At 59.3% G+C, this 60948-nt stretch overlaps 3 protein-coding genes and 1 long non-coding RNA gene across 4 annotated transcripts; 2 read left to right on the top strand and 2 right to left on the bottom strand.

Annotated features, from left to right (window-relative positions):
- The first annotated feature begins 5823 nt into the window (after window positions 1–5823).
- LOC112928841 (olfactory receptor 13A1-like) lies at window positions 5824–6783 on the top strand. The gene has a single exon (XM_026010724.1). It carries the CDS (start codon window positions 5851–5853, stop codon window positions 6781–6783), a length of 933 nt encoding a protein of 310 aa, XP_025866509.1. The 5' UTR covers window positions 5824–5850.
- A 1641-nt stretch (window positions 6784–8424) lies between these two features.
- Window positions 8425–11798, bottom strand: LOC140595597 (uncharacterized). The gene is made up of 2 exons (XR_011997311.1): window positions 10667–11798; window positions 8425–9231 (listed from the first exon to the last, which is right to left on the bottom strand). It is a non-coding gene; the product is annotated as an uncharacterized lncRNA (long non-coding RNA).
- A 4975-nt stretch (window positions 11799–16773) lies between these two features.
- SCART1 (scavenger receptor family member expressed on T cells 1) lies at window positions 16774–28332 on the bottom strand. The gene is given in 14 exon segments (XM_072738141.1): window positions 16774–17072; window positions 17486–17623; window positions 18046–18093; window positions 18275–18589; window positions 18665–18733; window positions 18904–19059; window positions 19062–19199; window positions 22854–23162; window positions 23298–23654; window positions 23734–24039; window positions 24362–24670; window positions 25248–25544; window positions 26265–26582; window positions 28207–28332. Coding segments are annotated over 14 exon segments (3126 nt in total). The 5' UTR covers window positions 28274–28332.
- A 15968-nt stretch (window positions 28333–44300) lies between these two features.
- Window positions 44301–45257, top strand: LOC112928844 (olfactory receptor 226-like). The gene has a single exon (XM_026010727.2). It carries the CDS (start codon window positions 44301–44303, stop codon window positions 45255–45257), a length of 957 nt encoding a protein of 318 aa, XP_025866512.2.
- The last annotated feature ends 15691 nt before the right edge of the window (window positions 45258–60948 follow it).

Here is a 60948-nt window from a genome sequence, read left to right as displayed (position 1 = left end):
CTATGCTGTCGGCAAATTGAAATTAAATTAAAGATTAATAAAACAATGAGGGAAAAACTAGCGTCAAAACCGAAACAGACCCATCCTGATAAGCTCTGGGTGTTATTCTACATGTTTGCAAATTGAACACCAAAAAAGAAATAAATTTATTTAAAAAAAATAAAAATGAATAATTTCTTAAAAAAAAACAAAACAAAACAGACCCATCCTGACAAAATAAAGAGTGATTCCCAACAAACAAAGTGAAGCTTCCAAAAGCTCCCCCCAGTAATTTGACTCTGGTGGAGAAGTCAGCCCTCTTCACAGGAAGGAAACAAGCTCAGAGGGCCTGGGGAGCCCCGGTTACGGGGTCTTAGTGTGCCCGGCTCACAAGGTCACACGCGTGGCGAGGACCGTGTGAACAGAAGACGGGAACAGGGTCACGGAGGCGCGCCCCGAGACGGCCCCGATGCCGGAGTGCCTGAGTCCTCTAGCTCTCAGCCGTGTCCCGTCCACCAACGGCCTCTCGGAGGCAGTCTGCAACCCGTCCTGGTGGTTTGTGTCCGAATTCCCGTGCTCCTCCTTGGGATTCCTACCTCTCCGCTCAGTCGCCGACCTATTAACTGGAGTCATTTTAAGCTCCTGGTCTGATGCATCTGGCCTCCCTGTGCGCCTGGTTCTGAGGTTCCTTCTGCATCTTCGCTTCGTGCCTCGATGTGCCCGTGATGCCCTCTCCACACCAGCGGCGTTGGATCGGTCAAGGGAACGGCCGCAACGGGTCTTGGCTCTGTGCCGGTGAAACGGAGGAGGGGACGGCAGACCCGTCTGCCGTCCTGCCAGGGCTCGGGCCTTCAGGAGTCCAGCCCAGGGTAGGGCCCCGGGGACTCTCGGGCTCCTACTGGGTTTGGGATCCGTGGATCCAAGTGTGGGCATCGCAGCTTGCAGTGTCCACCCCTCACAGGTACAGAGTGTCCAGGCGGTAGCGGGCCGCCCTGGGGGCCAGGACCCCGGCGAGGGAGCCCGGGACTGGATCCCGCGGGGCCTTCCCTGAGAATGGAGCCAGGGCTGTGTGAGCAGCTTGCGGCTCAATGTGATCCCTGGAGGAAATCGGCACAACTGCGACGGCTTAGCCTCGTGGTCCTGGGAAGGAGTGGACCGGCCGCAGCACCCCCGCGTCCCTGGGGTGCAGGCGGGCGCCTTCCCGCAGCGACAACCAGGAGCATGAGAGACATGCGGGCTTGCAGCCCCGTGGATGTGAGAGAAAACACCTGGATTCTAGGGGCACGGGAGGGACTCTAACCCGTCGTGGGGCCGGGGCAAGCACTATGTCAGAAGGCGACGGGACAGGACGGCCCAGTCCGGGCAGAGCAGGGGGCGGGGGCTGGAGGGAGGCGCCCCTCAGAGCAGGGCGGGGGACAGGAGTCGCAGGACGGGCGCCTGATCCTGCAGGTTCGAGACCCACCAGCCACGGCGCAGGGATGGGGGGTGGCACGAGCGGGTGAGGGAGACGCTCAGGCAGGCAGGGGAGACCGAGGCGGGGCGCCCTCGGAAGGGAAGGTCTGCAGCGCAGGGGGGGGGGGTCAACACCTCGGGCTCCGGGGGAGATGACGTCCAGGAGACATGGTTTGGCCTTTGTTAGATTTAAACACGTGAACAGTGTGAGGAGGGGTCGGGGGGGGGTCCCCAGGGCACAGGTGGGGGGACAGCGCCCGGGGAGCAGGTCTCGGGGAAGGCACCGGTGCAGAGCAGGGCAACAGCCCGGGGGGTCAGGGGTGCAGGCTGTGCACGCTTGTGGGGCATCGGGGGGCCCAGGCCCCAGGCAGACGTCCAGGGGAGCGGAGGCTGCAGGCCGTGAGGACGGGGCAGGCCCTCGGTCTCCCCAGAGCCCGTGCCCCCGCCGCTCTGCCTCCTCCCCGCCTGACCGCGTGCCGCCGCTTCTTAGACCCCGACGATGCCCCAGCCCCGGCAGCAGGTCTGCCCTGCGCCCCCAAACCACTTTTCAGTTCACCCACATGCGTGGACGAGAGAGCCAGGGGTCCCGGCTGCTCCGGGGCCCCGGGCCCTGACACGGCCACACCCGGCCCTCCCTGCACCTGCTCCCTCCCCCATCACGGAGGTCAGCGCCACCTCCGAGAAGCCTCCTGGGCTGTGCCTGCAGGAAAGCGGGGCTGAGTGTGCACGGGGGACTGGGCGTCCTGTGTGGCCTGGAGCAGCGCCAGCCCCTGCCTGCGCCTCTGGCCTCCACCTCCCTGCACAGCCGCTCGGCCCAGGCCACCACGCTCAGGTCCCCAGGCCCAGGGCCTCTGAGGCCCTGCAGGTGACAGGTCTGCAGAGGATCCCGTGGGGCTGGCGGCTTGGCTGGCGGCTTGGCTCTGGGCGCACAGCAGGTGGCTCTGCTCAAAACCACGGTGGCTCGACCCTGGCTGCCCGCCTTGTCCTGAGCAGGGACCCGCCGAGCGCCAAGCGCCAAGTCCTGCCCGGGGCCTCCCTCGGCTGCCTCAGGACCCCGACCCTGCCTCTAGGGCTCGGAGGAGCTCCAGGCTGCTCAGGGATTTTTTTTTTTAAGATTTTATTTATTTATTCATGAGAGACACAGAGAGAGAGGCAGAGATCCAGGCAGAGGGAGCAGCAGGCTCCACACAGGGAGCCCAACGCGGGACTCGATCCCGGGACCCCGGGTAACGCCCTGAGCTGAAGGCAGACGCCCAACCGCCGAGCCCCCAGGCGTCCCGCCGTGGGTTCATTCTCCATCCCAGTCTGTCTCCTGCTGTTAAGGAGACGCCATTTACAGAATTAGCACAATTACCATGACTGAGGCCATGAATCGTTGTATCTGTAGGTCATAGATTATTATTGAGCAGTTTGGAATTTTAGGAGGTAAGTGTTGGGCGTCCTCCGTGTTCGCGGGGAGGGCAGGGCGGGGAGGGAGGAGGCCGAGGAGCACGTCCCTGCAGCAGGTGCCATGCTGTGCACCGTCCCCCAGGCGCTGCGGGCCCCTGATGGCCTCCGGGTCTGCGGGCTGCCCGACACCTGTCCCCTCCGGACCCACGGGAGGGAGCCGGACCACAGGGGGCCTGAGGCCGCGCCTTCCCCTGCGGATGACACGGCGTCCGTGCGTCTCGCTGTGAGGTGACCGCGGTGACCCAGGTCCTTGACTCTGCGGTCCCAGCGGGTGCAGGTACCTGGCTGTGCCCTGGCGTCGTGCTCAGGAGGGTCGGGTTCGGTGTGTCTGAACACCACTGACTTCTGCTTTCGGAGGATGTGTGGTTGTTAGAATTCACCATTTCGTCAAGTTTTTAAACCAACTGCCGAGCACAGTGTCCAGGCTTAGACGGGTCGGGGAAGGAGCAGGGGGTGGGGGCGGGGGTTCCCGGGAGGCTGCCCCTGCTGCTCGCACCGCAGCCCCTCGGCCCCAGCCCCGCGTCCACGGCGCAGCCCAAGCCGGCAGCAGATCAGAAACCGCTGGGCCGTGCAGGGTCCTCCTCCCTGGGGGGGAAGGCTGACGGGCTCCGACCTCGGGTCCCCTTGCCAGGATCACATCCTCAAGATCACCCCCAAGAACGTCCTATTAATGCTGCAGAACTGCACAGAACGGAGCGGTCCACAGGCTACTTCGGGAGCTAGGGGTGCCCCCAGGCTGCTGGGCCTTCCCCCACGGACCCTTCCTGGGGCTGTAAACACGGAAGCGCTGGGGACCAGGCCCACTGCACGTTTCAAGCAGGGATATTTCCCTACAGACCGGGGTGTCCCCATGAACCCGAGCAAGCTCGGTGCCTTTGCCCGACGAGGTCAGAATTCAGGGACAATACACCCCACTCTGTGTGGGAGACCTTAGGCCGTGCAGACGTCAGGGGCAGGCCACGCGGGGTGGGGGATCCTGGATCCCGGGGACGTCTGCTCGGCGGCTCGGGGCTGGGGTCACCGGCCGCCCCCACTCCCCAGCGAGCGAGGCCACCACCTGCTCGGCAGCGGCCGCGGGCTCCAGCACAAGTACCTCGCTGCTCGTCGCAGGGGCTGGGACGTGCAGATGCGCGCAGCGTGTCGTGGTCGCCGCAGCCTGACCCCAGGTCCGGGACCAAGACTCCGAGGGTCCCTCTCCGCCGGGTGACGGGGTGTCTTTCTGAAATGTCCCCGTTGAGCCTGACGTTCACCCACTTGTCATTTGTAGGCTCATCCGGGGGAAGTTTCTTTCCATCTATTTTCCCACAACCAACGTGACTAAGGAATATAAACTTTCCTGCAACTGTGCCGATTTCTGAAGTCGGCACAGAACCAGCTGAGACTGGGACTCCAGGCAGGGTCGCCACCGAGAGCTGGGAGCTGCCACCCAGGCCTCAGAAGCCTGCCCTGCCCAGGCCTGGACGCATCGCCCCCAGGACCAGCAACACGCGTCTCTGGAAAACCCTTCGGCTCTGCTCTCTTCTTGTGTGGCCGCCCGCGACCGGGAAGCTCCTGGCGGCCCCCAGGACTGAGTGAATCGCTTCGGACCCTGCTCTTCCAGCCCTGACTGTACCCCCAACCTGGATCTCATGCTGCTCCCTCTTGGTGACTTAGGTCCCACCTGACTGCAGAGGTATCTGCCCTGCCCCGTGGCCCCCTGCCTTCCCCTGGCATCATTCACCGTCCCCCTGTCCAGAGCCAGGGCTCCGTAAGGCTCCGATGTTCCTGAGGAGGAATCTCATGTCTGGGGCAGGTCATCAAGGGGTGTGAAGGGATGGGGGGGTGTCAGGCAGAGGAAGTGTGATAGGACACTTAGGGATGCAGGGGAGAGAAGCAGGGGTGATGCTGGCCTGATGGGAAATGGTGACACTTGAAGGCCCCCTGGAGACATTGGATATCATCTCTGAGGGCTCCAGCAGGGACATGACAAGGTCAGACCATCACTGTGGGAGGACAGTGTGCCATGTTGAGGTGTGGGAGGGTTGTCCTTAGTGTAGTGGTGGGAGGATGGAGAGAAGTGGTGGAGGATGGAGGGAGGAGGTGGAGGATGGAGGGAGGTGGTGAAGGATGGAGGGAGGGGGTGAAGGATGAGGGAGGAGGTGGAGGATGGAAGGAGGAGGTGGAGGATAGAGGGAGTGGTGGAAGATGAGGATAGTGTGAGGGTGGAGGTGGAGAATAGAGGGAGTAGGTGGAAGATGAGGCGGGAGGTGGAGGATGGAGGGAGGAGGTAGATGTTGGAGAGAGGAGGCAGAGGGTGAGGGAGGAGATGGAGGATGAGAGAGGAGGTGGAGGATGGAGGCAGGAGGTGGAGGATGGAGGTACGAGGTGGAGGATGGAGGGAGGAGGTAGATGTTGGAGAGAGGAGGCAGAGGGTGAGGGAGGAGATGGAGGATGAGGGGAGGAGGCAGAGGATGGAGGGAGGTGGTGGAGGATGAGGGAGGAGGTGGAGGATGGAAGGAGGAGGTGGAGGATGAGGGTGGAGGTGGAGAATAGAGGGAGTAGGTGGAGGATGAGGCGGGAGGTGGAGGATGGAGGGAGGAGGTGGATGTTGGAGAGAGGAGGCAGAGGGTGAGGGAGGAGGTGGAGGATGGAAGGAGGATGAGGAGGATGGAGGGAGGAGGTGAAGGATGGAGGTACGAGGTGGAGGATGGAAGGAGGAGGTGGAGGATGAGGGAGGAAGTGGATGTTGGAGAGAGGAGCCAGAGGGTGAGGCAGGAGGTGGAGACTGGAGGGAGGTGGTGGAGGATGGAGGGAGGAGGTGGAGGATGGAGGGAGGAGGTGGGGGATGGAGCACTCCTGCCCCTTCCTGAGAGGAGCTGGCTGTCGTTGATCGGGGTGGGGGGACCCCGAGGGGCCCCGGCGCGGACCGCGGACCGTGAGCTGCGCCCTGTCTTACAGCCGCAGAGCCGGGAGCCGAGGCCAGTCCGCGCCATGAGCAACCGGACGCTGCTGACGGAGTTCATCCTGCAGGGCTTCTCCGACACGCCGCGGCTGCGCGGTCCCTTCTTCGCGCTCTTCCTCTGCCTCTTCGCGGCGGCGCTGGGCGGCAACCTCCTCATCGTGGCGGCCATCGCCTCCAGCCCGCGGCTCCACACGCCCATGTACTTCTTCCTGGTCAACCTGTCTGTGCTGGACGTCACCTGCGCGTGCACCGTGGTGCCCAAGCTGCTGGACATCCTGCTGGCAGAGAGGAGGAGCATCTCCTACGGGGGCTGCATGGCCCAGATGTACTTCCTGTCGTGGTCGGTGGCGGGCGAGGTGCTGCTCTTCACGGCCATGGCCTACGACCGCTACGTGGCCATCTGCCGGCCGCTGCGCTACGGCTCCCTCATGAGCCCCAGGGTGTGCGCGGCGCTGGCCGGCGCCGTGTGGGGCATCAGCGTGCTGGGCGCCGGGGTCAACACCTGCCTGATGACGCGGCTCAGCTTCTGCGGGCCCAACGTGATCGATCACTTCTTCTGCGAGATCCCCCCCGTGCTGGTGCTCTCCTGCTCCTCCACGCTCGTGAACGACGTCATGGCCGTGATGGCCGACATCTTCTTCGCCATGCTGAACTTCCTGCTCACCGTGGTGTCCTACGGCTTCATCATCTCCACCATCCTGAAGATCCGCACAGCCGAGGGGAAGCAGCGAGCCTTCTCCACCTGCTCCTCCCACCTCACCGCTGTCACCTTGTACTACTCCACCATCATCTACACCTACCTGAGCCCTGGCTCCAGCTACTCCCCAGGGATGGGCAAGGTCATGGCCGTGCTGTACGCCACTGTGAGCCCCACCCTGAACCCTCTCATCTACTCCCTCAAGAACAAGGAGGTCAAGGCAGCCCTCAGGAAGGTCTTGACGCTCGTGGTCAAAAGCCTGTAAACGGGGGGGCTCTCGGACCAGCGACCCCGTGACATGCACCCCACCCGCTATCAACACCCTCTCTCTGCGCGAGTTGGCGCTGACACCCTCGAGACGGCTTTGCCGGGCAAACACTCCCCTGTGAGTTGCCTACGGCGCCTCGGGGAGCGGTGGCTTGGGCCACCTCTTACTGACGGGCTGCAGCTCCCGGAACACGACACTCGTTAGTCTACATGGGACGCGCGGCTCCTTCGCAGATCCCTGGGCTGCACCCTGACTCGGAGTCCCACCCGCGTTTTATTGACCGTCGTGACGTGGGAGCTGACTCAGCCCCGTCACCCATGCCCCCGGGAGGCTCCCCAAGGTTCTGCTCAGGCCACCGGATCTTGGCCTCGAATTGCAGAGGACGCAACTCCTACAACGGCTGATTTCGTTGTGTCGACCCGACTGGGCTCTGGGACACAGGACAGCTGCCCAGACATCACCTCGGGCTGTGTCTGTGAGCGCGTCTCTGGGAGACATGAGCCTCTGAACGGGCGTGAAGATCGCAGACCATCCTCACGCACGGGGCGGCATCACCAGGCCCCTGGAGGCCAGGACGGGACAAAAAAGAGAAGGACGGTGTACTTGCTTCTTCGGCTTCCAGACTCAGAATCGTGCTCGCAAACTGCCCCTGATTTGCAGGCCTCTGGACGTGGCCGGAATCACGCCATCAGCTGCTCCGGGTCTGCAGGTGGCAGACGGTGGCCAGTGGGGCTTCTCGTCTTCCACGAACACTCGAGCCAATCCCAATAATAAACCTCCCAATGTAGACGAGCTAGGGGTGGTGGAAGGGGAGGTGGGCAGGGGGTGGGGGTGACGGGGTGACGGGCACTGAGGGGGGCACTTGATGGGATGAGCACTGGGTGTTATTCTAGATGTTGGCAAATTGAACTCCAATAAAAAATAAATTTATTTAAAAAAATAAAGAAAAAAATAAACCTCCCAATGTGCCTCTGTGTGTATATGCACCCACTCACCGTACGGTCGGTCGGCACACACGCAGGCCATCACACGTGTATTGTCTATACGGGTGCTACACATGTGTGCGTGTTGTATACGTGTGTGCGCATGTTATGTAACGTGTGTGCGCGTGTGTATAGATATGAGTGCAAATCCTCACGAGTCCAAGAGCGCTTGAGTACCTCCTGCTCGTTCTGTTCCTCCGGAGAACCCACCAAGCCCCCTCCCTTCCCGTGCATGATTCCCCGGATTCCCTGGAGACCACTCAGGGCTCATCTCCCAACTCTGCAGGTGCTCGGTGCTATTTCTGAACTGTCACTGATTTTGCCCCGTAAAGCCGTGAAGTTCCCTCATTTCCCGCATCACCTCAGCGGCTTGGACAGGCGACCGGAGACCGTGATTGCAACCAACCTTGAATTATTTTCCCCACTTCTCCTTCTATGTAAGAGCAGATACCTAGGTCTCATCCCTGCAAAATGTTCCAGGAAGAGTAAAAACAGTTCCACAGGTGGTTGGTCCCCCCCGGATCTGCGCTCACCGCTTACACACACCCCATTTCGACCTCCAGAGGAATCCCCGTTAATTTCTTCTTTTACATTCTTCCAGAAAACTTTTGTTGAGCGTCGCTAAACAAATACTGGATAGCTGTCTGTCACGCCATTTGTAGATTTCTGTAATTTTTTATTGTACAAAGTAATTTTATTTAGTCAGGTATTTATTGATGGAGGTTTGGATTATTTCATTTTTCTGTTATTAAAATACTACACTTGGAGACACCTGGGTGGCTCAGCGGTTTAGCACCTGCCCTCGGCCCAGGGCGCGATCCTGGAGTCCCGGGATCAAATCCCACGTCGGGCTCCCGGTGCATGGAGCCTGCTTCTCCCTCCTCCTGTGTCTCTGCCTCTCTCTCTCTCTCTCTCTATGTCTATCATGAATAAATGAATAAATCTTAAAAAAAAATACTACACTGAATCTTTTTACAAGTACGTGAGCACTGAGTATTTATGCAGAGCACAGTGTGGGGGAGGCGGAATTCATCACGGAAGGGATATTTATGGAAACTGTCAAATTTTGTTTCTTTGTTCACAAAATGCAAATAATGTACAAATGTATTAATTTTCCCGTAGCTTCACCAAAATTTCCAATCCAAAGGAGAAATTTTATTTCACTGTTGACGTAACTTGCACACCCACCCCCCACCCCCCCCAATGCTGGCAATACCAGGTGTCTCTTGGGAATCGGCTCGTCCTTCCTCAGCTAAGCCGTGTGCCGGCCACCCTCCAGGGGCGAGGACTGCAGGTGCTCAGGAGGGGACGCAGAGGGGCTCCCGGGCCCATGCAGGCCCTGCCAGCCCAAGCGAAGGCCACCAACTCCGCCCGAAGCACCTACAAGGAGCCTCCCAGAGGCGAACAGATCGGGACCCGCTCGTTTCCGGCCAGAAACGCGACAGAGGCAGGCGGCATTTTTCTGGAAAAAAGTCAATAGCTTAATATTACAAATAGATATTATTAATAAACTGATTAAAGTGCATGACAACACAAAATCATGCGTCCGGCATCCGTTCGAGATGACAGACAGACAAAAGGGGCAGAACCGAAGCGTGACAGATCAGGGGGCAGGTCGGTGAGCAGACAGAGCAAAACACGCCCAGGACACGGAATCTGTAACCGCATCCAAGCAGCCCGTGGTCCGTGCTAAAAAAGTGAGTGTAAGTGAAGACAAAAATGCAGAGGCTTAATTAAAAGCCAAATCGGACGTGTCGACATGGAAAGTGCTGTGCGGCAAGTGGTGGCTCTGCAGACACAGCAGCAGCCGCTCCTCGCAACGGAGGCCAAGCAGAAACCTGGGAAACCAGCGTCTCCGCTGACCCACGAGGGATACTGAGCCGCCTGTCAGCCGGAAGTGGACCACCCAAAAGGGGGTGCAAACAACAACGGAAATGGGTCACAAAAGATTTAGTAGGTCCAGCGATCTCAAGGGTCACCCCGAGCAGCACAAACACGCGCTGACTCCGCATCGTGACCACCATCACCCAGTCTGACCCGGAACAGAGACTCTCAAGAGGAGCTGAAGGAGAGGAAGACTCACATATGAGGGAACAGAGATAAAATATTGACTTATCACCAGGAATTGTGCGAGCCGGGGCGCCCGGGGGCGCAGGCGGGGGAGCAGCCGGCTCGGCATCGGCTCAGGTCGTGATCCCAGGGTCGTGGGATGGACCTTGCACCGAGCTCTGAGCGCAGAGCCGGGTCTCCCTGAGGTTCCCCCTCTGCCCTCCTCCCCCTACGAGGAAGGAGGGAAGGAAGGAAGGAAGGAAGGAAGGAAGGAAGGAAGGAAGGAAGGAAGGAAGGAAGGAGAGAGGAGGGAGGGAGGGAGGGAGGGAGGGAGGGAGGGAGGGAGGGAAGGTGTGTGAGCCAGAAGGCTGTGCAATGACAGCTCTATTTTTTTTTAATAAATTTATTTTTTATTGGTGTTCAATTTGCCGACATACAGAATAACACCCAGTGCTCATCCCGTCAAGTGCTCCCCTCAGTGCCCCTCACCCAGTCACCCCCACCCCCTGCCCTCCTCCCCTTCCACCACCCCTAGTTCCATCTGCCCTACGACCCAGCAATTGCCCTGCTGGGGATTTACCCCAAAGATACAGATGCAGGGAAACGCCGGGACCCCTGCACCCCGACGACAGCTCTAAAATGCAAAACGCTGTGCGTGGAAGCATCTGTGGGCAAGAGCCACAGAGTGTCGTGCCTCAGGTGATTCAGAAGGAGATGAAAGTCTTGTGTGTGGTTCTCTAACAGAGACTTAGGGAAGGAAGAATTCTTTTTTTTTTTTAGGAAGGAAGAATTCTGATTTTACAAAACATCTTCCAGGGAGGGGAAAGACTAAAGCAATCCTGACTTACCCGACAAGGCCACCAGGGCCCTGAGTTCCGAGACCCGCGGCAAAGATATTATAAGAAGAGAAAACAGATCAATGATAACGCGCAAACGATGAACACCGCGGCCGCGGAGGCTCAGCCCGAGGGCGAAGGCTGGTTCAACCAATACAGCTCACGTTTCCCCCCGGCCACCGACGCGTACGATGATCCTTGGGATGCAGAAAAACCAGCTGACGAAACTCAGCGTGCGCCCAGAACACCTGATGGGCGACCGGCACACCTGACGGGCGACCTGCACACCTGACGGGCAACCGGCACACCGCGCTCTCTGGGGCCCCGCTTCCCGCACAAGCGGCTGCTCGAGGAGAAGCGGAGGCTCCGTAAGGCCGGTGGGACCCAGACCCAGCCCCGGGGACGCGGAGGCCGTGGGGCGTCCGAGGTCACCGTAGGGACCCTTTGGCTGGAGCCTCCTTCCAGAGCGCCTGGGGGCCGCGGGGACCAGGGAGGCTCGCCCCCACAGCCCGCTCCGAGCCAACACGTCGTCACCTTTTCCTGAAGGTGACAGAGAAAGGGAGGGACGGGGCGCAAAGGTCACAAGAGGGAAAATCGCGTGACTGTTCACTATTTGGCTCTTGAAGGGTCGGGATGTCACCGGCGGGAGCGCGTCCAGCTGGCTCTGTCTCCTTTGGACCCATCGTCATCGTCCTTGAGCAACCTCTGGCTGGAGGCCACTGGCTTCCTCCCAGGACACATCCCCCAGGCGCTGCTGTCCCTGGGGTCCCACGGCCGCCCCGTCGCCCACTCCCCGCACACCTGCTGGGCCACGGGCTGGCGGCGGCACGTCCACCCGCTCCTCCCACGTCCCGCTGTCACCGTGGCCTCCTCGGCTGTGTCCTCTGCCCCGTGAGCCGCCCCAGCCGCAGTCCTGAAACCGACAGTGAGTCCGTGTACTCTGCGGACCTGAGCGCCCCCAGCGCGACCCCGCATCCAGTCCCCGAGGAGCCCGAGGGTCAAGCTCGCCCGGGGGAGCCCCGTCACCCTTCCCAGAGGTCACGGTGATGTCAAGGCCTCCACGCGGCCTGGGACCCCTGCACCTGTCTGGACACCAGGCTTGTGGACATCGTGCCCGGCTGTCACCTGTCGGGTCGGTGACAGCTGGGCGTGCCTGCTGGCCGTGCTCTTCCCACCTCACTGGCCCGCACTGCGCACACGGGGCACGCCGCCTCTGCAGAGTCGCAGCCCAGGTCCCCGTGGACGCTCGTCCTGCTGCCCAAGGGGGGCGTCACGGCTCCCGGGGGATCCAGCACCGGACGCTGGAACTGCCCCAAAGCTGCTGCTGACCAGCTCTTCCATCGCGGTCACAGTCTCCTGCTGACCCCGAGCTCTGGGGATGGGCCACCGCTGGATCTGTGACGTCCTAGTGTCCCCACCCCCCCACCCATAACACCAGCCTGCCTGGGTCAGAGCCCCCTCCTCGGGGCACTGTCCACCCCGTGCTCCCAGCCTGCCTCCATCCCCAGGTCCCACCTGCCCCGGTACTAGCCCCCCCGCCCCCCACTGCGCCCCCGACCCTCCCTCTGCCCTGAGCCGTAAATCCTGGCAGCTGCCTGCCTCTGACGGCGTCCCAGCCCCTGGCTGGCCGCTCCACCTCATGCCAATGTCACGGATCCCCAAGGGCCGTGCCGCCCTCAACCCTGCAGAGCAGGTGGCGGCCCTGACGCAGTCCTCGGGCTCCTCCGGGCCCTCCCCGCTGGTCTCACTTCCGAGCGTGTCAGGGTGACGGGGCTGGGGCCGGTTCAGGGACCCGCAGTCGTACCTGCCCCACCTTCCAGGGCTCCCCACCCCCCCACTCCGTGCTTCTCTGTCACCAACGTTGTGGCCAAGAACTGACACACAACCCAGAGTCACCACCGCCTGACGCGCCGCGTCCTGGGCCCCCGACCCCGCAAGGCCCATCCCATGGGTCATCCTGCCCTGCTCCGTCCTACAACAGGCTCCAGCCACTCGCCCATCCAGGGACACGCTCACGGCCCCACGGCCCAGTGCCCAGCGGGTCTCCTGTGCTCCACGCATGAAGACCCCCCCTGTGCTCCAGGTGTACCCCGAACTCCTCAGAAACCAGTTAACAGGGGCAGCCCGGGTGGCTCAGGGGTTTGGCGCCGCCTTCAGCCCAGGGCGTGACCCCAGGGTCCCGGGATCGAGTCCCGCATCTGGCTCCCTGCATGGGGCCTGCTCCTCCCTCCGCCTGTGTCTCTGCCTCTCTCTCTCTCTCTCTCTCTCTCTCTGTGTGTGTGTCTATCACAAATGAATAATCAAATATTACAAAAAAAAAAAAAAAGAAGCCAGTTAACCCGGTCCTAATCCACACATGTGGGTTGAACTGTGTGCCCTGAAAAGACACGCTCATGTCTTGTTTTCTTTAAGGTGTTATTTATTTATTTGACAGAGAGAATGAGGACGCGTGTGAGCAGGGGAGCAGTGGGGGGGGGAGCAAATCCCCCACCGAGCAGGAGCCCGACATGGGGGCTACCCCAGGACCCTGGGACGGTGACTGAGCCCCAGACGCCCCAGCATATGTTCAAGTCTGAACACAAGAGCCTTTGCACGTGGCCTTTGGAGATGGGTCACCGCAGATGTGCAGCCGAGGTGAGGCCCTGCCACATTGGGGTGGGCCCTGACCCCCCTGACTGGGGTCCTGATGAGAGACCCCGGCCGTGGATGCAGGGGAAGCCGGGGGCCGGTGGAGACGACACTGGAGCCGAGCGTCCACGAGCCACGTGTCAGGATCGCCGTGAACACAGACGCGGGACGCCACGGGGACCCTCCCACGGGCTCAGACAGGGAGGGTGACCCGCGCCAGGGCTCAGGGGTGGAGCCTCGACCCCTGGGTGGCGCCCGGTGTCTGTGGTTTTAAGCCAGCAGGGTGCGGACCCTACGGCAGCCACCGCGGGGAGTGGGTCCCGTCCCGCAGGAGCTGTGGCCGTGGGCCCGCGGTCGTCGGCCTCGGGGGAAGGACGTCAGCAGGGGCCACGGGGAAGGGGTCGGCGGCCCACGACCCCCGAGGGGCTCCAAGGGTCCTGAGCTGCTGCTCGGGGCGGTGGGCGGGCAGGTCAGCAGCGCAGAGTCTGGGTCCCCGGAGCCCCGGAGCAAGCTGTGGGCTGTGCGCCGACGCTTTGTCTGCGTGGGAAACAGCTCTGGTGCCGGCAGGGCCCCTGCCCACGGCTGCACTGTCGCTCTGCCTGAGTCAGGCCGCCCGCCCCGTTTGTGCAAGTGACAGGCTCGTCCCCAGGCCCCAGGGGCTCGTGGCCCAGGGTCAGGCCTCGGCCCTCCCCCCACTCCACAGTCGGCCCCTGAGTCGCCCAAGTCGTCAGGGCCACGGCCCCTCTGCTCCCTGGGCAGCTCTGGGAAGGCCCCCCTCAGGCCTGCACCGGCCAAGCTTCCTCTTGGACACAAAGCCCGGGCGCCCCGCAGGAGTGGGCCGGGGCGGGTGGCCCCCGGGGCTGCTCCGTCCCTCCTCGTACCACCTCGCAGGAGTGAGAAGGGCACAGCCGGGGTGGGGAGGCCTGGTGGGGCTGCCTGTGACCCCAGCGCCGCCCTGCCTCTTGCACGAGCCCCGTGCGCCCCGCGGTGCAGGAGCCAGGACGCTGTCCCCTCCAGCCTCGTCAGGGCTGGGTCCTGGCGGTGTCCTCACTCCGAAAACACGTTCAGTCCAGCACGGTGTGCGGCCAGCCTGGCCCCGCAGAGGCAGGAGGGCCTGCCCAGCCCCCAGGCTGTCCGTGTGTTCGGGTGGGACACCACGGATGGGGGGCCCGCAGCCCACAGTCCTGGAGGCAGATCCGGGGAGGGGGGAGCCCACCTGGGTCCTCACGAGAGGCAGGCGTAGGGCGCTCTCTGGAGTCTCTTCCAAGGGCAGCAACCCGACTGGTGCGGGCTCCGGGGCCACAGCCTCGTCACCTTCCAGAGACCGACACCCCGAGCTTGGATCTCGAGGCGGCAGGATGATGGGACGGCCTAGAAACCTCTGTGGCCGTGGTCAGCGACCGCAAGCGGCACACAGCCCTCTGAGAGCGCGGCCTCTCGGAAAAGCAGCCACACGTGCCACCCGCCAGGAGCCAACACCCCGGCAGGCCCGCGTGCGGACCCAGGCCGACAGGCAGGTGCACGCCCCGTGGGACACACGCGGGACACAGGCCGAGCACCCCGGGCCCCGCGCTTGGAGCTCACGCCTCGGGGTCCGGACAGACACGTCCTCCCGGACATACACCCGGAGGCTGAGGGGCTCGCTTCTGAGCGCACAAGTGTTTCCATTCTCTTTCTTGGTTCCAGGAGTTTTTAAACTTGCAATAATAAATGTGTATTATTTTATAAACAGAATAAGATCAATAGGGGTTGCTTTCCGGGAGATTTGCCGCCGACCAGCGTCCGGGGGGCCGCCCGGGTTTCCAGAGTGGGAGGCGTGGAGAGTCTGGAGGGAGAGGCCAGGAAGCCCGCGGGGCAGCAGCCTGGGCACCCCGCGAACCACAGCCCGGCCTAGCACCAGAGACGCCCCACCAGCGCCCCACAGACAGCCTGGGGGGGCCAGCAGGTGGGGTGCACGGCCGTGGGGCACAGTCTGGGCACAGCAGGTGCAGACAGGTGGCCAGAGGGATGAGCTCCGCGCCTCCTCCGAGTCCTGGGCCCTGGGCACCCCCCCACCGGCCCGCTCTGCTCCCCACGGTCTCCCGGGTCCCCTGTCATGCTCAGACCCCCACCCCACCTCCCGCAACTCACTTGTCTCCTCTAGACCCCAGGGACCCACTCCTGGGCTACACCCTCCCCACACCCCTGTCCCTGGGATGTCCAGTGTGGCGGTAGGGAGGGGGTGGTCGGGGTGGGGGGGGTCGGGGGGAGTCCAGGTGGGGGTGATCAAGGTGGGGGTGTGGTCGGGAGGGGTCGGGGTGGGGGTGATCAAGGTGAGGGTGTGGTCGGGAGGGGGTGTGGTCGGGGTGGGGGTGATGGGGAGAGGGTGGTCAGGGAGGGGGTGGTCGGGGAAGGGTTGTGGTCAGGGTGAGGTGCACTGGGGATGGGTGCCATCAGGGTGGGGTGAGCCCATACACCGCTGGCTCCCCCATGATCCCCCGCCGGCGTGGGGGGACTTCCAGGAGCAGGTGGGTGCGGAGCGCAGAAAGCCCGGGCTCTGAGGAATGTCTCTGAGCTGAATTAAGGCACAAAGGAGTGACTCCAAAGGGACTTTAATGGCATCTGCTTTTGAAATGAGGACAGTGAAAGCTGCCAGGGCGGGGGCTCGCTGCCCACTGTGGTCCCACTGACGTCCCCACGGCCAGCTCCCTGTCCTCACCGCCTCGGGCGGGATGCGTCGTCCGTCTCAGCCGGGGCTCCGGGGCCGCGGCCAGAAGGGGCCACACCTGCGTTAGAGAGACAGGTGCATCGAGCCCGTGGCTCAGTGCCCCACGCCTTCTGGGCCCTCGTGGGTCACTGCACAGGGTGAGCCAGGGTCACAACGTGTCCCCCCGCCTCCCCGCTCAGGACAGTGGCCCAGGGTCACAGCGCGTCCCCCCCACCTGCCCAGGACGGTGGCCCAGGGTCACAGCGCGTCCCCCCCACCTGCCCAGGACGGTGGCCCAGGGTCACAGCGCGTCTCCCCCACCTGCCCAGGACGGTGGCGCAGGGTCACAGCGCGTCCCCCCACCTGCCCAGGACGGTGGCCCAGGGTCACAGCGCGTCCCCCCACCTGCCCAGGACGGTGGCCCAGGGTCACAGCGCGTCCCCCCCACCTGCCCAGGACGGTGGCCCAGGGTCACAGCGCGTCCCCCCCACCTGCCCAGGACAGTGGCGCAGGGTCACAGCGCGTCCCCCCACCTGCCCAGGACGGTGGCCCAGGGTCACAGCACATCCCACCCACATGCTCAGTACCCCCCATCACAGCCACCAGGACAAGGTGCTAGAACCTGGGAGCAGCCAGAAGAAGAAACCTGAAGAAAACCCCAGGACCCTTCCTAACTCCACATCCACCCGCAGGAAGATTCCAGCCTCTGGGGCAACTTTGAAGGGACGGCCGAGCCTCCTAACGAGCAAGCCTGTGACGCTGGACTGAGAGGCATGGACACACGGACAGGTGGCTCTCGGGGTCTTTAAATGTAGGCGCTGGCCAGAGCGGAGCCGCGGGCGTAGGAGCAGTAGAGCAGGAACAGCGCGACAGACGCCCAGGCACAGAGGTGCACACCCGTGGGGCTCAGGGGCGCCGGCTCCTCCTCCTCCTCCTCCTCCTCCTCGTCCTCGGCGCCCAGCTCCGGCTCCCCAGCGTCATCATACTCCTCCTCCAGGGCCAGGGTCCCGGATACTGTGGGTCCCTCGCCTTGGTCCGCCATGGGGACGGCGCCGATGTCCTCATAAACGCCTTCTGAGGGCAGACTCCCCCACATCCTGGAACCTGCGAAGGCCACAGCTCAGCCGTCCAGCAGACGCACTCCCCCTGCCGCGCCCGCCCGCCGGCCCATGGGTGCCCTACAGTAGCCTGGCCCCTCTGCTGCAGCCGCACGCGACAGCGACACACCAGCACCAGCCGCCCGGCTCCAGCCCATGCGCCGCACAAGGCATCGGGAGCCCATGGGGGCCCCTCAGCAGCTGAGCAGGGATGGGGTCCCCCGACCCTGTAACTCATAGGCCCTAGAGTGGCACCGAGGAGTCACCACAGGTGGGGTCCAGGTGGGACCCGGCTCGCTGAGCGGGTCCCAGGACAGGAAAGGCCGCGATGGGCTGGGTCTCAGAGCACGCCCCCGCCTACCCCGCCTACCCCGCCTACCCCCAGAGCCCCGTGTAGACCTCCCGGCCACTGCCACCTACCCCTGCGGGCTCTCCTGCCGCGGTACCACTGCACCCCCAGGACCAGGGAGACGGCCACCAGGAGGGTGCCGAGGACAAAGCAAAGCATCATGGGCAGGTTCCCAGCCTTGAGGGCAGGCGGATGGGCCAGGGGGGCTCCTGTGGGGACAGTGACAGGCGGGGTCTCCCCTGCGCGCCCATGTGCCTGGGGTATTGTGACCTTGGGCCTGGACCACCCGAGGCGCTCAGAGTGGGGGAGGCCCCCAAAGGACAGATGGTCCTTGCGCTCCTCCCCCAGAGGTGGCCCTGAGGTCATGGGGCAGAGGTCAGGAGAGAGCGGCAGGGGAGGGTGGGGGCCAGGAGGAAGGCCACACTGTTCCCGGGTCAGAACCCCCAGCTGGTATGAAAGCGACTCCAGAGTAGGGGCTGGGAGGGCCTGGGCTGCGGCCCGGGCATCCCGAGGGGCTGAGGGGGGCCTCAGCGCCCACGGGAGACTCCCCAGCGCCCCTGTGAGCCGACGCAGGGCCCCGGGGGGGGCCACACAGGAGGGCGTGAGCCGAGCCCGAGCGAGAGCAGCCTACCTGGTGTGTGCGCCAGAGCGGGCGGTAGGGCCGGGGGTCCCCTGTCACCTGCAAGAGAAGGGGAGCGGCCTGAGGTGAGGGGAGCAGCGCAGGCCCCAGCCGGACCTCGCAGCCCGAGCCCGACGCACACAGGAGAGCCACCGGGGCAGCCCCCAGTGGGCACCCCTCCCGGCGGCCACCCTGGCCCCCAGCCAACCTGCCACCGCCTGTCCCGCCACCGCCCACTCACGGGAGCAGCGCACGCCCGCGTCCTCCTTGTGGCCGCAGTCTCCGAGTCCCCAGGGCTCCGCGGGGCAGCTCCACAGGGACGCCTCGCTGCCCCGGCACCCCACCTCATCCAGCCACACGGGCCCCGAGCCCGGCCCGAAGGTAGCTCCTGTGGGCGCATCCACGGCCGGCCCACAGCCCAGCTGGCGGCACACGACCTCCGCATCCGCCAGGTCCCAGGAATCGTCACACACGGTGCCCCAGGAGCCGGCGTGCCAGAGCTCCACACGGCCTGAGCAGCCGTCCTCGCCCCCACGCACACGCAGCACGGCCTCCCCTGGGAAAGGGGGCTGTGGTCACTGCAGGGCGGGACCAAGGTGAGGAGCGGACAGGGGGGCGAGCAGAGGGGTACCTGGGCAGCTGTGGGTGGACGAGCAGTTGAGGGGCTCCCCGGAATCCTGCATCATCTTCTCTGACACTCCTGTAGGATTTCACAGTCACTATCCCATGTAAATGCTCTGGGAAGCTTCTGAATGAAGTTTGTAGAGCCCACGGGACCCTCCCCGGGCCCTGAGTCATGGAGCGAGGGCAGCCCCTGAAGGTGGCTTGTTCCTGAACCTGCAGGGTCCCACCTGCACAGGTGATCCAGGCCTCCTCTCCAGGGGCACAAGACTGCGGGTGCCACGGCGCCGAGGGGCACTGCCACAGCGTAGAGTTTCTCAGCCTGCGGCACTCGATGTTGTCCACCCAGGAGGGGCCCGAGCCAGTGGGGACCGGCCTGTTCTCCAGCCAGCCCTGCTCCCCACAGCCCAGCTGCTTGCAGATGATGGACATGGAGATGTCCTGCAGGGCATTACTGCACACGGCGCCCCACGTGCCGTTGTAGAACACGTCCAGCCACCCAGCACAGCGCTGGGTGCCACCTCGCAGCCTCAGAGCCACTGACTCTGGAAGACAAGAGCACTCGGGCCAGGGGACATCTCTGAAGGCCAAAGTCAGAGTGTCCCAGCACCAAGATCAATGCCACTCAGGGGCATCCGACCCGGGAGCCCCTGTGTGAACCTTAAATCGGTTGTGCATCCCCATGACAATGTCCCACCCCAGAGATGCAGGGGGCGCTTAACCTCAGGTGACCAGGGTTAATCCCCAGATGAAACATCTTAGCAGGTGTCAGTAATTATCCAGAAATCCATCCTTGGAAACCATTCAAAACACAGAAATAATCCAAGTGCTAAATGAAAAAACTACACAACCAAGAATTCTTTATCCAGCAAAGCAGTCATCCAAAATACGAGGAGAGATAAAAAGCTTCCAGGACTGGGATCCCTGGGTGGCGCAGCGGTTTGGCGCCTGCCTTTGGCCCAGGGCGCGATCCTGGAGACCTGGGATCGAATCCCACATCAGGCTCCCGGTGCATGGAGCCTGCTTCTCCATCTGCCTGTGTCTCTGCCTCTCTCTCTCTCTCTCTGTGACTATCATAAATAAATAAATTTTAAAAAAAAATTAAAAAAAAAAAAAGCTTCCAGGACAGACAGAAACTAAAAGAATTTGTGATCACTAAACCAGCCCTGCAAGGAATATTAAAAAGAGATCCTTTAAATTAAGAAAGAGCCCAAGAGTACGACAGACCAGGAAGGAACAGAGACTTTATAGGTAATAATACAGTGACACTAAATTCATAACTTTCAATAGTTACTCTGAATGTCGATGGGCCAAATGGCCCAATCAAAAGACACGGGGGTGTCAAACTGGATTTTAAAAAAGACCCATTGATATGCTGTCTGCAAGAGACTCATTTTATGTTTTTTTTTTTTAAAGATTTTATTTATTTATGAGTCAGAGAGAGAGAGAGGCAGAGAGAGAAGTAGGCTCCATGCAGGGAGCCTGATGTAGGACTCGATCCCAGGACTCCGGGATCACGCCCTGGGCCAAAGGCAGATGCTAAACCTCTGAGCCATCCAGGCCTCCCAAGAGACTCATTTTAGACCAAAGACACCTCCAGGTCCAAAGTGAGGGAGTGGAAAACCATACGTCGTGCTAATGGTCCTCAAAAGAAAGCAGGGGTAGCAACCCTCGTATCAGACAAATTAGATTATAAACCAAAGACTGTGATAAGAGATGAAGAACGGCACTATTTCATAATAAAAGGGTCTATCCAACAAGAAGGTCTAAAAATTGTAAATATTTATGCCCCTAACATGGGAGCAGCCAATTACATCAACCAATCAAACACAAAATTAAAGAAGCACATAAAAGAAAAAGAAGAAGAAGAAGAAGAAGAAGAAGAAGAAGAAGAAGAAGAAGAACATCAATAATAATGAAATAACATAAAATAATAATAAAATAGAGGACGTTAACACCACTTTCACTGCAAAGGACAGAAACAGAAGAAACTCCAACCACAGTTCAGGTGTAGTGACCTGAAGGGACCCCTGCACCCCAGTGTTCACAGCAGCCAGGCCCACAACAGCCCAACTGTGGCAAGACCCTTAATCACAGGAAACAAACTGAGGGTCGCTGAGGTCGGGGTGGGGGTTCCTGGGGGGCGGGCAGGAAGGAGGGCGTGGGATGGCATGAGCACCAGGTGTCATAGGCAACTGATGAATCCCTGAACGCTACCTATACACTAATTAATTGAATTTAAATTGTTGAAAAACCAAATATAGAACAATCCTTGTGTACTAGATGATCAACTTAGCGGTGACTATAAAAAATTTAAAAATTAAAAAAAAACAGGAATGAGCACAGAATTCCATGTTCAGAGACAACATCAGCCCTGGCTGGTCATGGCCCAAACATCATCACGTTACCCTCAAGTGGGGCAACTCCAACCACAGGGAGACGTATTAAGGAGACTACGATATCACCCATAATAAAGCACAGGAAACTCTTCAAAATTATACGAGTCCATGATACATCAAAAATACGTCTACAGGATAAGTGGAGAAAGTAGGATACGAATTGCATATGACAGGGTCATAACAAATTAAAATTTAAATAAGCTTTTAAAAGACACTCAAGGGCAGCCCCAGTGGCGCAGCGGTTTGGTGCTGCCTGCAGCCAGGGGTGTGATCCTGGGGACCCAGGATCGAGTCCCATGTCGGGCTCCCTGCATGGAGCCTGCTTCTCCCTCTGCCTGTGTCTCTGCCTCTTTCTCTCTGTCTATGAATAAATAAATAAAATCTTAAAAAAATATAAAAATAAAAAAATAAAAGACACTCGAAAGGGGATCCCTGGGTGGCCCAGCGGTTTAGCGCCTGCCTTTGGCCCAGGGCGTGATCCCAGGGTCCTGGGATCGAGTCCCACATCAGGCTCCCTGCATGGAGCCTGCTTCTCCCTCCTCCTGTCTCTGTCTCTATCCCTCTCTCTCTCTCTTTCTCTCTCTCTGTGACTATCATAAATAAATAAAAATAAAAATTTTTTTAAAAATATATATAAAAAAAAAGACACTTGAAGGAAGTGCATCCATGATAGGTGACCAGAGTGGCCACCAAGATCTCCTGCCTGCACCCACATCCCTGGAATCCGGGTTGGCCCTGGGACGTCAGCCAACTGAGCAAACAGTGTAAGGGCCTGGGGAGCCCCCGCACCTCGCTGGCCTCTGCTCTCGACTCTGGAACGCTGCTGCCATGCTGAGTGGCCGCAGCAACAGGGCCCCCCGCCCTCCGCAGCCGAGGCCCCTCAGTCAGCAAGGGAGCACTGCCGCGGGAGCCCATAAGGCGAGCCGGCCAAGCTGAGAAGGGAGTCCAGCAAGAGCGGTGCTGCACCCGGCAAAACAATGACGCGCACACCTACGGTCTCCGGAGCCCCTCCCCCAAAAACAATAAATAAAAGCGACAGGGAAGAGCTAAAATAATGAGGCCACAGGTCATGTTGGAAGACACGTGATTGCAACAGAGCCATCCTCTGAGACAAAGCAGAGGAAAACTTTCCTAAAGCAAAACCAGGACTGGAAGGGATGAAAGAAGCCACAGTGAATGCTCGGCTCCTCCGTGGGGGGCAGCCCCAGCAGACCCCCAGGGCTCACACCCCCAATAAGGCACCACTGTCACCCAAGAAGGCCACACCCCCGCGAGGGCAATGCAGAGAGCGTCCCACAGCATGAGCTAAGACACAAAGACGTTCAAACACCACCTGCAAAGCCCTGGACAAAGCCCAGCCACACTGAAATAGGGGTCCCAAGAGTTTGAGACAGAGACCCTCCCACTCACTGTGAGGTGAGCCTGTGAGCAGGGGTGACAGACCCCAGGCAGAGCTGGTCCAGCCCGCCCCGGCCCCCGGCCCCTTCCCCCGCAGGTGAGACACCCCAGGAAGAGCTGGCCAGGCCCCCAGTACCTCTGAGCAGACCTGCCCCCCTCAAGGTGTCCCCCCCAGGTGAGAGACCCCAGGCAGGGCTGGCCCGGCCCCCCCCCACACCTCCGAGCACACCCGGGACCCAGGAGCCCGCGGGACACCCCCCCCCCCAGGCCGTGTAAAGGTGCTGGGCCCCCGGCATCGCTGCAGCAGGAGCCCCCAGGCCCGCAGGCGAGGCGGGGGCTCCGGGGAGGGACAGCGCGACGCCCCCCCCCCCCGCGGCCCCGGACACGCTCCACGGGACGGACCTGAGCAGACGACGCCGGCGTCCTCCTTGTGCCCGCAGCCCTGCGCACCCCCCGACGGGCACCGCCACAGCGCGGACTCGTGGCCGCCGCAGCGCAGCTCCCGCATCCAGATGCGGCCGGAGCCCGCCCCGAAGGGCGCGGCCCCCAGGGCGCGGAGGGCGTGGCCGCAGCCCAGCTGCCCGCAGACCACCTGGGCGTCGCGCAGGTCCCAGCCGTCGTCACACACGGTGCCCCACGCGCCCCCGAGCAGCACCTCCACGCGCCCCGCGCAGCGGTGGGGCCCCCCCGCCAGCCGCACGCGACGGCTCCCTGCGGAGAAGCGGGTCACGGCGGGGAGGGGGTCGGGGGTGCGCCCGGGTCGGGGTCGGGGGCGCCCTGGGTGGGGGGGGCTGGGTCGGGGCGCCCTGGGTCGGGGGGTGCACCCCGGGTCGGGGTCAGCGGCGCCCTGGGTCGGGCGGGCGGGGGGCGGGGCCGGGACCCACTCACCCGAGCACACCACGCCCGCGTCCCGGGAGGCGCCCGGGGGCACCAGCGCGGACCTGGACACGTTGCACTGGGTCAGGCGGGTCTCGGTGCCCCGACAGCGCGCGCGGCTCAGCCCCACGGGGAGCGCGCGGCTCGGGGGGGGCGCGTCGTAGGCCCGGTGGGCCCGGCCACAGCCCAGCTGCGCACACACCACGGCGGCGGCGCGCAGGTCCCACGCGGCGTCCAGGACGCGGCCCCACGCGCCGTCCAGGGAGACCTCCGCGCGGCCGTCGCAGCGGCTGTGTCCGCCCCTGAGCCGCAGGGCGTGCGGAATACCTGGGGGCAGGGAGGCCGCTCGGGGTCGCGGGGGGCGCCTGCTTCCCGCGGAAGCCCCAGGGCGCCCGCGCCCACTCACCTGAGCACACGGCGGCCGCCGCGCTCCCCGGGGCGCAGGCCGGATTGCCCAGGGTGCTCACGGGGCAGTGCCACAGGTAGGGCTCTGTGCCCGCGCAGTGGAAGGCGTCAGGCCAGATGCCCACGTCCCCGGCCCCAAAGTGGCCTCCGGGGGGCGTGGCCTCCGCGCTGCCACAGTTGAGCTGGTGGCACAGGACGGTGGCATCCGCTAAGTCCCAGTGGGCGGCGCAGATGGGCGCCCAGGCCCCCTGCACCTGCAGCTCCACGCGCCCCTCACAGCCGCCGCTGCCGTTCACCAGCCGGAACTCTGAGGAGCGCAGGGGGTGTCAGCGTCCCCGCTGCCCCTCCAGGCCCGGGTCTTGGTGGTGGCCCCAGAGCTGTGCCCTTCCCTGACCAGCTCCCTGCCCGCGGCCTCCGCGCCCGGTCCCACCTCTGCGCACCTGTGCCTGCCGTGGGGGGCAGCCTGGGGGCACCGTCCACCCCTCCCCTTCCCTCCACCCGCAGGAACACCCCCCCTCCGGGCAGGAGGCTCCCTTAGGAACCCAGCTTAGAGCCCGCAGGGGGAGTGAGCACGCAGCTGGCAGGGGAGGGGCAGGGCTGAGCGTCAGGGCCCTCCCGGCCCGCCTTACCTGAGCACCTGAGCCCAGCATCGCGGCGGTGCCCGCACTGGTGCCCAGGCCCCCGAGGGCAGTGGAACAGCAGAGACTCGTTGCCCACACAACGGAAGGCCTCGGTCCACACGGGCCCGGAGCCGGGGCCGAAGTGTGCACCGCCGGGGGCCCACACCGCCGAGCCGCACCGCAGCTCCCGGCACACCACATGGGCCGTGGCCTGGTCCAGGTCAGCGTCACAGACGGTGCCCCAGGTCAGGCCCCGCCTCACCTCCAGACGCCCGGCACAGGGGTGCTCGCCACCCTCCAAGCGGGCTTCCACGTGTCCTGGGAGGACACACAGCCTCAGGATGAGTGTCCGCTAGGGACACTGCGGCCACGGCCCGGACCACGGACCAAGGGGCAGACCGCCTGTGAGGGCAGCGGGCCGCAAGGCCTGGGCAGGGGTACAGCAGGGGCCCGTGCACCCCGCACCCAGAATGGAGCAGGGGTCCCTGTCACTTCCTGAGGGCAGAGGGCAGAGTCACCTCCTCCAGGAGCCCACCTGGAGGTGTCACAGCCTCTGCCCGCCCGGGCGGTGGCCTCCAGGCCCCGTGTGCCCCTGCAGGCCAGGCCCAGGCACCCAGGAGGGCGGCCTTCCTGCTTCCCGGGGCTCGGGCAGGACCCAAGAGGGCCACCTCCCTTGGCCATCTGAGACAGGACTGCGAGGAGGCCGGCAGCAGCCCCTGACGCGCGCTGCACGGGCAACAGCCCCGGCCCGCGGCCCCTGAGCCAGGGCCGGCACACGCGGGCACCCACTGGGTGAGGCACCGCCCGGGCCCCTGTGCTCCTGTCTGGGCCTCTGCCGGGCTCCACAGCTTTCCGGCCTCTCCCCTCTCCCAGGTGCCCGGGGGGACGGCCTCACCTGAGCACACCACCTCGGCGTCCTGCTGGAAGTCGCAGCCGCCGCGGAGATTGTTGTTGAGTCTGCAGTTTCGAATGGTGGGCTCGGTGCCCTGGCACGTCATGTACCGGCTGCTGCCAGCCGCGGCCCGTCGGGGGGCCTGCAGCGCCCGCCCGCAGCCCAGCTCCCCGCAGAACACCGTGGCCTCCTCCTCGTGCAGGCCGCACAGGCGGTCCACGCCGTTCACGTTCCTGATCTCGGGGAGCCCGGCGCAGGGGCTGCGGCCCTTGACCAGCCGGATCTCCCGAAAAGTGCCGTCTGGGGAGCACAGGCCACGGGACCGAGGTGGGGACACTGCCGCCCTGTGGCCTGCCTCCAGGACCAGCCTGCCCGGGGCCACGACGGTCCCTGCCCCGGGGCCGAGCCTGAGACCAGCCCTGCTCCTTCCAGGGGTCAGTGCAGCGCTGACAGGGGTCCTTCCTGAGCAGTCACAGGGGTCCTGCCGCTCCCAGGGCCCCCCACCCAGAGCGTCCCCGCTCACCGGGGCCTGTGCCTGACTTGGAGACCGTGTGGTGACCCAGGAGCCTGCGTGTTCCGCCAGCGGGGCCCCTGAACCCCGGAGTGGGCCGGCTTCAGGCACAGGCTGCTGGGGCACAGGCCCGGAGGTAGCGGGAGACCCTGCAGGGGACCTCCCAGGGACAGCATCCGCCAGGCCGAGACACCGAAGGCGGAGGGGGCCCGGCCGGCTCTGGGGCACAGGGGGGCGCCCGCCCCGCCTGTCTGGTTCCTGCCCCCCACGTTCCACAATCGCCGTTTCCCGAGTCTGTTCACTGCGTCCCCCTGGGAGAGAACAAGCTGGGGCGGCGGCACTTCTGTCCGGTTCCGTCCCAGCCGCACCCTCTGCACGAAGAGCGCCTCGCGAGCAGCACTTGGTGGCTGGGAAGGACAGGAGCCCTAACCGAAGGGCGGAAGGGGTCTGGTCCCCACGGTCCCCCCAGCGGGCCTGCTCCCTGCGCGAGCCCTCCTGCGCCCACTTACTTGCGCACAGGGCCACCACCACCCACTCGTGAGGGCAGGCGGTCTGCGTCCAGGCCCCGAGGCTGCAGTCCCAGAAGGAGGGCTCGTCACCCCTGCAGGACACGTTGTGCAGCCGGGGCCGCAGCGTCTCCCCGAGCAGCGGGACATACTTGGGGGCGCCCACGGCGGGCCCGCAGCCCAGCTGCCTGCAGACCACGGATGCCTCCGCCAACGTCCACTCCTGGTTGCACACATGTCCCCACTCCCCGTCGCGTCCGACCAGCACCACTCCATCGCAGGGGCTGTGTCTGTACCCCAGCCGCAGGTGCGGCGGCCCACCTGCAGCAGGACGGAAGGACAGGCCGGCCTCAGAGGCGCGCCGGGGGTAGAGGCAGGCCCGGCCTGTCCCAGGGCTCGCAGTCCAGAAAGGTGAAGGGTGGGGTCACACAGAGCCCCGCCCCGCAGCCCTTTGCCCCCATGCACAGCCCCGTCCCCCACAGCCTCTGCTCTGCCAACCCTCTGGGGCCCCTCGATGTGGGTCACCCCCCCCAGGCAAGGAAGTCCCCTGGGCTGGCCCTTCCCACCACCCTGCTCCACCGCCCGATCACCATCTCCCCGCTTCCTGCAGAGGCCCTGCGGCTCCGACTCACACCCCACCTCTCTCCGTGCCCTGCTCACCCCTACCCACCCACCTGGGCCGCACCTTCCCTTCTACTTCCGCTCTCCAAGCCGGCCTCCTCGGGTCTCGGGGTCTCAGCAGCTCCCTAGACCCCAGCCAGTGGGCCCAGTCCACAGGACCACCGAGGTGTCCCTGAACCCCTCCTAGGCCTCTGCCCCCTGGTCTGTCCTGCACCGCCCCTCCCGCCTCCATCCTCACAACCCCCCTCCGGGGCTGGTGCTGGAGAAACACAACAGCAGCCACAGAGGAGTCTACATCCCGGCCTGGGCCACCCCACACCACCTCCAGGGCCCATCCTGGACCCACAGAGGGAGGAGACAGGGGCAGACTCCCCACACAGGGCCAGAGGAAGGCATGGCCCTCGACCCGCCCCTCTCGCCGACACCTGAGCGTCTCCACTGATCCCCAGCACCCTCCCCAGAGCCTCCTCATCGCCTTCCCACCACGCTTCTCTGGACATAGATGTGCGTGGCTGTCTGCATCTTTAAGATGAAACGGGATGCCCTCCAGCTTGCACACTGCCCACAGATGCCTGCCACTACCGCCCGGGGCACCCTTGCTCCAGCTCTGGGGTCACTGGGCTGGGCCCTGTATCACCAGCAGTTTCCAGGGCACTGGACACTGCTACCCTCTCCTGTGACCCTGCCCAACACATGCACACATGCACACCCGGGCTCTCACACACTCTGCCACACCCAGTCCGAGGCCGTGTGCCACGGTGTGCCGTGCCCCCCAGGGGCTGCTCTTTCACTACCAGCCTTTCCATGCTGTTCCCTCTGGGAGAACAGCTTCCTGCCCACGATTCTGGACCCAGCAGCACCCCACGCCCCTGTGCCCCCCACCTTGCTATTGTAGCTCCCCGGAACTGTGGCTCTCTTCCTTGCCCCAGCCTGAGCTGAAGGTCACCCTCACTGCCAGGTACAGCCGGCTTTCCTGCCTCCTGCCAGCCCAGCCCCAGGGACAGGAGATGGAGCAGCCGCTCGGCAGATGCATCAGCATCTCCTGTCCATGGGGGTCACTGGGACCAGACACTAGCCATGTCCCCTCATTCCATCCACTCTCTGACCCAGACCTGCACCCCAGGTTCACCCTGGAGTTAGAGCTGCTCAGTCGTTAGAGCAAGCGTCTCCAGAGGTACATGCTTAGGATGCCACATCTCTCCTGTCCCAGGACGACCCATCCACCTCTGGGCTGAGCAAGAGCCAGAGAGACACCCCAGGGTCCCAGGCTCTACACACCTGCTGCCTTCAGAAGCTCCCGTGGATGAAGGAAGGAAGTACTTACCAATGGGGGCTGCCTCGAGAGTGAGGAGAAGGGTCCCCAGTCCCAAGGGCCAGAGAACTGCCTTCATGGCCCTGTGATCCCCAGGGCCCAGCCAGCTCCTGCCGCCCAACTGATGCAATGGCAGACAGTACAGTCCAAAATCAGATATACAGAAGTAGGAGCCACCAATGGCCTCCAGGGGCCAATGGGGACAGTGAGGGCCTTTCCAGAATGTACCAAGGGTCTGTCTCTCTATCTCTAAGCAGAGCAACCAATGGCCTTGGCAGCCCTGAGCTTTGCCAGATATCAGGGAGGGGCCCAGGCTGTGGGTTTCCTCCCACACTGGTAACTGCTGACAGGGTAGCTTGACTCAGACCCCACAGTCAGGCAGGTGGGCCAGTCTGCCCACAGCCACAGCAGCAACAAAGCCCTCCACCCAGCCCCAGAGGCTTTGGCTCCCCACCACAGACAGTGACACAGTGACACCAGACTTCTGGGGATCAGCAGGGACTGAGTGGAAGCCCCACAGCACCAGAAGAATGAGACAGGCCAGGGCAGCCTTGAAAGGCCCCTAAAAACTGTCATTGGAACTAAAGCCACAAAAAGATAGAACCTACACGGTGAACCTAAACAGGGTGACTGCAAGAGTGTCCTAACATCACAGTCCAGAATACAAGTGAAAATCACGCATCATCTGAAAAATCAGGAAAACAACAGATGATCAAATGCAATGAACTGACACAAGATGAAGTTGATCTGGCAAGGATTTTTAAAGACCCGTCATAAAAATGCTTCCACAATATATTAAAAACTCTTTTGAAACAAATGGAAAAAAATAGAAAATCTCAGCAAAGAAATAGAAGTTATAAAAAATGAATTACTGGTGAGGATATGGAAAAACTGGCACATTCATTGGAAAATGGTGCAGTCACTTTGGAAGACAGTTCGGCAGTTATTCAGTGTTAGACATAGAGGTACTCTGCGACCCAGCAATTCCACTCCAGCTACGTATCAAAGAGAAATTATTATGTCCACATGAAAACCGGTACATAAACATTCGTAGCAGCAATGTTCATAATAAAAAAAAAAACAGAAACAAACCAGATGTACATCAGTTGATGAACGGATAAACAAAATGTGGTCTATCCACAGCACAGAACGATATTCAGCCACTGAAGGGACAGAGGCTCTGACACCTGCAACAATGGAATGAACCGTGACAGCATCGTGCTAAGTGAGGCTTGTCAGACACAAGAGACCACCTGTGTGACTCCACTTATATAAAATATCCTGATTGGGCAAATCCATAGACAGAGAAAGTGAATCAGGGGTTGCCAGGAGCTGGAAGGAGGAGAAAATTGGAAGCGACTGCTAATAGGTATGGGATTTCCTTCGAGAGAGATGAAAATGTTCTGAAATCAGCCAGTGGTGATTGTTGTATAATTCTGAGTATACTAAAAACTACTCGGTGATACGCTTTTAAAGGATACATTTGGTGTATGAATTATATTGTCAATAAAGCTGTTATTCTTTTTTTTAAGATTTTATTTATTTATTTATTCATGAGAGACCCAGAGAGAGAGAGAGGCAGAGACACAGGCAGAGGGAGAAGCAGGCTCCATGCAGGGAGCCTGACGTGGGACTGGATCCCGGGTCTCCAGGATCACACCCCGGGTTGAAGGCGGTGTTAAACCACTGAGCCACCCGGGCTACCCAAAGCTATTATTCTTTTAAAGAACCAAATGGAAATTATAGAATTAAAAATATAATAGCTGAAGTTTTTTTAAAACTCACTAAATAGGGGCACCTGGGTGGCTCAGTCTGTTAAGCATCTGCCTTCAGCTCAGGTCATGATCTCAGGGTCCTGGGATCGAGTCCCACATCTGCTTCCTGCTCAGCAGGGAGTCTGCTTCTGCTTCTCCCTCTGCCCCTCCCCCCACTCTCTTTCAAATAAATAAATAAAACCTTAAAAACACCCTCACTAAATGGACTCAAGAGTAGAATGGAAATGCCGGAGGTTAGCATCAGTCAAATTGAAGACAAATACATAGAATTTACATAATGTAAACAGCAGAGAAAAAATAGACAAAAAATTAATACAGAGGCCTCTGGGACAATAAGAAAAGAGCTAATATTTCCATCACTGAAGATCTGGAAAGGAAAGGAGAGAAAAGAATGTGAAGAAACAATGTCTGCAAACTTCCCAAGACATAAACTTAGAGATACAGGAATCTGAGTAAATTCCAAACCGGGAAAATCCAAAGAAATTCACACCAAACCATATAATAATTAAAATTCTGAAAACTAAAGATTTAAAAAAAAACTAAAAGCAGCCAAAGAAAAATGACACATTATCTATAAAGGAAAACCAATTTGAATAACAGCAAATTTCTCATCTGAAATGGAGGCCAGCAGGTAACAGGAGACCAGTTTTTAAGTGCTGAAAGAGAGGAGTGTTAAGCCTGCGTTCTGCATCTGTGAAACCATCCTGCAGAAATTAGGGGAATAAAGACATCCTCAAATGAAGGAAAACAAGAGAATTTCTTGCTAGCAGACATACTGTTACATATGGTTAAGAAAACCCTCCAAACAGAAAGCAAATGATAAAAAGCTGGGACTTCCAGAAAGGAAAGAGGAACAGTGAAATGGTTAAAAGTAGAGGGACCATAATAGACTATCCTTCACTCTGTGAATTTCTTTGATCACATTTTATGTTATAACACTACCCGAAGTGGTGCTCAGTGAGTACAGAGGATAATTCCAGATGGTTCTGTGTTTAAGGTGGATGGGAAAAAAAAAAAACTAAATATAAGTAAGGTTTCTATATTTCACTTGAAGTGGTATAATGGCAACACCAGAAGGCTTTAGTATATAAGTATATATACATATATATAACTGTTTATATATATGAAATTGTTAACTGTTATATACATAACATATATAATATAGTATTATATAGTATAGTCTTGTATATGTTATATATAAGGTAACCAATAAGAAAATTATACAAAACTCAAAAACACTATAAATACATCAAAACAGAAAGCTGTTAACATAACTCAGAGGGAGAGAAGGAAAAAAAGAAACAGATACATGAGAAACAGGGGGAACAAACAGAAACCAAAATGCAAATGGCAGATATAAGCCCTAACACACTAATAATAATTTAAATGTAAATCTTCTAAATATACAAATTAGAAGACAGATGTTGACAAAGTGAATTTTTAAAAATGATCCAAATATATGTTGTTGTTTTTTTTAAAAAAAAAGATATTTTATGTGAGCATTAATCAATAAAAGTGGGAGTGGCTATATTGCTATCAGAGAAAGATTCCAGATAAAAGAAAATTACTAGGAAGAATGGGGAACGTTACATAATAATAAAAAGGATGAACACACCACAAAGAACAATCCTAAATGTGTATGCACCAAACTACAGAAGTTCAAAATATATGAAGCAAAAATGGATAAAACTGAAAAAAGAAATAGACAAATCCACAATTCTGATTGGAGACTTCAAGATGCCACTCACAGCAATTGACAGAATTACTGGAGAGAAAATCCACAAGGTCTGGAGGAACTGAACACCATCAACCAACAGGATCGAATCCACATTTGCAGAACACTCACACAACAGCAGAGGAATACACATTTGTTTCACACCCACCGGACATTCACCAAAATTGACTATATCCTAGGTCATAAAACAAACCTTAACAAACTTAAAAGAATTTAAATCATACAGAATATGTTTTCTGACATAATAGAACCAAACAAGAACTCATTAACAGGAAGACAACAGAAAAATCTGCAAACACTTGAAAATTAAATGTGCTTCAAAATAATCCATGGGCCAATGATGAAGTCTCAAAGGAAATTTTAAAAACACAAAGAAGTGAATGAAAATGAAAACTACATGTCAATATTTGTGGGATGCAGCTAAAGTAATGCTAAGAGGGAAGTTCTTAGTGCTTAATACTTACATAACAGGAAAGATCTCAAACCTATAAGCTAAACTGCCATCTCAAAAATCTAAATAAAGCCAAAGTATGCATAAAGAAAGAAATAATAAAGATAAAATCAGAAATTGATGAAGTCAAAAACAGGAAAACAATTTTTAAAAATTAATAAAACAAAAAGCTGGTTTTTTTGAAAGAAAAATAAAATTAATAAAACTCTAGCAAGATCGACAAAAGTTACAAATGACCCAAATCGATACCTAGAATAGAAAAAGTGATATCTTGAACACCCAACAGCCACTAGACGGATAACAGGGAGGGGCGCCTGGATGGCTCCAAGGTCGAGCATCTGCCTTTGGCCCAGGGCGTGATCCTGAGGTCCTGGGATCGAGTCCCACATCAGGCTCCCTAGTGGAAGCCTGCTTCTCCCTCTGTATGTGTTTCTGCCTCTCAGGTCTCTCATTAATAAATAAATAAAATCTTTAAAAAAAAAAAAAAAAGGATAAGAGGGAAATCCTATAGACTTTATTTTTTTATTTTTTTTATTTTTTTATTGGAGTTCAATTTGCCAACATATAGCATAATACCCAGTGCTCACCCCGTCAGGTGCCCCCCTCAGTGCCCGTCACCCAGTCACCCCCACCCCACGCCCACCTCCCCTTCCACTAACCCTTGTTCGTTTCCCAGAGTTAGGGGTCTCTCATGTTCCGTCACCCTCACTGGTATTTCCCACTCATTTTCCCTCCTTTCGTCTTTAATCTCTTTCACTATTTTTTATATTCCCCAAACGAATGAGACCATATAATGTTTGTCCTTCTCTGACTGACTTACTTTACTCAGCATCACACCCTCCAGTTCCATCCACGTCGAAGCACATGGTGGGTATTTGTTGTTTCTAATGGCTGAGGCATATCCCACTGTATACATAGACCACAGCTTCTTGATCCATCATCTGTTGGACACCGAGGCTCCTTCCACAGTGTGGCTACTGTGGACGCTGCTGCTGTGAACATCGGGGTGCAGGTGTCCCGGCATTTCCCTGCATCTGTATCTTTGGGGTAAATCCCCAGCAGTGCAATTGCTGGGTCGTAGGGCAGCTCCATTTCTAACTCTTTGAGGAACCTCCACACGGTTTCCCAGAGTGGCTGCACCAGGTCACATTCCCACCAACAGTGCAGGAGGCTCCCCTTTCCCCACATCCTCGCCAACATTTGTGGTTTCCTGCCTTGTTAATTTTCCCCATTCTCACTGGGGTGAGGTGGGATCTCAGTGTGGTTTGGATCTGTATTTCCCTGGTGGCCCGTGATGTGGAGCACGTTCCCATGTGCTTGGTGGCCATGCCTATGTCTTCCTCGGTGAAATGTCTGTTCATGTCTTCTGCCCGTTTCATGATTGGATTGTTTGTTTCTCTGCTGTTGAGTTTAATAAGTTCTTTATAGATCTTGGATACCAGCCCTTCATCTGATAGGTCGTTTGCAAATATCTTCCCCCATTCTGCAGGTTGTCTTGTAGTTTTGTGGACTGTTTCTTTTGCTGTGCAGAAGCTTTTTATCTTGATGAAGTCCCAATAGTTCATTTTTTGCTTTCATGGATGTATCTTGCAAGAAGTTGCTGTGGCTAAGTTCAAGAAGGGTGTTGCCTTTGTTCTCCTCTAGGATTTTGATAGATTCTTGTCTCACATTTAGATCTTTCATCCATTTTGAGTTTCCCTTTGCATGCGGTGTGAGAGAATGATCTAGTTTCATTCTTCTGCATGTGGATGTCCAATTTTCCCAGCGCCGTTTATTGAAGAGACTGTCTTGTCTCCAATGGGTAGTCTTTCCTGCTTTATCGAATATTACTTGACCATAAAGCTCAGGGTCCACTTCTGGGTTCTCTATTCTGTTCCATTGACCTATGTGTCTGTTTTTGTGCCAGTACCACACTGTCTTGATGACCACAGCTTTGTAGTACAACCTGAAATCTGGCATTGTGATGCCCCCGGCTATGGTTTTCTTTTTTAAAATTCCCCTGGCTATTCGGGGTCTTTTCTGATTCCACACAAATCTTAAAATAATTTGTTCCAACTCTCTGAAGAAAGTCCATGGTAGGGATCCCTGGGTGGCGCAGCGGTTTGGCGCCTGCCTTTGGCCCAGGGCGCGATCCTGGAGACCCGGGATCGAATCCCACATCGGGCTCCCGGTGCATGGAGCCTGCTTCTCCCTCTGCCTATGTCTCTGCGCCTCTCTCTCTCTCTCTCTCTCTCTCTCTCTGTGACTATCATAAAAAAAAAATTAAAAAAAAAAAAGAAAGTCCATGGTATTTTGATAGGGATTGCATTAAACGTGTAAATTGCCCTGGGTAACATTGACATTTTCACAATATAAATTCTTCTAATCCATGAACATGGAATATTTTTCCATCTCTTTGTGTCTTCCTCAATTTCTTTCAGAAGTTCTATAGTTTTTAGGGTATAGATCCTTTACCTCTTTGGTTAGGTTCATTCCTAGGTATCTTATGCTTTTGGGTGCAATTGTAAATGGGATTGACTCCTTAATTTCTCTTTCTTCAGTCTCATTGTTAGTGTATAGAAATGTCACTGGCTTCTGGGCATTGATTTTGTATCCTGACATGCTGCCAAATTGCTGTATGAGTTCTAGCAATCTTGGGGTGGAGGCTTTTGGGTTTTCTATGTAGAGTATCATGTCATCGGTGAAGAGGGAGAGTTTGACTTCTTCTTTGCCAATTTGAATGCCTTTAATGTCTTTTTGTTGTCTGATTGCTGAGGCGAGGACTTCCAGAACTATGTTGAATAGCAGTGGTGAGAGTGGACATCTCTGTCTTGTTCCTGATATTAGGGGAAACGCTCCCACTGTTTCCCCATTGAGAATGATATTTGCTGTGGGCTTTTTGTAGATGGCTTTTAAGATGCTGAGGAATATTCCCTCTATACCGACATTCTGAAGAGTTTTGATCAGAAATGGATGCTGTATTTTGTATAGACAACTCTAAACTCATAAAATTGACAGCTTCAAAGAGATGGACCAATTCCCTGAAAACCACAAACTACTGAAACTCAGCCTGATGAAAGAGATAACTAAAACTAGAAAAGAAACTAAGTTTTCACAATCAAAATGCTTCTGAATCCAGAGTTCTCACAGTTACAACTGACATTTACAGACCAACAAGGGAAGGAGGCTAAAGGACCCACGCAGGGTGGATAAGAGGTGGAGATGTCAGTAAGATCTTGGGTTCAGCTTAATGTGGGTACAGATGGCTGCATACAGAAATGTTACATGTGTGTGTATTTCTCCACAGATGTGTGCATAGATGTGCACGTACACACATGTGTTTCTTTGTTCTGCCAGCTGAGAAGGCCTGGAAGCAGTAGTGCCCCAGTAGCAATGAGCACACCCAGCGCCCAGATCTTGGTGTCTAACATCATCCTCAGTAAAAGGAACCAGGAGTCCTGGGAGAAGTGGCTGATTCTAAGACTGGGGTTGGAAACATGTAAGGTGGGTCTGGAGCATCTTATAATGTCAGAAAGTAAAGAAGTGATCAAAAACAAACCATAAGAGAAAATTGAAAACACTGATGATGAGGTATGCGAAAGGTGCATAGGGCCTGACTGAAGGAGTCCCAAAGACCAAAGCTGGAACAATTTGTGCAATGATCAGTCAATATTGGCTTATAACCCAAAGGGTAAAATGCAGATCCATGAGTCATCCTGACATAGGAATGACTGAATAAAGGGGGAGAAGGGACACACTTCCCATGCAGAAGAATTCCAAGTGATTTGTTTACATACTCTGCTTTCAAGGAAGGAGTGCATAAACTCCCGCTCCTTAGGGGCGGGCCTAATGTCTTCCTCAAAGAGTGAAGTATAGAAAGGAGAGATAAATGGAAAAAACTTGACAAACACAATTCAGCCGTGTGATCGAGGTCAACACCAACAATCCTACACCATCTTGATATGTGTACCCTTAATCATATGGGATGAAAATGGTACTTCGCCTCTGTGATCTGCCTCCAAAAAGCCTGTAACTATGATCTAATGGGAAGATCATAGAAATTCCTGTGGGGATAAAAGGGGATCTTACAAAATCCCCGAGCATACTCTTTTAAAACTGTCAAGGTCACCAAAACCAAGAAAAGTATGAGAAACCACCATGGCCAAGAGGAACCTCAGGAGACATGCCAACCTAACATAACATGGTGCCCTAGATGGGATCCTAAGACCGGGAAAGGACATTAGATAAAAACTAAGGAAATATGAATAAACTATGAACTTTTGTTTATAGTAATATGTCAATATTCGTTCATTAATTGTAGCAAATATACCATATTAATGTAAGATGTTAAGGACAATAAAACTGTGTGTGGGGTGTCTGTACTAGCTTCTCTATTTTTGTGCAAATCTAAAACTGTTCTAAAAAATAAAGTCTAAAAATTCCGGAAAAAAAGAAATTTCTAGGCCAAGATGTTTCCACTAGAGAATTTTACCAGATATTTAAAAAAGAATACACCAATTTCACACAATCTCTTCTAAAAATAAAAGAAGATGGAATCCTTCCCAACTCACTTTATAAGACAAGAATTATCCTGAAACTATAACCAGAGAGAGCACTGCAAATGAAAACCACAGACCAGTCAGTATCTCTCATGACTTCAGATGCAGGATCCTCAACAAAACTTCGTCAACATAAACCAATATATAAAAAAATTAATGCACTATGACTAAGTGGATTTATTCCAGGCATGCAAGACTGGTTCAATATTGAAAATTGATCATCCTGGGCTGCCCCGGCGGCTCAGCGGTTTAGGGCCGTCTTCAGCCCCGGGTGTGATCCTGGGGTCCCAGGATCAAGTCCCACGTCAGGCTCCCTGCATGGAGCCTGCTTCTCCCTCCTCCTGTGTCTCTGCCTCTCTCTCTCTCTCTCTCTCTCTCTGTGTGTGTGTGTGTGTCTCTCATGAATAAATAAACAAATAAAACCTTTAAAAAAAATCAATCCTTGTCATTCATCCCATCAATAGGCAAAAGAGAACAAATGTTATGATCATATTAAATGTACCGAAAAAACATTTGACAAAATTCACACCCCTTTCAGGATAAATAAAAAACCCTCAGAAAACTAGGAATCTACCAAAATCCTCTGCAATTAACATCATCCTTACTGATGAAAGGCTGAGCGTCCTCCTCTATGGTCGGGAATAGCGCGGGGAGGCCCACTCCCACCACCCACACTCAACATAGCCCGGGAAGTTCCAGCCAGCACAGCAAGACAAGAGAAAGAACTAAAAGTATACATATCAGAAAGAAATAACAAATATCTCTATTTACAGATGACATAATTATTCATGCATAAAATCCCAAGAAGTCTACAAAAAGAAAAGTCCAAGAAGTAAAAGGTGGATTTAATAAGATCATAGGATTAAACACAAAAATCAGATGCATTTCTACAGTAACAATGAACAGATGGAGCCCTCAATAAAAAAAAAAATTCAATATAATTTATAATTTCTTCAAAGAAATGAACTCAACCTAACCCTCAGCTCTTACACAAAAACTGATTCAAAAATAATAATGGGGGGTCCCTGGGGAGCTCAGTGATTGAGCATCTCCCTTCTGCTCAGGGCGTGATCTTGGGGGTCCAGGATCGAGTCCCACGTTGGGCTCCTTCCCCGAGAGCCTGCTTCTCCCTCTGCCTGTGTCTCTGCCTCTCTCTCTGTCTCTCATGAATAAATAAAATATATTTTTTTAAATGACGGGCCTAACTATAAAACCTCTAGGAAAAAAAATGACATTCTTAATTTGACATCAAAAGCAAAATTCTACAAAAAGTTAAAGCGGACCTTGTAAAAATTTAAAATCGTGGCTTTGCGAGAGTATCGTGACAATACTTATACACTAGGAGAAAATATTTCCAAATCACATTAGACGCAAGACTTGCATTCAAGTATTTTTTTTAACTATAAAAACTCAATATGAAAATATATTCAATTAGAAAACGGGAACGCGTAGTCATTTCACCAAAGAGGACATACAGAAGGGTCATATGAGGACATGAGAAGATGCTCCGCTTCGTTAGCCGTTAAGTACATGCAAACTGAAAACACAAGTATCGCCAGGAACCACCAGAACAGCTCTTCTAAAAATTAGTGGTCAGGGGGATCCCTGGGTGGCTCAGTGGTTTGGCGCCTGCCTTCAGCCCAGGGCGCGATCCTGGAGTCCCGGGATCGAGTCCCACGTCAGGCTCCTGGCATGGAGCCTGCTTCTCCCTCCTCCTGTGTCTCTGCCTCTCTCTCTCTCTCATAAATAAATAAATAAATAAATAAATAAATAAATAAATAAATATCTTTAATAAAAATAAAAATTAGTGGTCATCTCGGGTGCTGGCAAAAAGTCAAGAAACTAAGTCTCCTGCGCGGCCGGTGGCAGGACACACAGCCATTCCCTCTGACCCGCCAAGCAGACTCGCCACCTGACGCGGCCACTGCAGTGTCGGGCATTGACCCCAGAGCCGCGAAACGTGGCGTAGCTGTTGGCCCCCAAGTTGGGTGAACCCCAGGGAAAGTCGGCTGGACGTAAAGGCACCTCAAAAGGGCCCGTGCTGCATGGGCCCACTTGTATGACGTTTCTGAGTTAAGAGCAAAGAGCCTGGGGTAGGGGTGTGGGCCGGAGGGGGGACTGCAGGGTGGCACCAGGGAGACGCGAGATCCCCGGGTGCTCACCTGAGGGTGCACGCATGATGACACCGAGAGTCACACAGACACACGAGTGAGGACGTGCCCAACCGGTGGGATCTGAAACGGCGCTGCGGGCCGCAGTCTGGGATCGCCGTAAACCACCCCGTGCCCGCCCAGGGCATCCCTGGACGAGCCCTGTGGCCACCGGGCACGGGCGGGGGCGCGGGGGTCCGGGCAGGAGCTCGGGCAGCTCACTGAGGGCTCCCCGCGTGCCCGCGCCGTCCTCACCACCGCCGCACACACACGTTTCTAGGACACGCACACGAACCTGTGGTGGCGGAAAGCAGGTCAGTGGCCGCGGAGAGGGGGGCGCGGGAGGGGCAGGAAGGAGGAGGCCTCGGGGGCTCGGAAACGCACATCCTGCTCACCCCGTAAGGGTGTCGGGGTGCATGCAGGGGCCGAAGCCCCCCGGGCCGTACACCCCCAGCGTGTGTCATTAACTGTCGTCATTTGTACCTCAATAATGCTGCGCGGTTTTTAAGGTCTTATTTATTTATTCGCGAGAGACACAGAGAGAGGCAGCGACCCAGGCAGAGGGAGAGGCAGGCTCCCTGCGGGGACCTCAGCAAAGTCTAAGGAAGGAAGAAAAATACGCCGAGTTCATGGGTCAGCAACCTCGGTCTTGCAAAGACATAACATTTCCCCAAATTAACCACTGAAGGGGGGAGCCCTGACCTGACAAAGCGACTCTAAAATTCACGGGGACCCGCCTGGGCGGCGGCAGTCAGCGGGTCAGGCCCATGCGTGTCTCAGCGCCGCCAGCCACGGGGACAGTAGAGCTCGGCCAGGAGGGGACTCCGCTCCCCGCAGGCCCGGCACAGGCGGCAGGAGGGTGAGGAGGGGTGAGGGTGAGGGCACCCCGGGCTGCCACGGGAGGGGGGAGGGGGGAGGGTGCAGGTGTGGCCCCGGGGCTGGACCTTCCTTGCCTCCATCTCGGGGACAGGAGGCTGCGGCCAGTATCCCTGCTCAGCCAGGAAAGGCGGAAAGGGGTGGAGCCCCCAGGCCCGTGGCTAGAGGTGAGGCCTGTGCGGGGGGGGGGGGGGGGGGGGGGGGGGGGGGGGGGGGGGGGGGGGGCGGGGGGGGCGGCGGGGGGCAGGAGGCCGAGCCCCTGAGGCCCTGCCCCTCGGCTCTGGTCCGAGAGGAAGCCTGCCTGGGGGAGGCCGGGGACAGCCGGGGGCCCCTGCAGGGACGGGGTGGACGCTGACCCTGGGGGGCAGGGCGGGGCAGGTGCTGGGCACCCCTGAGGTGGGCCGGGGGCCGCGGGTGACCTGAGGATTGGGCAGGAAGGACCCGGATCTCTAAATCCTGCAGTCAGGGCGGAGGCCCCACCTCGGATGTGAGGCTTCCCTGAAGAAAATCTCCAACCCCCCCGCGGCAATCAGCAACCCAGCAGGAGCCCAGCAGCCCTGGGGGGAGAGGCCATAGCCTGGGGGGGACACAGTCTGCGGGGGGGGGGGGGGGGGGGACACGGCCTTTGGGAGCCGCCGGCGGGGGGCCGTGGTGCCAGGCTCCTGAAGGTGGGGGAGGGGTGAGGCCCAACCTCACGCCCCACGGAGCCCACATGCCCCCCGCAGTGAGGCCCAGGGAGGGGGGGGCGGACTCACGTCCATGCCCTGACAGCCCCCGTCCCTAAATCTACATCCAGAAGCAGCCCCTGACCACCCTGCCCCCCAAGCCTGCCGATCGCACCCGGGGCCCGCACCTGGCCCGCCGCCCCTGGCCCACTCTCCCCGGATGCTGTCCCTGCTCCAAGTCCGCCTGGTTCCAGCACCCGCTGGCCTGAGCACCTGCCACCCCCAGCTTGTTCCCTGCAGTCCCCCAGGACCCCCAGCCTGTTCCCTGCAGCCCCCCAGGACCCCCAGCCTGTTCCCTGCAGCCCCCCAGGACCCCCAGCCTGTTCCCTGCAGCCCCCCAGGACCCTGACCGCTGGGGGCAGGACCCAGAGGCCAGAGCCCAGCTCAGCTGAGTGTGAACGAGTCACCGCGATGGCCGCAGAACGACCCTGGGGCCCAGGAACATGGGCGACCTGTGCCCACCCAGGCGCCCCAGACATCCGGGTGCAGGGGGCCAGGACCCCGCGTCTGGGAGGCTGGTGGGCTGTGCCCGGGGCCGCAGGGCTCCTTCCCTGACGACACAGGGACCGACTGCACAAGTGGGTGGACACTGGACCCCACGAGGCAGGGGAGCCCATCGCCCCGTGTGCGGTCCTGGACACCTTCCTCTCCCCTCCTGGGCCTCTTCACGGCTGGCAAAGGGGCTTCTCTGTCCACCTCGTGTGGCCCCGCGGGGACCCGCTGGACATAGGGAGGCGGGTGGTCACGGGGCAGGACCAGGGCCTCAGCCCAGCCCCGAGGGACGCAGCGTGGAGCCCACTCGGGAGAGCAGGGTCTAGCCCACAGCGCTGCTCGGGGGTGGGGGCGCACATTGCTCCCCGGGCTCCTCTGCGACCCCAAGCAGCTGCGGCAGGGCAGAGGTGCCGCCTGTACCCACATCCCCCCCGTCCCCCCATGGGTCACAGCTGCCGTGTGCCCACGAGGACGGCAGAGAGGGACACGTTTCCATGCTGGCCGAGGCGGCAGGTCCCGGGGGCGGTGGGTCCCCGAGCAGGGGCCTGAGGGGCTCCCCGGGCGGAGCCGCGGGTGCCGTGGGACGGCCCCTGGGACGGCGGTGGGGGCAGGAGCTTGCTCCCCGGCCGCCGCACAGCTACTGCCCTTCCTCCCCTCCCGCCCGAGCTCTGCCCACGGAGGAGCTGCCGGCACGGAGGTGAGCTCGCCGCGCGGCTGCCCCTAAGAACCCACAGGCGGCCGGGCAGGGTGTGGGCTCCGGGGCTGACCCGGACCCCCCGAGCAGGCGGGGCCCCTCGTGCTTCCCCCAAGCCAGACGCCTGCTCCTGGGCAAGGCGGGCGGGGAGGAGGCAGCGGTGGCCGTCAGCGTCCCTGGCAGGACCTTAGCACACAGGCTCCTCTGGTTTTCTATCTTCCAAGCTCTGTCCTGGGTGTGGGGTCCCTGGGCATGCGGCCGCCGGGGCGGGGGGCATTCAGGGAGCCCCCGGCGAGGGCAGGACGTGGCCCTCGGAGCCCGCGGTCACCCCCGTTGGCGCTGAGGGCCAGGAACTGAACCACGTCCCCTAAGTCCCTGACCCGGTGGCCCTGGGTCCTGCGGAGAGGCCAGGGAGCAGCGGCGGAGCCCGTCCGCAGGTGAGGGCGCAGGGCTGGGGCTTGAGAGCCTGGGGGGGGGGTGGTCTGCATCTGCACAGGTGGGAGCCGATGGGTGCTCACGCCCGAGTCCGCCTGGGCCTGTGTGAGCCCCTGGTGGGGGGTGTCCTGCGTGCACCACGCGGGACGAGGGCCACAGGCCTGTCTGGGACCTGCTGCTGCACGTCTCCGTCCCGCGAGGGGCCGGGTGTCTGTGGTTTGGGGGCTCAGCTCCGCGTCAGGAGCCGATTGTGCAGACGTCTCTGCGATACAGCGTGCGGCTCCTGAGGCTTGGTGGGGGGTTGGCATCTGTCCTGGTGCCGGCAGAGAGTGCAGGGCGCCCGCGCGTGTGTGTGTGTGCGCGCGCGCTGGGGGCACGCGGACATGCAGGTGCCCGGAGTCCGCGTGGGAACCCGCATCGGGGCCGGTGGGTCAGGGTCCGTGGCTGCTGAGCGCCACCAGGGCCGGCGGCGTGGGCAGGATTCGCATGTGGGTCAGAGGATGTGACTCTGCACCCGGCGAAGCTCGGGACACAGGCGTGGAAGCGTCACCGTGGAGCCGGGGCCGTCCCATCTGTCTGCTCGTGTCCGTGGGGCGCGGGCTCCCGAGGAAATCCCGTCCCCCCAGCCGCCCAGTGCCGTCACACTCCGCCCGGAGACAACCCTGGACCCGGTGGAGCTTGGTTCCGCGTCCGGCGGCTCACGGGGGCACATCGGAGCGGACAGTCCCGCGGTCACCCCTGCAGGCGCTGTTACCAGGTCCCTGCTTCAGGGCACTGACCCCAGCGAGGTCTGACCAGGTCCCCTCCGGCCGCACGGCCAGCAGCACCCGCCGGGCCGCACAGCCCCTCGAGTGGGTGTGGCAGCGTCGCCGCGGGGCGGCTGAGGGGCGTGAGGCACGGAGAGGGCAGGCGTCCCGTCGTCCCGTCTCAGGCAGCGGTGGGGAGGGGGTCCATCTGCAGCCGCCCCCCCGCCCCGGGCTCTGGGCTCCACGGCCCCGTGAAATCTTCGCAGGGTGAAAACCGCGTGTTCCTGCGTGAGGCGGGCCCTGGGCGGTGTGCGGGGCCGAAGCCGGGGAGTCCCGAGGCTCCCGAGAAGGCAGGAGGCCGACAAGGGACAGGAGTGGGCCCAGGGCTGGGGCAGCCACCCTGCGGGGGTCTGGGCTCAGGGGCCCCGGGAAAGGGTGGGGGGGGGCAGCTGGGCCCAGGCACCTCCTGCACCAGGGCAGGCGGCCCCCCCACACTGCTTGGCCGAGCTCAGCCCCCAAGGCCCGCGGGGCGGGATGCAGAAAAGCCCGAGCGGCCGGCTGGGGGTTCATCCTGCGAGCCTCCGCCCGTGCCCTCCATGTCCACACGGGTCTGCTCGGGCCGTGAGGCTCAGGGTGCAGGTAAGGAGCTGTGACCCCAACCCCGGGACGGACTTCGCTGCCTTTACAATGGGTTTAGGAGACGTACACACAGCCACAGTCTGCGGGGACCCCGGGATGAGGCTCAGACACATTGTGGGGAGCCCCAGGGGGGACCCAGGGCCGTGCACAAGGCGGGGGTGACGGGAGCCGACTTCCGTTTGGGGGAGCGGCCCTGTGGGCCCTCTGACCACAGTCCTCGTGGCAGCGCTGCAGGGGCCGGGGTCACTGAGGCCCCCTCACCCTGTGGCCACATCAGTGCACAACCAGACGGCAGCTGCGTGTGGGGTGGGGTGGAGACTGGACCCCCAGGGCACGTGGAGGGGCCTCAGCCCTGGGACCCGGCCGGGGTGACCAGGGTGGGCCTCCTGCGTCCCTACACCTCCCAGACCCCGAATCCTCCCAGGGAACAGGTGCCCCGTGGGTGGCCGTGACCCGCGTGGCCGCCGCCCTCCTGGGGCCGTGCATGTCGGCAGGTCACCTGCAGGTGGTCACCTCGAGGACAGACCAGGAGCCCCACTCGGGGCGCAGCCCTTCCCCGTCCCCCCAGGCCACTCCCTCACCCCCAGACCCACAAGACGCCGACCCAACCTGGGGGACGGTGGCCGCAGCCTCCCTGACCCTGTGCAGCCCGGGCCAGGCGTGTGAGGTGTCCTCGTGTGCCCCGCACGGCCCCCTCCCCTCCACGTCCCCACCTCCCACCCGGCACCCAGGGAACGCGAGGACGCAGGCGCTCCCAGGGGCCAGCCTGGGGGAGGCGGACCGGGACGGGGCAGCGGCTCCCACACCCCGGCCGGCACCCCAGCCGCTGCCTCCACCCACAGGTGCCGCCATGCGCGCCCCGGACAACGGCTCCGAGGTGACCGAGTTCATCCTGGTGGGCTTCCCGGGCCCGGCGGGCTTCCACGCAGGCCTGCTGGTGCTCTTCTCGCTGGCCTACGCGCTCACGGTCACGGAGAACGCACTCATCGTGGCGGTGATCCGCGTCAGCCCCGCGCTGCACAAGCCCATGTACGTGTTCCTGGGCCACCTGTCCTTCCTGGAGCTGTGGTACGTGTCGGTCACCGAGCCCAAGATGCTGCTGGGCCTGGCGGCGCCGCGCTTCCGGCGCATCTCGTTCGCGGGCTGCATGGCGCAGCTGTACTTCTTCCTGGCGCTGGCCTGCACCGAGTGCACGCTCCTGGGCGTCATGGCCTACGACCGCTACGTGGCCATCTGCCGCCCGCTGCGCTACCCGGCCGTCATGAGCGGCCGCCTCTGCCGCCTGCTGGCCGCCGGCTCGTGGCTCTCGGGCTTCAGCGTGTCGCTGGGGAAGGTCTTCTTCATCTCGCGCCTGGGCTACTGCGGCCCCAACGTCATGAACCACTTCTTCTGCGACGTGTCCCCGCTGCTGAACCTGGCGTGCTCCGACATGTCGCAGGCCGAGCTCGTGGACTTCCTCCTGGCGCTGCTGGTGCTGCTGGGCCCGCTGCTGCTCACGGTGCTGTCCTACGGCGCCATCGTGAGCGCCGTGCTCCGTGCCCGCTCCGCCGCCGGCCGCCGCAAGGCCTTCTCCACCTGCGCCGCGCACCTGGCCGTGGTGCTCGTCTTCTACTCGGCCTCGCTCTTCATCTACGCCCGGCCCCGCGCCATCTACGCCTTCAACTTCAACAAGCTGGTGTCCGTGGTCTACACGGTGCTCACGCCGCTGCTCAACCCCATCATCTACTGCCTGCGGAACCGGGAGGTGAAGGACGCGCTGCGCAAGGCGGCCGGGAGGGCAGCCTGGGCCCTGGGCGCCCGGTCCTAGGGGCCTCCCCGCCCCCCGCCCCTGGGCCTCGCCGGACCCGGCTTCCGTCCTGAGCGGCCCCGAGGTGAGGGTCCGAGGCGCCGTCCCTGGCGCGCATCTGAGCAGGACGTGCCCGGGATAGCACGCAGGGTGACCACCCCGACCTGGCTCACGGCCCCCGGTGCCCCGAGCGGCACCCCGTGGGGAGCCCCCGCCCCCTGCCCTCCCGGGCGCCACACAGGGTCTCATCCTGGGCCACTTCGCTGCCGCGGCCCCCAGGGGGCCCACACCCCCGTGGCTGCAGGAGGGGACACCCACTCCCCGACCCCGAGTGGGCGCATGGTGGCCAGGACACAGGCCTGGCCCCACCTCCTTGCTGAGGCCCCAGGCAGCGCCAACCCCACCTCCCGTCTAGCAGACCCCACGGCCTGGTCGGCTGCGGCACCACGACCCCCGCCGGGCATGGGGGATGTTCCCACATGGACCCCGGAACTGCCCGCCTGCCACCAGCATCCCGGCTCCTCAGGGGAGCATCGCTGCTCCACACGGACCCAGACACTGGGGTGCTGCCTCCGGGGACCCGCACCCCCAGGCCCTCCCGCCCCCTCCAGCCGTCTGTCCGAGCTCCGTGGACCCGGCTCCCACACCCGCGTTGTCACCAGCGGGGACCTGACTGGGCAGGGGCTCCCCAGAGGGACCCGCACCTGCTCTCCTAAGATGATGGGCGCCAGGGCTTCAGGGCGCACCCCAACCCAGCCGGGGAACGGCGGGGACATCACAGCCCCCAGGGTGACCCAGCCCTGCCTGTGCCGCAGAGGCAGCCAGGGCGCGGCCCAGGAGTCTCCTGGCGCCGACGCAGGACGTCCAGTAATAACAGTCAACCCCGCCGGCGAGGTTGGGGACCGAGTGTTCCTCTTGTGCAGTTGGGGACACCATGCTTCATCCTCGGAGCACACCCGTGTCCGACCGGCCCGCCTCCAGCTCAGTGTCCAGGCACCCGGCAGCCAGGAGCCTGGGGGGGCGGGGGGCGGCCCCACGGTCGGAAGCTGGTGGGGGCAGGACGGGCGGGACGGCCAGGCTACAGGGGGCAGGGGGCACCCACCTAGGCCCGGGGCTGGGACCGTGGCACAGCCTCCCCCGCGGACGCTCCTGCCCGACCAGCCTGTCGTCCCGCTCCTGGCCAGGGCCTCGGGGCTCCGCGGGACAGAGCCAGCGCCCCCAGGGAGCCCGTGAGTCTGCGTTCCCGCACCGCCCCTTCCACACGGATGTCACTTCCAAGTAAACCTCTGTAACGTGGTGGCTTTAAAAAACACGGTGAAAACACTACCGGCTCCCTGGTTTGCCCATGAAGCGCCGAGTGGTGGGCGCTGCCGGGCCCCCAAGGCCAGGACAGCGCCGTCCACACACGGGACACCCCTAGACCACAAGGCGCCGCGTGCAAGGCCCAGACAAGCGTGACCCGCGTCCTCCCACAGAGGTGGAAGCGACTTTACACAGCGGCTGCCAGCGGCCAGGGAGACCCCCGAGCACCGGGGACAAGTCGGGGGCCAGTCAGGTGACCACTGCCCAGCGGGGAGGGCATGGCCATGGAGCAGCTGGGGCCGCTGGGCAGGCGCCCCAAACCCAAGACCCCAAGAAGCCCCAGAGCGGGGAGGGGGAGGCGGGGGAACTGGGGGGGGAGCCTCGGGGAGCTCTGGGATCTCTGACTGGGCTTGTCCTCCGCGGGCGGGGGCAGGAGGGGGCGCCCGGGCAGGTGCAGGGGCTGGCGCTCCGCAGCCTCCACCCCGACAGGCAGGCCTGCGGGCAGCTCCCCGGGCCCAGGGCCACCCAGGCTCCTGGGGAGCTCCAGGGAAAGGCCACCCGGCCCGCAGGGTAAAGAGCCAGGGGAGCTGCGAGGGGCCCCCCAAAGGGAGCATGGAGGGTGCAAGCCCCGGGCTGCCCCACAGCCAGGTAGGGGGAGGCCCCGGAGGGCACCGGGTGAGGACAGGACGGTCCGCTGGGTCTGTCAGCAGGTGGGACACGGGGGAGGGGGTGGCAGCAGAAAACAGTCCCCGGGCAGGAAGGCCAAGAGCAGGCCCTGCCAGGGAGGGGCACCCCCTGCACCTGTGGACCCAGCCCCGAGGCGCCCCCAGCCCCCACCCGCGGCTCGTACCTGCAGGAGCAGGAGCAGCCCGTCCGCCCCCCGCCCCGCACCCCCTCCCCCCCCCTGGACTCTGAGCACATTGTCATCCCACCCCCTCCCCCCACACCCTGAGGCAGCGGGACCCCCTCCCGGCTCCGGGCCCTGAGGCCGTCCTGACCCCCAGCATGATGACCGCTGCCCCAGGGGGACACACGGCCCGCATCACCCTGCTCACCGCACATCACCAGCTCCATGGAGCTGTGTCTCTGTCCCCTCCACGCTGTCACCGAGCAGGACCCCTGTGGGGACCCTCGGGTCTCCCCACCCCCCACCCCTGTCAAGTCCCTGCCGCCCAATCCTCCCCAGGTCCCCGACGCAGCCTTCACCGGCACCCTCCTGGGTCCTGACCCCATGGCATCCCCCTCCCCCGATGCCCAGGGCTTCCCCCACGGGCTCAGGCCAGCACCAGCCCCCCCAAGGACACAGGAGGGGACAGTCCCCTCTGCCCCGACCCCTCCCACAAGCCTGACTCTCCGTGGGGCTTACACAGACACCCCCTCCTCCTCCCCGGCTGCCAGGGCACCCACCTCCTGTGGACACGGTTCCCTGCCCCACCCCCGGGGACTGAGGCGGCCTGCAGCCCAGTGACCTGCGCTCTGTCCACACGTGCCTGGTGCAGGAACGGAGCAGCCGGCCAGGAGGGCAGGAGCAGGCCCACAGCAGCCACGGGGAGCATCCACCCGGCCCCCGGCATCCAGGCCAGCCTGGCCTCCGCTGTCCACCTCAGGGCAGCTGCCTGGGTTCTGCTTCCTCAGACCTCGGAGGACAGTGGGCGCACCGAGGGGCTGGGAGCCACCGCGGCACAGAAGGAAGAGGCCCTGCTGCTGGCGGAGGGGCAGTGGGAGGCCCGAGCCCAGGCCGGAGTGCTGAGCCACACCTGCCCCACGGCCACCCCTCGGCCACCCCTCACCCGGACCCCAGACAGGGCATGACCGACCAGCGGATGAGGAGTCGGAGCTCCTGTGGCCTGGGATGCCCTGTCCCCAGCAGCCCCTCGAACCAGCCCAGCCCACCCAGGCCCCCTCTGTGCCCCCCTGTCCCCATCAGTCCCTCTGACCAGCCCTAGCCCACCCAAGGCCTCCTCTGTCCCCCCCTCCCGTCCCCATCCGTTCCTCTGACCAGCTGCAGCCCACCCAGGGCCTCCTCTGTCCCCCCCCATCCCCATCAGTCCCTCTGACCAGCCCAGCCAGGGCCTCCTCTACCCCCTGTCCCCAGCAGCCCCTCGGACTAGCCCCAGCCCAGCCAGGGCCTCCTCTGTGCCCCCCTGTCCCCATCAGTCCCTCTGACCAGCCCAGCCCACCCAGGGCCTCCTCTGTCCCCCCACCTGTCCCCCTGGTGAGAACACAGTGTTTGGTTAAAGACAGCAGATTGAGCACCACATGCTCCCTCCTCAAATCCCAGCAGAAGGATGATAAAGGAACCCACAGGATCAGGACAGTGACAGAGAGGACAGTAGCAACAGAGCTCCAGAAACTGGACAGATGGACTGGACCCTGCTGAGCGCAAGCCCAGAAGGCAAGGGTTTGCCCCTCGGATGCCCCTGTGGCTGTCCTTACTTGTAGCTGGCATGATGAGCGAGGGGCAAACTCACGGCACCTACAGTACAGCTTACTATTCAAAACCAGTTGTAGGGGGATCCCCGGGTGGCTCAGCAGTTTAGCGCCTGCCTTTGGCCCGGGCGTGATCCCAGGGTTCCGAGATCGAGTCCCACGATGGGCTCCCTGCAGGGAGCCTGCTTCTCCCTCTGCCTGTGTCTCTGCCCTCTCTCTCTCTCTCTCTCTCTATCATGAATAAATAAATAAAATCTTTTTTTAAAAAAAAAGTTGTATTTCTACAGAGCAGTAACCAAAAAACTGAAATGTTTTTTCAAATGCCATTCCCAGTACTATCAGAAAACATAACATAGCTAAGTGTAAATCTTACAAAAATGTGCAAGAACTGCAGACTCAAAACTACAAAACTTCGCTGAGAACATTAAAGACCTAAAAAAATGGGATGCAAACCACTGGTTGAAACACTCACGGTTGTTAAGACGTGAATCCCCCCTGAGCAGATCTGTGGGTTCCGCACAATCTCAGTCAGAACCTAAGCAGGTTTCTCTTAGAAATCTTACCAATCTGATGCTAAGGACTAGAATTCTCAAAGCAACTTGAAAAAGAGCCATGGATTTGGAAAACGAACATTGCCTGACTTCAGATTTTATTACAAAGCCACTGTAATAAGTCAGCGTAGGATCGGCATCAAGATAGACAAATAGACCCGCGGATCAGAGAAGAGAGACTACAGGAACGGAGCCACCATATAAAGACAGCTGAGTTTTGACAAAAATCCAAAGAAATTTAGTGGAAAAGTATTAGTCTTTTCAGCAAACAGTGCTGGAAAAATTAGGTATCTCGATTCCCCAAAATAGGCCTTGATCCCTACCTCACACCGTATATACCGATTCCCTCATCGACCCGCCTAAGACCATACCTCCCAGAGGAGAACATCCAAGGGAATCTTTCTTACCTTGGGTTGGGCAGAAATTTCTTAGATATAAAAGCAAAACCAAAATCCATGAAAGAAAAAAAATCATCGAGGGGCCTTCGACAGAATTTAAATCTTCCGCTCTTCGGAAGGCGCAGTTACTACAGGGTGGATACAAGTCTGAGAGAAGATTTTTTCAAATCACGCGTCTTGGCGGGAGGGCATGTGGCCTAGCGAACTCCGAGAACAGGGTGGGAGCTCCTGAGACGCTACACATCCCCACACACCCTCGCTCTTAGGGTTTATGTCCTTTCAGGGCCCATAAGTGTGTGTTCACGGCGGCTTCCTCTGTGGCAGGCCCCGGGGGGGGGGGGGGGTGCGGGCAACACCGGGTCCACCAGAGGCGGGCAAGCTGTGCACGGCCGCGGTGTCAGCAGCAAGGGGAACGGGCTGTTCCTCAGGCAACGGTGCAGGTGCTCCAAAGGAATCGGGTTAAAAGGGGAAAGTATGATGTATAAAAATCCAGAACGTGCAGACGGAGGCCCAGCGACAGGAAGCCGACCGCGGTGCCTCCGGGAGGGCTGCGCAGAGGGCTCCGCAAGGCGACAATGTACCACCGGCCCTTTGCAGACAAGGCTCGGCTCCGCCGTGGAGCCATATTTAATCGGACTGTGGTTGAGAATATTCCAGAACCGGTGAACGAAAGAAACCTGGAGAGTCAACAATGGTCACCGAACGCCGAGCACACAGAGAACCAAAGATGGCGAGATGTGTACAAACCTGCGGGATGTCAAAGGCGGGGTCCCGGAAGCAGCGGGACAAGGGACAGCTGTGTCCCCGCCGGGGGCCGCATGGTGGCTGCGGGAGTCAGCAGGTGTCAGCGGGGCCGGGGTGGGCCGCACCGTCGTGGCTGAGCCCGGAGAGGGTGCCGTGTGGGCCCCGGGACCAGCCTGTCACCCGGGTCCCCTGCCCACGATCTTGAGCGCAGCCCGGCCTGCCCCGTCCTGGCCGCTCTCCAGAGACACTGCCCGGGCCTGTGCACACTCTGCCCTCGCCTGCCATGCACACTCGTGCCCGCAGCTGCGTGTGCGCCAGGCCCCACCGACGGGCTCCCTCCGGGTTGTGGACACATGGGCCTGAGGGCAGCTCCCCCTGGGATGGGTGCTGGGGCCCCCGCAGATGCCCTCTCACCGGGCGGCCCCCCACGGCCAGCGGCTGGGCTCGGGTGGGGTGTCAGCTAGTGTAAGCGTCCCCGGAGGGCCAGCCTGTCCCCTGTGCACGGTGGTCGGCTTCCTCCACTCCCGGGCACTTCGTGTCACCCTCGGTGGTCCTCAGGGTGAGTCGGAGGGGAGCGCGCTTCGCTCAGCTGGTGCAGGCCTCCCCCCAGGAGAGGGTCAGCCGGATTCGTGCCCACGCTCCTCTTGCTGCTTAACCTTTTAAAATTCTTTCTCCGGGCAGCCCGGGGGGCTCAGGGCTTTAGTGCCACCTTCACCCCGGGGTCTGATCCTGGGGTCCCGGGATCGAGTCCCATGTCGGGCTCCCTGCGTGGAGCCTGCTTCTCCCTCTGCCTGGGTCTCTGCCTCTCTCTCTCCCTCTCTGTGTCTATCATGAATAAATAAATCTTTAAAAAAAAAGATAAGGCAAAAAATGAAAATAAAATAAAATGTCGACTTTTAAAAGCGCTCATTGTAATCCTGGCATATAACCCAGTCTCGCCATTAACGTGGTGTGGTTCCCGAGGTGTCTGGGTCGTGGCCTCCGGCTGACCACGCTCACTTGAGCCTCCGTGCTTACGGCCTCGCGCGGTGGACGGAGCACAGCCCCAGCCCCGTGGACACCGGACGGCTGGTCGGATGAGCAGGACTGGCTGCGGCGGAAGGGGAAGGGTCCCCCCCACGTTCAGGAGCCTCGGAGCCGGGGGACGCGAAGGGCACGCGACAACACGGTGCACGTGACGCGTCGTGCGGCCCTGGTGGGCCCCATGAGTGAGCACAGTCGTCCAGCATCTGGCCTTCGGGGTCTGGCTCACGTCCCCTAGCAGCACGTCCTCCAGGTCCCCCCACGCTGCCGCCTACGGCGGGACTGGACATGTGTGGACACTCACCAACCTCCTCTATCCAGTCCTCTGTTGATGACATTTGGCTGTGTCTGTGTCTTTAGTATTTTTGTTTAAAGATGTTATTTATTTATTTATTTATTCATGAGAGACAGAGAGAGAGAGAGAGAGAGAGAGGCAGAGACACAGGCAGAGGGGGAAGCAGGCTCCATGCAGGGAGCCTGACGCGAGACTCGATTCCAGGACCCTGGGGTCACGCCCTGGGCTGAAGGCGGCACTAAACCGCTGAGCCCCCCGGGCTGCCCTAGAATTCAATTTCTTAAAAAAAATTTAGAAAGCTTGCCGTGTGATATCGTCCCACTCACCTGAAGGAACACGTTGTGGGACGGTGCCCAGAAAGAGGCGGAAACACACAGGGACACACACACGGAGGAACGCAAAACGCCCGCGGAGGCAGAGGAGCGCCCGGGACGACGCGCGGCAGCCTCCACTTCTGGGATGCTCGAGGGGGACAAGGCTCCACAGTTTAGAATGAATGAATGAATGAATGAATGAATGAATGAATGAATTTTGTCACATGCCAATAACAGTGAATAAAAGCCTGGGAGCATCGCAGTCGGTTGATGCAGAGCCGCCTCTCACCCCGCGTGCTGGCGCGGCCGTGCTCACCGAGGAGGGTGGGGGAGCCGTGGGCGGGCTGGGCTCTCGCTGGGCCTGGGGTTGGCCCTGCTCGTCCCGTCCTCAGCACACTCGTGACACAGTCCCGGGGGCTGGATGATGGCAGGTGGCTGTGCCGAGGATTTTTACCCCCGTCCCCTTGTTACGGGGCTGCCTCACATCCACTGGTGTCCGTATCCTCATCCATCCCCCCGACGTGGTGTATGAAGCGGTGAACGTGCTCCTGGGTTTGGTTTGAGCGTGTTTTGCTGACGACTTTCCCACCTGTGCTCATTCGGGAGCTTGGCCTGCGGCTTTCTCTTCTGAGCGTCTTTGTCTGCTGTAAGTCTCAGGAAAATCCTAAAATCATGTGGGCCCGTGAAAGACCCCGAGTAGCTAAAGCAATCTTGAGAAAGAAGAGTAAAGCTGGAGGCGTCACGCATCGTGACTTCAAACTAAATGACAAACCGACCGAGCGGCGACACGCAGACCAGGACAGTGAGACAGACCCTGGAAGCCAGCTCATGGGAAGCGGGTGACCGCGCCGACGTTCAGCGAGGCGCCGGGACGCACCAGGGGGGAGCAGCCCCTTAACACATGGTCTTGGAAAACAAGATCCACGTGCAAAAGATTGGAATTGCACTCCCGTCTTACACACACACACACACACACACACACACAAGCTCGAAGTGGATCAAAGATTTAGGGACGCCTGGGTGGCTAAACGGGTGAGCGTCTGCCTTTGGCCCAGGACCTGATCCTGGAGTCCCAGGATCGAGTCCCACATCGGGCTTCCTGCATGGAGCCTGCTTCTCCCTCTGCCTGTGTCTCTCATGAATAAATAAATAAAATCTTTTAAAAATAATAAAAATTAAAAAAAATAAAACCTTTAAAAAAAGAAAAAGATTTAAACCCAGGACTTGAAACCATAAACATCGAGGACAACCCTGCGACATCGGTCTCGGCAGGGATTTCTTGGACACGACAACGCCCAAAGCACAAGCAGCAGGAGTGGAAGTGACCGACACGCTTTTATTCACTGTTTTTGGTGTGTGATAAAATCTATTCATTCATTCATTCATTCATTCATTTATTCATTCATTCATTCTAAACTGTGGAGCCTTGTCCCCCTCGAGCATCCCAGAAGTGGAGGCTGCCGCGCATCGTCCCGGGTGCTCCTCCCTCCGCGGGGCGTCTTGCATTCCTCCGTGCGTGTCCCTGTGTTTCCACCCGCCCCCCACCCCGGGCGCCGTCCCACAACGTGTCCATCCAGGCGAGACCTTGGGTCGTGGTCAGCCTGGGACCGTTATGAAGAAGGCTGCTGCTGGACGTGTCCGCGCGGACCCACAGCTCCGCTTCTCCTGGGCAAACACCCAGCAGCGGATTGGCTGGGTCATGTGCTGAGCGTTCGCAGCTCAGCTTTCTGGAACACTGCTGGGCTGTTTTCCAAAGTAAGCAGTTGAGATCTGAGGTGGCTCGTGCACAGGCCACCGTAGGACCAAGTGGCCTCCGTGCTGCGTGGACAGTGGGGAAGCTGACCCAAAGCAACAGGGGCCAAGCAGGTGCCCCATTGCCTGTGGGGACCCAGCCAGCTGCACGCCTGTGCCTGGGGTCCCCGTCTGCTCACCGAGCGCAGGCTTCTGCACCCAGCCACACGCAGACGTTCCTGTCACGTCTGCAGGAATGAAATAAGTAAATGATCTAGTGACCACAATGACGCGTGTCATCATCCTAAAGGACGCTTTATGCCAAAAGGAATATTTTCTTAAAGAATTGTGTTCAGAGCAAACTCAGCGGTCCTCGGAATAGAGGTCGCCGCGGCCAGCATCCCCAGGAGCAAGTAGCACAGTCACATAACAGTTGGGCCCACCCGTGACCTCCCACAAAAGCACGCTTGGCCCACCTGCCCTGGAGGCCTCCTCCCCTCGCCGCCGCCAGGCTGAGCCATTTCCTTCAAGAGGGGGACGTAGGGACGTAGGCGGACGGAGGTTCAAGGTCCTGGGTCTCCAGTGGCTCAGCACGGGATGACGAGTCTCTTCAACAAAGTGGGATTCTCTCCCCGCCTTGTCCCGCCCGTGGGGCAAATGAGGTAGCACCCAGGCCCCCCCAGTGCTGCAGGAAGTGTGGTGGTCACTCCCACTGCGCGGACGCGGCGCGACGACAGAGCCACCGAGAGCAGGAGCAAGACCCACCCCAGCTCCCGGCCAGGGTGTGCTGCCCCGAGCGAGGAGCGAGGCCCCGCGTCTGGCACAGCAAAGGCCGCGCAGCTCGTGGCCTCATCCAACGTTTCCTCGGACGGAAGAGGAGCTTGTCGCCAACCACGCGTATTCCACATGGAAAGGCTTTGGGGGGTGCTGGGGACAGAGGTGTTGGCCTGGTCCACCGTCTCCACGGCAACGGAGCGCGGCACCCTGCTGAGCTGGGCCATCTGGGTGCAGGTCCCACAGAAGCCCCGTCCTGCTCTCCCAGACCCAAGATCAAGAGAGCGCTGGCTCGCGTCCCCACGGCAAGCAGGCACGAAGGAGAGCCCAGCGTCGTGGTCATCGGGAGACATAAACCGAAACCGCAAAGTGCGACGTCTTCCAGGACGGCAGCAAAGAAGACAGACGACAACACTGAGTGCTCACAGGGATGGAGAGCAGAGAGCACCCCCCCGTACGCTCCTGGGGGGACTGGGCATTGCGGCGACCGTCCAGAAAGACGGATGTCAGCTGCCTGGCGGCTCAGCCACTTGAGATCCGACTCTTGATTTCGGCTCAAGTCATGGCCTCCTGGTTGTGAGATCGAGCCTCACGTCGGGCTCCGCGCCCCACTAGGAGTCTGCTTGAGGGTCTCTCTCTCTCCCTCTGCGTCTCCCCCCATTCACGCTCGTGCTCTTTCTAAAATAAGTAAATACATACAAAAATAAAATGCAAAAAAAAGAGGAAAGGAAGACAGACTGCTACCTGCTAAAGCTAAATAGACGCAGACCTATGACCCAGCAATCCCGCCCTGGGGCGTGGACCCGACAGAAATGCAAGCTCATTCTCCTTCAAAGACGTGCATGACAATTACCAGAGCGGCGCTACTTGTAGTGGCCAAAGGGAGAAACAGGTGTGCACCAAGAGCTGAGTGGAGGAGTCATGATGTGCTCATGGCGGGAGAATTAATGGGTGACAGCCACCCACGGCATCAGGAGACGATCTTGGGTGAAACACGAAGCACACAAGAGCGTGTTCTGTGTGATTCCACTGAAATAAATAGAGGAAAAAGGCAAAACCAGTCTGGGGTGGTGGGTGGTGAAGACCGTGGTTCCCTTTGGGGGCCGTGGGGGGAGGGAGTGCTGGGGCTGTGCGGTTCTAGCCACGTCGGGTTCTCGACTGAGTGTGGGTCTCATGGGTTTGTGCAGTTTATAAAAATTCATCAAACTATACACTTAAGGCAGCCCGGGGGGCTCGGCAGTTTAGGGCCACCTTTAGCCCAGAACATGATCCTGGAGACCCGGGATCGAGTCCCGCGTCAGGCTCCCAGCATGGAGCCTGCTTCTCCCTCTGCCTGGGTCTCTGTGAATAAATAAATCTTTTAAAAAGATTTATTTTCTCTCTTCTCTCTTTCTCTCTTTCTCTGTGTCTCTTGTGAATAAATAAATCTTTTAAAAAAAAACTATACACTTAAGATTTGGCACTTTTCTATATGTATTTTATAATTCAATATAAAGTTTGCAAAAAATAATAAAAAATAATAAAATAAAATAAAATAAAAAGTTTGCATTCTGGAGGCAACACACAGCATGATGGCTACAGTTGATAATAGTATGTTTTATATTTGAAAGCTGCTAAGAGAGTAGATCTTTAAAAAAAAAGATTTTTATTTATTTATAAATAAAATAAATAAGGCACACACCCCCTCCTCCCGAGCCACCTCGGGTACCCTCCTGCGCCAGCACCCGGTGTGCGAAGCAGGATCCGTAATTGCTCGTTGAGACTAATTGACTCCCGCGAGCCGAGCTGTTGTGAGGAGCCGCGCGTGGTTGTTAGTGGGGGACGCGGTCCCCGTGGCGCCCGGAGGCCTCGGCCGCCTGTCGCGGGGCGCACGAGCCGCCGCCTGATGGGCCCCGGGAGGAGGGCGCCCGCTCCCCCCGGCCCTGAGCCGACTCCCGTCCAACTTGGCTGCAACCTCCGTGAACTGCAGACTTGATTGGGCGCCAAGAGACTTCTGAGCAATTCCCCGGCTGCTTGAAGAACAGAAACTTTTTCTGAGACGCAGTGCCGAGGGGGGACACGCTCCACCCGAGGGGCTCGGCTGTCACCAAACTCCGCTCCTCGCAGGCTAAAAGCCCCGGGGACGCCCGTCAGGATGCTTGGCAACGCTGGCCCGCCAGGACAGCTGCGGCTGCGGGCGCGAGGGTCAGTTAGGGGCAGAGGCCCGGGTGCGTCCTCCGGCCCAGAGGCGCCTCCTGGCAGCGGCCACCCGGGAGGACGCTGCGGCCACCTCCGGCCAAGCCGTCCACTCCAGTCCCCCTCAAGAGCGGGCACAGGAGCCCCGCGTCTGCAGACCCAGGGCCACAGGCCGCCGCAGCTCCCCTGCCTTCACGGAGGCACCTGAAGAGTCCCGAAGTCCCAACCACCTCACCTCCACCCGGGGCTGCAGATCCAGGAAGCCCCAGAGCACCTGGATGGCCGCTGCCCCCCAACCCAAGGCCACTGCAGCACGTACCTTCTCTTAGTCCCACGACTCGGAGATTTCCCTCATTACCAACGCTGCCCTCGAGGTGACACTATCCTACAGGCGCACCCCACTCCCTCCCCGCTGTGGTCTCCCCCCGGCTCCTTGAGGGCCAGCAGTGTGCCCTCTCTCACCCTCCTCCAAGCCCCTGTCCCTCCCACCTCACCACACTGTCCTGTCATGTGGCCTCCCCCGTGGCGAAGCCAGGTCCAGCTGAGGATGAGCAGGTGCCCTCAGCAGCGCCGCGCTCTGCCTCCCCGCCTCCCGTGCCCGGCCTCCCAGCCTCCTGGGCCGCTGCCTCACCTCCCAGCCTCCTCACCTCCCAGCCTCAGAGGGCTCAGGTTCACCACCCAACTTCTCTCTTCTCTCCCTGGCTCTTCCTTCGGGGTCTTGGCCGGTCTTGGGACTTCCAGTGCGACGCTCCAATCAGTGCCACTGCCTGGGCTCTCCCCGAACATCCAGGCCTGTGTCCGGCTGCTCACTGACCATCTCCACTCAGATGTCCCCTCGCCTCACAGACCCAATGCGTACGACGTAGAACCCTTGAAGGTCCCTCCAAAACTTGCTCCAGCCACAGCTCTTCCATCTCTGTTAATGGAGTCCATCCTCCTAGTTGCTCAGGACAAAACCCTGAGTCATTCTCAGCCCTTCTTTTTTCCCTCACATCCCATCAGCCGTCCTATTGGATCTGCTTTAAGAATATACCTAGACTAGGGCAGCCCCAGTGGCCCAGCAGTTTAGCGCTGCCTTCAGCCCAGGGCTGATCCTGGAGTTCCGGGATCGAGTCCCACATCGGGCTCCCTGCATGGAGCCTGCTTCTCCCTCTGCCTGTGTCGCTGTGCCTCTCTCTATGTCTCTCATACATAAATAAATAAAATCTTTTTTATAAAAGAATATATCTAGACTAGACCCCAGTGGCTTCTTCCTCCACTGCTGCCATCACCACCACCTCTCACTTGGATTATAGCGAAGCCCTCCCAACCGGGCTCCCTGTTTCCATACTACAGTGTCTCCTCGACATAGCTGCTGAGGGGTCCTTCCAACACAAGATAGATTTCACCAGTCCTCCACTGGGAACCACTAACAGTTCCCATCCCATCCAGAGCACAGGTAAGGTCTTCAGGTAAGAACCTGCAAGATTCTACATACCCTGGCCCTCCTCCACTCCAACATCATCTTCTCCTACTATACCCTTCTATCACCTCACTCCAGACACATAGGTTCCACAGCTATTTCTCAACCCCCCTGGAAACACGGCTTCCTCCTGTGGAAGAGGAAAGGAGGGAGGGGAAGGAGCCAAAAAATTAGAAGAAGGGAGAGCATGGGTGAGTGGACAGGTAGATGAATAGATGGGCGGTAGGATGAATGGATGAATGGATAACAGATAGATAGCTGGGTGGGTGAGTGGGTAGGTGGATGGATGGTAGGTGGGTGGATAGGTGGTAGATAGATGGATGGATGAATAGTAGGTGGGTAATTGGGCTGGTGAGTGAGCAGATGACAGTGCTGATGGTAGTGACACACGTAAGAACCACTGGCCTCTGCCCGCAAAGAGCTCACAGTGTAGGAAGAATCAAGTGACAGATTAACACTATGACATCCTTTTGCCAGGAAAAGGTGACTTGAGATGGAGTCAGGAGTCACCCAAAGAGCTTAGGGGAGATTGCCCTTAAGCACAGGCTCGAAGACGGCCATCCTGACCAGATGGTTCAAACAGAAACCAAGTCCAGACATAGCCAAGTCCACAAGGCAAGGAGCCCAGCTCAAGACCTGGGTCACCAGGGGATCCCTGGGTGGCTCAGCAGTTTAGCACCTGCCTTCGGCCCAGGCCATGATCCTGGAGTCCCAGGATGGAGTCCTGCATCAAGCTCCTTGCATGGAGCCTGCCTTTCCCTCTGCCTGTATTTCTGCCTCTCCCCGTGTGTGTGTCTCTCATGAATAAATAAATAAAATCTTAAAAAAAAAGAAAAGAAAAGAAAACGACGACCTGGGTCACCACATTGCACTTGGTGGGGAGTTCCTTAAAAGCCAATGGAGTTCTGCAGCCATAGCTCAAACTTTAGGGTAGCTCAGAGGCAGGTGGCATATCATGAGCATGAGTGGCAGAGAGGCAGGTGACCCTGACACTTTGCAGCTGCCTCGGGTGTGTAGATAATGGACATGGGGCTCCTGGGAACACAGGATGAAGGAGGCCACCCGAGAGCTAAGGCCTGAAAAAAAGCATTGAATCAGCACAAAAGGAAAAGATGTTCCTGAGCGTGGGGGCAGCATGTCAAGAACACAGGATGAGAAAACACAAGCCACAGGGAGGAGCCAGGTCTTGGAACAGCCACACTACAGTGTGTGTGCGTACTGGCATGGCCAACGTGATGAGGGAGGATAGGTTTCCAGAACATCCAGAGTCACCCACCAGTCCCCCAGCCAGTGACCCGAGGGCTGTCCAGACTCCTCACTCCACATCCAGCATGTCCCCACCCCTCAGATCTCCCTCCAAATGCTTGTCCCCAGTCTCACATTGCCACCATCCCATCATGTCTTCTTGATGATGCTGGAACCCCAGTCTGCCCCCCAGACCAAGGCCAGAGCAATTTCTAAAGTTCAGATTCCTTTGGACCCCACTCACTTCTCCCTCCAGACACAGAAAGCTGCCAGGTGGAGCTGTGTGTTTTGCCCAGATTCAGATGCTGCTGGCCAGTCTCCAATGTCATTAGGCCTCTCTGTGCTGTGATCTCATCTGTAACGTGGGACTGAAACGGCGCCTGCCCCCTATTTGTGGTAAAGGAGGCCACAAACTTCACAGCCACATGTGAAGTTTATCAGGACAGCTCTCAGCACCTACTGATAATCTGTGCTCCTCCTTCCAGCCCCAGCTTGAGTGTCACACTCCCTAATGCCCCCAGCTGAGGTTGGGGTCCCCATGGCACCTTGGCCTTGTCAGTCTTGGTTACCTTCCACAGTCTGTCTAATGGCCTGCAAACCTGTCTCTTCATAAGGCAGGAACCTGACCTAATGTGTTTCTGGTGTCCCCCCAGGGCCCAGTCAGCACCTGGAACATAGCAAAAGACCAAAGCATTTTATGGGATAATGGAGATTACACTGCTTCATGGCTGCTGCTATGAGGATTGGAAATACAGGAGAATAAGCCAATTTGAGAGAAGAGTGAGTTTCATTTTTGACCTGTTGAATATGAAATCCAACTGGACATTCCATCAGGTAGTTGGGTAAGTGATTCCAAAAGAAGAAAAAAAAAGTGAGGTGTTGGGAACCATCAGTGAACAGAAAGAAGCTGAAAAGCCACTAGGGTCGATGGTAACGCTGGAGGATACAGTCAGGTCAAAAGATAGACCCTGTGATACAAGTAGACCTCAGAGGCATAGTGAGAACAGCCGAGGTGTGTGAAGGTGCATGTGGGGATTCATGCACCAGACAGGCCCTGAATGGCCTCCCTACTCACAAGGCTAGTCCATATCTGGGGGCTCCTCAGGGGAGGAGAGGTGAGAGACAGAATAAAGTGGCCCCAGGCTTCGGGCAACATGACAGATCACCAGAGAAGAGCTCAGCTACCTGTGCAGGCTCAGTGGACATCCAGCAATGGCAGATCAGAGAGGGGAGGTTCTCCCCTAAACTCAGCAGAGCCACAGACCATG

This window comes from Vulpes vulpes, chromosome 15 (genome assembly GCF_048418805.1).
Source record: "Vulpes vulpes isolate BD-2025 chromosome 15, VulVul3, whole genome shotgun sequence".
Classification (NCBI taxonomy): Eukaryota; Metazoa; Chordata; class Mammalia; order Carnivora; family Canidae; genus Vulpes; species Vulpes vulpes.
Note: the sequence above shows the minus strand (reverse complement) of the source record. Positions and strands in the feature narration are given on the sequence as shown.

Excerpts from the sequence above, each read along its gene's own strand:
- LOC112928844 (XM_026010727.2), top strand. The coding sequence starts at position 44,301 with ATGCGCGCCCCGGACAACGGCTCCGAGGTGACCGAGTTCATCCTGGTG.
- LOC112928841 (XM_026010724.1), top strand. The coding sequence starts at position 5,851 with ATGAGCAACCGGACGCTGCTGACGGAGTTCATCCTGCAGGGCTTCTCC.